The sequence below is a fragment of the Aegilops tauschii genome, chromosome 5 (assembly GCF_002575655.3).
Source record: "Aegilops tauschii subsp. strangulata cultivar AL8/78 chromosome 5, Aet v6.0, whole genome shotgun sequence".
Taxonomy (NCBI): Eukaryota; Viridiplantae; Streptophyta; class Magnoliopsida; order Poales; family Poaceae; genus Aegilops; species Aegilops tauschii.
The window spans coordinates 369887763-369959851 of NC_053039.3; the positions used below are offsets into that span (position 1 = coordinate 369887763).

General features: G+C 45.1%; 4 protein-coding genes across 4 annotated transcripts; 3 read left to right on the plus strand and 1 right to left on the minus strand.

Moving 5' to 3' along the window:
• The first annotated feature begins 11642 nt into the window (after window positions 1-11642).
• Window positions 11643-15766, plus strand: LOC109763533 (polyadenylate-binding protein RBP47). Its single transcript, XM_020322377.4, has 6 exons — window positions 11643-12153; window positions 13412-13865; window positions 14676-14734; window positions 14819-14949; window positions 15083-15179; window positions 15283-15766. The coding sequence occupies exons 1-6, from the start codon at window positions 11755-11757 to the stop codon at window positions 15445-15447; spliced, it is 1305 nt and encodes a 434-aa protein (XP_020177966.1). The 5' UTR covers window positions 11643-11754; the 3' UTR covers window positions 15448-15766.
• Window positions 15767-16458: 692 nt separating this feature from the next.
• On the minus strand, window positions 16459-16891 carry LOC141023433 (serine carboxypeptidase 1-like). Its single transcript, XM_073500410.1, has 3 exons — window positions 16860-16891; window positions 16677-16782; window positions 16459-16602 (listed from the first exon to the last, which is right to left on the minus strand). The coding sequence occupies exons 1-3, from the start codon at window positions 16889-16891 to the stop codon at window positions 16459-16461; spliced, it is 282 nt and encodes a 93-aa protein (XP_073356511.1).
• Window positions 16892-28763: 11872 nt separating this feature from the next.
• Window positions 28764-29921, plus strand: LOC109763530 (uncharacterized). The gene has a single exon (XM_020322375.4). The coding sequence runs from the start codon at window positions 28764-28766 to the stop codon at window positions 29919-29921; it is 1158 nt and encodes a 385-aa protein (XP_020177964.1).
• Window positions 29922-34513: 4592 nt separating this feature from the next.
• Window positions 34514-35793, plus strand: LOC141022877 (uncharacterized). The gene is made up of 3 exons (XM_073499155.1): window positions 34514-34578; window positions 35360-35642; window positions 35746-35793. Exons 1-3 carry the CDS (start codon window positions 34514-34516, stop codon window positions 35791-35793), a joined length of 396 nt encoding a protein of 131 aa, XP_073355256.1.
• The last annotated feature ends 36296 nt before the right edge of the window (window positions 35794-72089 follow it).

Below are 72089 nucleotides of genomic sequence, written 5' to 3' on the forward strand. Positions count from 1 at the left end.
TTGCCACACAGTTTCTTCCACGGACCGTGTGTGATATATTCAATAACGCAAGCGATTTAACGGGAAAAATTGTGTGTGATGTACCTGTGAATGGAAACGTTTTCCTTCGAGCGACTGTGTGGGATGTACATACAAACGGAAACGTTTAGCGGGGACTGACTGTGTGGGATGTACTTGCGACCGGAAACAATTTCGCCGTATAATTGTATTTTTTTAGCTCTATTGTACGTATTTCCATATTTGAGTGCTCGCCGGTCGCACACGGCATATCCCCGACGGTTTCTGGGTTGTGTGGGAAGGACCCCCCTATCGCCCACACTCACTTGGAGACGGTTCCAAATGCCATCGCGGAAAGGGGTTTTAAACCGTTTGTTTAGGAGCTCGCTGTACTAGTGTAGGCTCGATCGGAACTGAAACTGAAATCGGCCTTGCAATCTAGGCTCCTCCACCTTTCACAGTTGTGGAGCAACAATTACCACTACTACTAGTCACGAATCCAGGCAGAGCACAACAGAGATGAACTAAAAACAAACGAATTAAGCCGTCGCTACACACACAGAAAAGACAAGTAACCGGCCCGCTGCTCTGCACTAGTAGCAGCAGCAGGAGGGTCGGAGGAGCAAGTAGCAGGACCTCCGGCGGGCCATCTGCATCGGCGGCGGGCAAGAGGGATCCCTCCCTGTGAAGCGCCACGCCCGGCGAAGGGGGTCCCTCGCTAGGGTTCGGGGCCAGCACAAGGGCACGGCGAGGAGGAGGATCCGCGCGTGGACGCCCGCTTGGCCATGAACGCAGGACGCGGATCTCGCGCGTGAACGCGGGACGCAGCGGGTGGGCCCTGGCGGCCTGAGCTAGGGCTTCGGGTGCCGAGAGAGGCAGCGACTCTGTCCATGGCAGTGGCTGCTGGTGAGGTGGGGGCGCCGGTGGTGGGGTTGGGGGAGAGGAGGTCATCAGCGGCGGCGACGAGGTTGGTTGGGGGAATCATGGGGAGTGGAGGAGAAACACAGAGACAAAGGCGGAGGAGGGGTGAGAGGCGGAGGTGGCGGCGGCAAGGAGATCACTTAGTAATAGCGTTGGGTTTATACCCCACGCTAACACAACGCTACTACTATGGCATGTCCCGGGTGCACGGTGGAGATCACTTAGTAGTAGCATGGGGTATATAACCCGCGCTACTACTATCAACTTAGTAGTAGCGTGGGTTTATAACCCGCGCTACTACTATGGCTGGTCTCGAGGGGCACGGTGGAAATCACTTAGTAGTAGTGAGGGTTTTAAACCCGTGCTACTAATATCAACTTAGTAGTAGCGGGGGTTACAAACCCGCGCTACTAGTAAGTAGCAGTAGCGAGGGGTATAAACCCACGCTACTGGTAAGCGTCTGCCTATAATGAAGACGTTCGACTACTCGTGATTGTATCATGAAGATGTTCGACTACATCTCAACCGCGTTTCTTAATGCTTCCACTTAGCGATCTACAAGGGTATGTAGATGCAATCTCTCCTCCCGTAGATGTTCATCTCCTAGATTGATCTTGGTGAGCGTAGGAAAATTTTTGTTTTCCATGCAACATTCCCCAACAGTGGTATCAGAGCTAGGTCTATGCGTAGATGACATCACGAGTAGAACACAAAGGAGTTTGTGGGTGTTGATATTCAGATTGCTTCCTTCCTTGGTATTTTCTTGATTCGGTGGTATTGTGAGATGAAGCGGTCCGGACCAACCTTACATGTCCACGTACATGAGAAGGGTTCCATCGACAGACATGTGACTTTGTTGCATAAAGATGCCTGGCGGGTGTCTGTCTCTCCCACCTTAGTTGAATCGGATTCGACAAAGGTGGTCCTTGTAGAAGGTTAAATAGCAACTTGCATATCACCGTTGTGGCTTTGCGTAGGTAAGAATCGTTCTTGCTAGATACCCATAACAGCCACGTAAAATAGGGAACAACAATTAGAGGACGTCTAACTTGTTTTTGCAGGGTATGTTGTGATATGATATGGCCAAAGACATGATGAAATATATTTGATGTATCAGATGATCAAGTTTGTAATAGTTTATATCGACTTGCATGTCGATGCATACGACAACCAATAGGAGCCATAGGGTTGTCTTTAATTATTGTATGACCTGCGTGTCAATCTTTAAGCGCTATGTAATGCTTTACTTTATCGCTAAGCGGTAGCAATAGTAGTAGAAGCATGGTTGGCGTGACAACCCCGATGGCGACACGATGATGGAGATCATGGTGTCATGCCAGTGATGATGGAGACCATGCCGGTGCTTTAGAGATGGAGATCAAAATCACGAGTTGATGGCCATATCATGTCACTTATGATTTGCATGTGATGTTAATCCTTTTATGAGGCTTATTTTGCTTAGGAGTCAGGACGACGGTAGCATTATAAGGTGATCCCTCACTAAAATTTCAAGATAAAATTGTGTTCTCCCCAAGTGTGCACCGTTGCGAAAGTTTGTCGTTTCGAAGCACCACGTCATGATCGGGTGTGATAGACTCTACGTCCACATACAACAGGTGCACGCCAGTGTTGCACATGCGAAACACTTGGGTTAAACTTGACGAGCCTAGCATGTACAGACATGGCCTCGGAACACAAGAGACCGAAAGGTCGAACATGAGTCATATAGCAGAGATGATCAACATGGAGATGTTCACCATTGAAACCACCTCATCTCACGTGATGATCGGACTTGGGTTTGTGAAATTGGACCGTGTTACACTCGGACAACCAGAGGTATGTTGATTTGAGTGGGAGTTCTTAGGTAATATGATTAATTGAACTCTTTATCATGAACAATAGCCTAAAGTTGCCTTTGCAAATTTATGTTGTAGATCAATGGCTCGCGCAGTAGCTCCCCTGAATTTCAATGTGTTCCTAGAGAAAGCTAAGCTGAAAGATGATGGAAGTAACTTTGTGGACTGGGCCCGTAATCTGAGGATTATCCTCACGGCTTCCCATAAGTCTTATGTCCTTGATGCACTGCTTGGTGCGCCACCCCGTCCAGTGACTATGGATTGTGAACGCCTGGCAGTCGCGTGTTGATGACTACTCAATAGTTCAGTGCGCCATGCTATATGGCTTAGAGCCGGGACTTCAAAGGCGTTTTGAACGTCATGGAGCATATGAGATGTTCCAAGAGTTGAGTGTATCTTTGAGAAGAATTCCCGGATCGAGAGGTATGAGACCTCCGATAAGTTCTATGCTTGCAAGATGGAGGAGAATGGGTCGGTCAGTGAGCACATACTCAGAATGTCTGGGTACTACAACCGTCTGGCTGAATTGGGAATTGAGCTCCCGCCAGAGGCTATCACTGATAGAGTTCTTCAATCGCTACCACCTAGCTACAAGAGCTTTGTGTTGAACTATAACATGCAAGGGATGAACAAGTCAGTCTCCAAGCTGTTCGCGATGCTGAAAGTCGCTGAGTCAGACATCCAGAAGGAGCATCAAGTGTTGATGGTTAATAAAACCACTAGTTTCAATAAGAGCAAGGGAAAGAAGGGAAACTTCAAGAAGGGTGGCAAAACAGTTGCTCCTCCCGTGAAGAAACCCAAGGCTGGACCCAAGCTGGAAACTGAGTGCTTCTATTGCAAGGGAACTAGCCACTGGAAGCGGAACTGCCCCAAGTATCTGGCCGACAAGAAGGGGCCAACGTCAATAAAGGTATATATGATATACATGTTATTGATGTGTACCTTACCAACTCTCGTTGTAGTGCCTGGGTATTTGATACTGGTTCGATTGCTCACATTTGCAACTCAAAGTAGGAACTACGGAATAGATGGAGGCTGGCAAAGGACGAAGTGACGATGCGCATGGGAAATGGTTCCAAGGTTGATGTGATCGCCGTCGGCACGCTCTCTCTTCGATTACCATCGGAATTAGTGATGAACCTGAATAATTGCTATTTAGTGCCTGCGTTGAGCATGAACACTATATCTGGATCTTGTTTAATGCGAGACGGTTACTCATTTAAATCAGAGAATAATGGTTGTTCTATTTATATGGATAATATCTTTTATGGTCATGCACCCATTGTGAGGGTTTTATTCTTGTTGAATCTCGATTGTGATGATACACATGTTCATAACATTGATGCCAAAACATGTAGAGTTAATAATGATAATGCCACTTTCTTGTGGCACTACCGCTTAGGTCATATTGGTGTAAAGCGCATGAAGAAACTCCATGCTGATGGACTTTTGGAGTCACTTGATTTTTAATCACTTGACACATGCGAACCATGCCTCATGGGCAAGATGACTAAGACCCCATTTTCTGGAACAATGGAACGGGCAAGTGACTTGTTGGAAATCATACATACTGATGTGTGTGGTACGATGAGCGTTGACGCGCGCGGTGGATATCGTTACTTTCTCACCTTCACCGATGACTTGAGTAGATACGGGTATATTTACTTGATGAAGCATAAGTCTAAAGCATTTGAAAATTTCAAGCAATTTCAGAGTGAAGTTGAGAATCATCGTAACAAGAAGATTAAATTCCTACAATCCGATCGAGGGGGAGAATACCTGAGTTATGAGTTTGGCAATCACTTAAGACAATGTGGAATTGTTTCACAGTTGACGCCACCTGGAACACCACAGCGTAATGGTGTGTCTGAACGTCGTAATCGTACCTTATTGGATATGGTGTGTTCTATGATGTCTCTTGCCGATCTGCCACTGTCGTTTTGGGGTTATGCGTTAGAGACAACTACATTCACTTTAAATAGGGCACCAAATCCGTGGAGACGACGCCGTATGAACTGTGGTTTGGCAAGAAACCTAAGTTGTCGTTTCTTAAGGTTTGGGGCTGCGATGCTTATGTCAAAAGGCTTCAGCCGGAAAAGCTCGAACCCAAAGCGGACAAATGCGACTTCATAGGGTACCCAAAAGAGACGGTTGGGTATACCTTCTATCTCAGATCCGAAGGCAAAGTGTTTGTCGCTAAGAATGGGTCCTTTCTCGAGAAAGAGTTTCTCTCGAAAGAATTGAGTGGGAGGAAGATAGAACTTGATGAGGTTGTTGAACCTCTACTTCAACCAGTGAGTAGTGCAGCGCAGAAAGATGTTTCTGTGACACCTACGTCAGTTGAAGAGGAAACTAATGATAGTGATAATGAAGTTTCATATCAAGTTACTATCGAACCTCGTAGGTCGACAAGGGTACACACAGCTCCTAAGTGGTACGGCGACCCTGTCTTAGAGGTCATGTTGTTAGACAACGATGAACCTACGAGCTATGGACAAGCGATGGTGGGCCCGGATTCCGACAAATGGTTAGAGGCCATGAAATCCGAGATGGGATCCATGTATGAAAACAAAGTATGGACTTTGGAAGTATTACCCGAAGGGCGAAAGGCCATTCAGAATAAATGGATCTTCAAGAAGAAGACGGACGCGGACGGTAATGTCACCGTCTATAAAGCTCGACTTGTGGAAAAGGGGTTTTCACAAGTTCAAGGAGTTGACTACGATGAGACTTTCTCACCTGTAGCGATGCTTAAGTCCGTCTGAATCATGTTGGCAATAGCTGCATTTTTCGATTATGAAATCTGGCAAATGGATGTCAAAACAGCGTTCCTTAACGGTTTCCTTAAGGAAGAGTTGTATATGATGCAACTAGAAGGTTTTGTCGGTCCAGAGAATGCTGACAAAGTGTGCAAACTCTAGCGATCCATTTATGGACTCGTGCAAGCATCTCGGAGTTGGAATCTTTGCTTTGATGAGGTGATCAAAGTGTTTGGGTTTTTACAAGTTTACAGAGAAGCTTGTATTTACAAGAAAGTGAGTGGGAGCTCTATAACATTTCTAATATTATATGTGGATGACATATTGCTGATTGAACAATATAGAACTTTTGGAAAACGTGAAGGAATATTTGAACAGGAGTTTTTCAATGAAGGACCTAGGAGAAGCTGCTTTCATATTAGGCATCAAGATCTATAGAGATAGATCAAGACGCTTGATAGGACTTTCACAAAACACATACCTTGATAAGATTTTGAAGAAGTTCAAAATGGATCAGTCCAAGAAGGGGTTCTTGCCTATTTTGCAAGGTGTGAAGTTGAGTCAGACTCAATGCCCAGCGACTACAGAGGATAGAGAAAAGATGAGTGTCATCCCCTATGCCTCTGCCATAGGATCTATCATGTATGCGATGTTGTGCACAAGACCGGATGTCAGCCTTGCCATAAGTATGTCCGGAAGGTTTCAAAGTAATCCAGGAGTGGATCACTGGACAGCAATGAAGAATATCCTTAAGTACCTGAAAAGGACTAAGGAAATGTTTCTCGTTTATGGAGGTGATCAAGAGCTCATCGTAAAGGGTTACATCGATGCAAGCTTTGACACTAATCCGGATGACTCTAAGTCTCAAACCGGATACATATATATTCTAAATGGGGGAGCGGTAAGCTGGTGCAGTGCCAAGCAAAGCATGGTAGCTGATTCTACATGCGAAGCAGAGTACATAGCTGCCTCGTATCAAGTTTATTGCTATCATTTTTCTTCATGTCAAGTATATGTTCCTATGACCATGAGATCATGCAACTCACTGACATCGGAGGAGTGCCTTGTGTGTACCAAATGTCGCAATGTAACTGGGTGACTATAAAGGTGCTCTACAGGTATCTCCGAGGGTGTCTATTGAGTTGGCATGGATCAAGACTGGGATTTGTCACTCCGTACGACGGAGAGGTATCTCAGGGCCCACTCGGTAATACAACATCACAATAAGCTTGCAAGCAATGTGACCAATGAGTTAGTCACGGGGTCTTGTATTACAGAACGAGTAAAGAGACTTGCCGGTAACGAGATTGAACTAGGTATGGAGATATCGACGATCGAATCTCGGGCAAGTAACATACTGATAGACAAAGGGAACTACATACGGGATTAGCTGAATCCTTGACATCGAGGTTTGACCGATAAGATCTTCGTAGAATATGTGGGAACCAATATGGGCATCCAGGTCCCGCTATTGGTTATTGACTGTAGAGGTGTCTCGGTCATGTCTACATAGTTCTCGACCCCGCAGGGTCTACACACTTAACGTTTGGTGCCGATATAAGTATAGTTGAGTCATTATGGTGGTTACCGAAGGTTGTTCGGAGTCCCGGATGAGATCCCGGACGTGACGAGGAACTCCGGAATGGTCCGGAGGTGAAGATCGATATATTGGACGAAGGGTATTGGAGTCTGGAATTTTTCCGGGGGTACCGGGTGATGACCAGCGTCACCGAAAGGGGTTTCGAGGGGCCCCGACAAGTGTTGGGGGGCCCCATGGGCCAAGGGGAGGGGGCAAACCAGCCCACTAAGGGGCTGAGCGCCCCCCTCACACCATCTCACATAACCAGGAGGGTTGGGGCGCCCCCTAGGGCTTCCCACCTCACGACTTGGGGGGCAAGTCACCCTAGGGGATATCCCATCTGCCCTGGCTGCCGCCCCCCTAGGTGAAACCCTAGGGGCGCCACCCCCTCCTCCCTTCCCCTATATATAGAGAGGTAGAGAGAGGGCAGCCGCACCCCCTGGAACACATCTCTACGCCACGACGCTGCCTCTCCTCTCCCTCGCATCCTTCTTCCTCTCCGTAGTGCTTAGCGAAGCTCTGCTGAGATTCCGCCACCACCACCGCCACCACGCTGTCGTGCTGCCGGAGGACTCGAGCTACTACTTCACCATCGCTAGCTGGATCGAGGAGGTGAAGGCGTCATCAAGCCGTACGTGTGTTGAACGCGGAGGTGCCGTCCGTTCGGCACTTGGATCAGGAGTTCGCGGGATGGATCATGATTGGATCGTGAAGACGTTCGACTACACCAACAGCGTTCCTTAATGCTTCCGCTTAGCGATCTACAAGGGTATGTAGATGCAATCTCTCCTCTCGTAGATGTTCATCTCCTAGATTGATCTTGGTGAGTGTAGGAAATTTTTTGTTTTCCATGCAACGTTCCCCAACTGATATAGAGGGGAGGGGGCCCCCCAAGAGGATACACCAAGCCCTTCGCGCCCCTCTCTCTCTCCCATTACTCTGTAGTTCCACCGCCTCGTCCCGACGACGTTTAGCGAAGCGTTGTCGGTGCTCCACCACCACCATCACCACCACGCCGTCGTGTTGGTTTGTGATCCCATCTACTTCTCCTCTCCCGCTTGCTGGATCAAGAAGGAGGAGACGTCATTGATCCGCACGTGTGCTAAACTCGGAGGTGCCGTCCGTTTGGCACTAGATCGGTTGGATCATGATCGGATCGCGAAGAGTACGACTACATCAACCGCGTGATAAATGCTTCCGCTTAGCGATCTACAAGGGTATGTAGATGCTCTCCCCCTCTCGTAGCTATGCATCTCTATGGATAGATCTTGTGTGTGCGTAGAAAATTTTTGTTTTCCATGCAACGTTCCACAACAACCACCCCCGCGACCACCACCATCAACACGACCTCCTCGGCCACCACCAACATTCTGAAGAGAGGCTTCCAAGATCTCTCCACGAGTGAGCTCCCAATACTTTCTTGCGGTTTCATCCATTGTGTTTGGATTCATGAACATGGTAGCGCATTCTTCGGCCTTCTTGGCATCACGAATCATCTTCTCCTCAAGTGCTAGCCTACGCTCCTCCGCCTTCAACTTCCTCTCTTCACCCGATGACTTGGCCTTCCATTTCTCACCCTCCAATGCCTTGATCTCATTCCACCTCGCCATCTTCTCCTCTTGCGTTCGGCCGGCAACATCTTCTTAGTCTCGATCGTTGCCACGAGTTCTTCTTTTGTAAGTGCCACCTAATGCATTTCTCTTATTTCTTTCTTTTGCAATCTTGTTTCCTTCCCGTCTATTGTGGGCATCTTCGTCAACCTCGTCCTCCTCCTCAACGGATATGCTCAACCTTGACCTCTTTGGAGTGGTCTCCGCAATTATTTGGATCCACTTCTCGTTCTTGCATAGCTCTTTGTAGCAATGATGCAACGTGAAGGGTTTGTGGCCGAACTTGGTGTTCTGATGCTTGAATAACTCTTGGATGTAGGGGCCATACTCTGCCACTTGAGCACCGCTCGGTGGTGCATGATTGACTTGGTTGATGCAACCGGACCATCGGTTGCGTTGGTCATGAATGGTGCTCCAACGATGCCCAAGAGAACCTTGCGTACGGCTTGATCGCACGTCAACAGAGTTGTTGTAGTGGTCGGTAATTCTCTCCAAAACATGTTGTTGGTTTGATCCGTTCCGATCGTTGCATCAATGGAGACTGTGTACCAAGCGTCGCAAAGCGCAATGTCCTCCTTTTGGTTCTAGTTTTGGGTGCGGCACCTTCATGCTTGCTTCGGTCACCTCCACAACCTCCTCCTCCTCGGCCACCACCTCTTCCACCTCCTCCTCGCCCCTCCTCCCCCTCCATGTCTTGGGTGGCTGAATGATCCCAAAATGAGTCATAGCTGAGATCATCAAGCCCAACGGCGGCCGAGGACTCTAACAAGGCGAGGAATTCGACCATGTTCATCTCCGCACTATAATATCAAAGCAAACATTATCAACAATCACTACCGACCACCAACAATCACCATCCGATACCAACAAGGCACGAGGTTTTTCTTTTTACCTTGTTGGCATTTCATCGAGCAATTAGCCGCCACGATGTTGGTTGCCGGTTGCGGCCGCCGCTCGCACCGGAGCAGTGGCCATAGGGGCAGCCGGAGTTGCAGCACGAGACGTCGGCCTAGGACGAGGCGCCGCTTTGGCCTTCTTCATCTTCTTCTTTGCGGCCGCCTCAGCGAGTTCCGCCGCCGCCACCGTCAGCTTTCAAGCCCGTTTGCGTCTGGTAGGTGCTACAGGAGGACGGTGTGCCGTTGCTGGAGAGCCGGTGGCCACCCCAGAGACCATTGGAGCTGTTGGAGGAGGAACTTGGTCGCGGTGGGTCTTGATACCCAAACTCTTCTTCTTCGGCGGCGGCGCGTGGGTGATTTCTGGCAGCGAAAAGCCGGCGCCGATGGCCGGCGGGGTGAGGGAAGGGGACGGGCTATTCATTTTGGCCGGCTCGACGGTCATCGGTGGCGGTGGCGGTGGCGGCTCCGTCGGCGGAAGACAGTGCTGCGCGGGAGGTGCGAGAGGGAGAGGCGCCACTTTTACTCGCCGCGATGGGATTGAGTAAATTTAGGGAGATTTGAGGAGAAATAGGGAGGTGGAGTAATTTTTTTACTCCACTAAGACTTTTAAGGGATCGGCTAGGTGCGCCGTAAGGGAGTAAAACAGAATATTTACTTCCTTATGGCCTTTTAGGAGATCGGTTAGAAATGTCCTTAGGAACTTATCTTTCGAGAAATTGTTGTTGTGTGAGACGGCAAGGTAGTCAACAAACAAGGTTATGGAGTTGGTTTATTCCTTGTCAACATCGGTCTTGTTAGTACTACCTCCGTTTCAAAATAATCAAAGTTCGGTCTGATTTGTTCTAATTCAAACTTCACTAAATTGACCAAGTTTATATGAAAATATATCAACACCTACAACACCAAATTTGCTTCATTAGATTCATTACGAAATACATTTTGATATTATATATACATACTTGATATTGTAGATCTTTGCAGATTTTTCTATATTTTTGTCAAACTTTAACAAATTTGACTTAGGATAAAACTTCAACTATTTGTACTAGGTCGTAATTTGTCTGACCCAATGCCTGTAATTAACTCTTTTCCGTAGACCATGTTAGTTAGTTCTAAAACGTCATCTGTGGAGGACACAAAAGAGGAGAAGAATCCACAGAAGCAGTGACGGAGACAGGGGGGACTAGTAGGGGCCCTGGCCCCCCTAACATCCCTCATTTAAGCCTAATATGCATGTGAGCAAGTAATTATCTGCTGTTAAAATGGTGTACCTTGATGTGTTGGCCTTCCCTAACAAAGCTTAATAGCTTTCGGCCCTCCTCATTCCATTTTCCTGGCTCCGCCACTGCACGGAGGACACAACATGCATGTGGCCAAGGTTAGATTCTGCGGCCAAGTGCGTGCGTGCGTGCGTACTCAAGTTAGTCGTCAAAGCACAAAACGTAGGTTAAAACTGATCACCGGAGCAGGCTAAGTTAAGTGGAGTAGTTCCAGAGACTGTCTATTTTAGTAACCCCGCAGCAAGCGCAGAGTTAGACCAGCCTACCTAATTACCAGCATGACACAACCAACGTAACCGACCATGCAGCTCAGCCGTGAAAAAGAACCGTGAAACCTCCCAGTCAAAAGCTATATTTAGGTTCCATGCAATGTTTGACCAGCCAGGATCCCTCACATTGGCTCTGGTTCACTAGAATATCAGAGCAGGATTACTACGGATGCAAATAAAAGTAAAAAAATCGCTTATTTACCGTATGATTGGTAATTAAATTAACTACCAGTGTTCATTTATTTATTTACGGGCAGGTTGCATCCGCATCCGCGCCCTAAACCTGAAAGTCAGAAACGAATCTACGTGTAACCCGCGGGGGCCGGGTCAGGCCGACACGGACGTGGATCCGGTCAAGGACGGGGACGGACGGCCGGGGGCGCCTCCACGCGCGCCATCGGACGGCCCGCGCGCCCCCATATCCTCCGCCGCCGCGTGCTTTATTTAGCCACCTCCCTCCCCCCTGCCGCGAGCTGCTACTGCTCCCTCCTCCCTTCTCCTCCACCTCTTCCCTCTCCTCGCCTCCAAATTATCTCCGTCGGACGCACGCACGCACGCGCGGGGAGAGGTTTGGTTTTGCGGTGACCATGCAGGCGGCGACGGTGGCAGCGGCGGCCAACGGCGGGGGCGACGTGCAGAAGCAGCAGCAACAGGTGGGGGCGGCGCCGCTCCCGGCGGTGGCGGCGCTGGCGCCGCCGCCCCATTGGGTGGCCATGCCGTTCGCGCCGCCGGGCGCCGCGGCCATGGTGGTGCCGCACCAGATGGCGCCGGCGCCGCCCCACCAGTTCGCGCCGCACTTCGTGCCGTTCCACGCCGTCGCGCCGCCGCCCCCGCCGCTGCAGCCGCGCCCGGCGCACGTCGCCATGGGCTCGCCCGCCCCCGCCGCGCAGCCCGGCCAGGAGGAGAACAAGACCATCTGGGTCGGCGACCTCCATTACTGGATGGACGAGAACTACCTCCACACCTGCTTCGGCTACACCGGCGAGGTGAGCACGCCCGCCTCCCTCCCTCCCTCCCCCAACCCCAGATCTCGCCCACGTCCACGCCGCCCCCGGGCCAAAGCTGCCAAAAAGAGACACACCGTCTCCCTTTCGCATACCCCACTGACCAGGAACCCTTTTCTTGGATGTGACAAGCCCGCGAGATACACTAAATGTGTGGTTAAATCACGCCCCATTCCACGAAAAATGGCGACAGGTTTCAGAGGCGCGATTCGTCTCTCGGGTCGCGCGAGGTCGGGGGAGAGAGAGAGAGAGGCGGATCTTAACAAAGACTGGGTAGAGCCTATAGTTGCAGGCGTGCAGTGGGTAGCGCAGAACGCAGACGCGGGCGGCAGTACAAATGATTGGGTCACTGTGCGGAAAGAGGAAATGGGCGAGCAACCGCTGGGCACCCCGGGAGGCGTGGATCTGCGGCCTGAAACTGGAAACTCGCAGTCCCCTAGATTGGCTGTGGCAAGGCAAGATACCCCCTACCCCTTCCCGTGCTGGTCATGGGGATATGCTTGGTCTGATGTGCCAGGTTGCCTACCTCGTAACGGCAGGATTCCTGGCGCACCATGGCCGTACATCTGTTTCGCCCCTCATTGGCCCGTTTTTAGTTTGGCGGTGTTGGGGATTGGGATGTGCTGATTAGGTGCTTCTTCTATGTAGAAACTAGCCGATCTACTGCTGCTTCGCAGAAAAGGAGAACATTTACATTAGTTTTCTCAAACTACGTTCAAAACCAGTTTGAGTTAGGGCTTTACACTTTAGAAGAACTGAGCTCTGAATATTCAACTATTGTGATAGAAAATGAGGGTTTCTGCTTGAATGGGAGTAGCACCTTTTGCTCTTCCATTTTCGTGTCCACTAACATAGTAACATGTGATCAAGCTGAGCTTACAGATGATTCCTTTATAAGCTCCAGTTTCATGTACTGTCTGTCTTTGCTGCACTTCCATTTTCATCATTTTGTAGCAGCTAAAACGGGCCGCGGCATTGTCACCTCCAGAACAATGGAGAGAGACTTGATCATACATGGGGTTTATATGAGGACAAAAAGCTCATCGTTTTTAGCAGCCTTAAACCAAACGTTTTACTGGGCTGTTTCGCCGGCTTGTGTCTTGACAATTGAAATTCTGAACTGTCCAGTCAGTTGAGGAACATAGACTGCATTGCAATGTGTCTTCTTAATTTCTTATGCAATTTACAGTTCTTACTATCCAAGCTCAAACTTGTACTAATATGTATGAATATGATGCAGGTTGTCGCAATCAAGGTTATTCGTAATAAGCAAACCGGACAATCAGAAGGATATGGATTTGTAGAGTTCTACAGTCATGCTGCAGCTGAAAAAGTGCTTGATGGTTTTGCTGGGCATATAATGCCAAATACTGACCAACCTTTTAGGATAAACTGGGCATCATTTAGCATGGGGGATAGGCGTTCGGACATTGCTTCAGATCATTCCATATTTGTAGGCGATCTTGCCTCTGATGTCAATGATACTGCATTGCTAGAGACTTTCTCCAGCAGGTACTCCTCTGTCAAAGGTGCAAAAGTTGTTATTGATGCTAACACTGGTAGATCCAAGGGCTATGGCTTTGTGCGGTTTGGAGATGATAGTGAGAAGACAAACGCCATGACCGAGATGAATGGAGTGTATTGCTCAACTAGGCCCATGAGGATTGGCCCTGCAACTCCCAGAAAATCTTCAGGTTAGTTGACAAGTTTCTCAGTTTCCTATGTGCTCTGAATTAATTGTTGGCCCAACTGAATGGAGGTTCCTTGATTTGGTTGTGTTCTTTCCCTGTTAATTTACGTTTTCTTTTGATATAGTCTGAAACTAAATCCACACAACCCTCTACCTATATGCAAACATATGAGCCTGGCTGTTGGATTACTGATGGGGCGAGATTCCAATGATTTTAAAACGTGGTTTAAGGGGGAAGTTCCCTCCCTTAACTGTTCGTTATTTAGGTAGAAATGAGACCTTCCTGTGGATCGAATGCGGGTGGGCTAGCTTACACCCATAAGCTCTAGCCATCCGAGCTAGCGCTGATTCCAATGATTTTGATTTTAACCATTCGTAGAAGTTCTGGTTTCTAGGTGGGACTACTTTTAGTTAGTTCCCTGCCCTTTAGCATCTCTTTGCCACTTTAACTTGAAATTTTCACTTGTTCTTTATCACACATCTGGACTTGTTTACATTCAGCATTTGTTTGGGAGGGAGATTCGTTCAGAATATAGTTCACACTTAACACTATCTATGTAGAAAACTGTTTTTGCTCTGCATTCATGCCTTGCTGTTTTTCCGCACTACCTTTTTGGAAAGTGGGTTTGTATTGGTGATAATGAGATAAGTTCATATTTTAGAGAATATTATTGATTAGTCAAATAAAATCTGAGAACTTGTGAATTGCTATTAACATTATTCTTCTAGATAAAAAATTCTACAGGAACCATTTAATGTTGTTTTCATAGCTGTGACTGTTTATTTCTGTTTCCTGAAAAAATGTTTGGTGTAGGTACTTCTGGATCTACTGGTTCATCTGCTCGATCAGACGGAGATTTGACAAACACAACTGTGAGTACAGATGCATCGGCTGTAACTTATGCAATATACATCGTTACAGCTTTTCTCTTATCATCGTTGTTTAATTGTCCTTAGGTATTTGTCGGTGGGCTTGACCCAAATGTTAGTGAAGATGATCTTAAGCAAACCTTCACCCAGTATGGTGAGATTTCCTCTGTGAAGATTCCCGTTGGGAAACAGTGTGGGTTCGTGCAGTTTCTTCAGAGGTATGGATTATTGGCCATGCAATTCTATACTTTTCAGTTCCTCCCCACATACAATTTTTGTTTCGTTGCATTGGCTCTGTCACCATGATGGAATCCGATCGATTAATGATGTCAAGGTTTTTCCCTTTCTCAGAAAGAATGCAGAAGATGCATTGCAAGGGCTAAATGGGAGCACCATCGGGAAACAGACCGTGCGCCTTTCATGGGGTCGCAATCCAGCAAACAAGCAGGTACCATCATATGCTCATGTTGCCTTCCCTCCCTCCTTAAACAGTAAAATTATGCAGCCAACATAACCCAAGAACCTGACGCTACTGCATCTCTTCTTTGCAGTTGAGGAGTGACAACGGCAACCAGTGGAACAACGGGATGTACTACGCGCCCTCGCCGTTCTACAACGGGTACGGCTACCCCGCGGCACCGTTCCCTGACCCGGGCATGTACGCCGCTGCCTATGGCGCCTACCCGGTCTACGGGAACCAGCAACAGGTCAGCTGAAGATAGGAGGTTGACACGCCCATCGCACGACAACCGGAGGCGCGCACGCAGTAGCTGTAGCTCTCGCTAGAGAAAGAAGGTAGACGACGACGGCTTCTTAGGTGAGCTAGATGTAGTGACTGGTCATGTAAAGTACATTACTGCTATTACGAAGAACTAGCACCACTAAGACACCTAAAATGACTCGATCGCCATGGCCGTCTAGCTGGATTGTTCTAGGGAAAAAAGAAGTTTTGGCCTAGAGCTGCAATATTAAGGTAGAACAATAATCTATTCAATACCTTCTGCGCGGTTTCTGATCGATTTGGCTTTTTTGGTATTTGTTTTCGAACTGATGTTAAGCTGAGCAAGTAGGTCTAGCTGCTAGAATATTTTGCAAACAATCAATAGCTCATCATAGCTAGCAATTTCGTCACATAAATCGTGAGATGATTAGTGGAACGCTTGACGATAGTTTTGGCCTCGGAAAGACAGCTGAACGTATTTTCTAGCTAGTTCGACAAGATTTCCTTTTCCTCTGTCAAATATTAGTACAATTATTATGAAGCTAATAGGGAGCGTCAAACAGAGTATAATCGACATTTAGTAGTAGCCCGCCTCTAGGGCTGTACCAAAAGCTCGTAGCTCACGAGTTTAATGAGCGCTCGATAGTTCCGCTCGTTAGGCTCGTGGCTTGCTTCTTAATGAACAAAGCTAATCATCAATTTCAGCTCGTTAAGCTTAACGAGCTTAACGAACGAGCTAACGAGTTTCACGAGTAGCTCGGTAAGCTCGTTAGTAACAACACAACACATATTTCATCTTATATGACAAATTGCTGTAGCACCTCAGCTTATCTATTCAATCTAATCTACATAAGAGGCAACAAACTAGTGCATTTCTTTTTGTAATAATTATTAAAGGCAACAACATATTACATGCACGATTACATGGCTGCACCCTTGACGACACGCAGTGTGCGGTTCTTGAGCATTTCATGAACGCGATTTCTACTCGATTGGTTCACATGTCTTAGCGCGGTGGAAGTCTTCCATCGAGGAAGGCGCTGATCAACGCCAGAGCTCGCTCGGGCTGGTAGGCAGGGACCATGCGCCCCGCACCCCTGACGGTCGCAAACACCAGCCCACCCTCGTACCCCTGAATGTATCCTCCAGCCTGCAACAAAGCAGAGCAGCATTGTCACAAGTGATAATCTCCACTGACAACTGCAACGTCAGCGCTCAGTTTACCTCGTTGTTTACTGTCCATGGGCGCCATGGCTCCGTGACATCAAGTCCGAGGGCATGTAGGGTGTACCTCGTGGCGGTGAACGGGCATACGGAGTCAAAGTCGCCGCTGAAAAAGAAAAAACTTTCCACTGTTACACACTCTGGCATATCTTGCTTGTGGTTCGGTGTTGGGTTTGGCGTTACCTGTACAGCCACACGGGGAGGTTGTGCTCCATCATCCACTTAAGGGTTGGCAGCATCGACGTCGGTCCATCATTCCACTTCAGTTTGATGCAAAAGTAGTAGATCGAGCGTCAGTTAGGGGAGTTTTTTTGCTGCAAAGGTGTTTTGTTTTACTGTCCTAGTCAAGCAATTAATCTTACGCGCAGTGTGACCACTCTGTTGGTCTAGCATGCATGGCCTCTTGCACCCGAGGATAATTGACAGTGGCGGATCTAGGGGTGGGGTGGTGGGGGCCATGCCCCCCCCCCCCCCCCCCCCCCACATACAATTTGCAGAACTTTTTTTACTAGTGCATTCATATGCATACTCAGTACTTTATTAACTATTCGCAATGTGTTTTCATAAAAAAAAACACCATCCTTTGAAATGTTTGACCCCACGATGGTCATTCTAGATCCGCCACTGATATTCAGGTTGTGGCTCAGGATGGTGGCCGCGAGCTGCGGCACATAGTGTCCGCCGTAGCTCTCACCAGAGATGTAGAAGGAACGACCGTTGTACTCCGGAAATCTGTCAAGCCATTTGACAAGGAAGATAAAAGAGTGGTTTTTCTACATCCTTGCTCGGTGCGCCCATGCGAGAAAACGTAGCAAAACATTTTAAAAAATTCTGAAACTTTGTGGGAATGATCATCAACAAATGTTATGGGCACTTGCAAAGTTTGGTGATCAAATAAAATTCGAGCAGTTTTGTACAAAAAAGAAAAAATCACTAAAAATTAGTCAAAATGTAAGTGCACTGTTTGAGCAGATTTTAATTTTGATGATCATTCCCATTTCAGAATTTTTGAAACTACATACTAAGCAAAATGAGTGAATATACACTCCAAAATGCATCTATATACATACTTGTGGTCTTGGTCTCGCTCGTAGGAACGCACGGGCATTTAAACTAGTGGTCTTGTGGGGGTTCGAACACGTGACCAGCCTTTAGCATGCACGCCTTGCTAGCCAATTGGCCGATTCAAATATGCTACCATGTGAGGATTCACACTGTTTATATACGCCGGACGGAACAACATGAATTAAAGAAATTTAATCCAGCAAAAAAAGACAATGCCGGGTCTGTGATTCAAACATCCGACCAAAGGTTATATAGCAGCCTTGATACCACTCCAACCAAAAAGTCACATATTTCTAAATTATAATTAGTATCTATGACTTATAATAAACATAATTTCAAAATTTACTTGTCATTTTAAAAAGAATTCACGTGTTATTTTAAAACATATTCATACAATTTAAAATATTTATGAATTATAAGTTTTTTATCAGATTCAAATATTATCCATGTGAGGATCTGCAATCTGAGGGTGCACTAGGATCATATTAAAAAAAACATACAAACTTTTTTATACTATATAAACTTTTGAAAACAGCACAAAAAATTTCTTGGAATGCGAACACTTTTATGTACTACATGAATATTTTGTTATAAACATGGGAAATTATAAACTTATATGAGAGTTAAATTACTTTAGTATTTTCTTAAAGATGTAAAATATTTTATGTTTGGTAATTTAATAATGTTTATTTTTGTTAAATTATTAAGTAGATATTTTACGAAAATTTTAATTTTCATTTATTTTAATTATATCAGTATTGTTGATAACACATGATTATAATTTACATATTTCTACAAATATTTAAAATGGAAAAACTAGCAAGTTGAAAATGGGGCGCACTGTGCCCGTTTTACCTACACGAGCGGACCATGTTATAAACAAATATTTATCCTTTGTAATATTATTACATGTCTTGGGTTTGACTGGTATCTTGGCCGCTATAGCCTTAGATTAGCTACAGTGGGAGTAACTTTAGCAGTAACATCGAGTTAAACTCAGCAAATTTATTTATGTGACAATGAGTTAATGAGGAAAGAGGTAGTTTGAGTAATTTAGCTAGTTACCGTAACATCACATGTCCCAATGCAATATGAGTCTATAATCTAATAAATAAAACTTGGCATGACACCATACTTATGTTACTACCCATTATAAAAATAGTAATAGTCTAGAGATGTGTATATAATTCTCCACTGTGGCAGTCTTAGGGGTGCAGTTTCCAATCACTGTCCCGACACTATTTTTGCTGGAATAATTTCTTCGTTTATGTCAATCAGCCTTTATAAATCATGTGAATATAGGCAGGGCAGCAAAATTGATTTTGTCTGCTGGCTAGCAACGCGCACATGCAAGCGACAGGTCTTGGTTTCGAGTACCCACCTGCAATATTTGTTGTTTCTCTCTGAGGGTTTTTCGTAAGAAGAAAATAATTCAAGGCGTTTTCTGCAAAAATAGGCCACACATCCTCCTCCTAGCGTCGGTCGATGACAACGGGCCCATGCATGCTGGTGTGCCTTGTCAACCTCATGGAGGTATACATGTATGATTTGAATCGTATTTGCATGTCCATGCCAAGTTATGAAATCAGTTCAATGTATTTTTCAAATTCAAGCACTAAAGTAAAAATCTGTAGCAATTTCAGGCTGGTGGTGTAATTACCTCTTTCTAATAAGGGTATCTAGACCCTAATGCACCACATGCCACCTGCCTCACAAACTTGGTAGGTGGCCAGGTGAACATCAGGTTGGTGGTCTACTCTTTATTTTTGAGACGATGCAAAATATTTGCTATTTTCATTGATTAAGAAGAAGAGAGTTTTCCGGTTAATTAAAGGAAACCGAGCGAAAATCTAGATTACAAATCCCACATGGGGCACACGTGGACGACCTGGCCACAAATAAGATCATGACACACACCCACTGACATAGTCAGATCGTCAATACCAACTGAGAGCATTATCGGCATCATCCATCACATCTGATTAGACGACTTTGACTTCGCCTTGGACAAGCACACACTTACCAACCGTCGAGAGATTGCACTGAACAACAAAGCAACGCCAAATTGTCGACTGAAGTGTCGAGGACATGGCATCTCTGATTTTGCTGAAGAGCTTCACATGAGAAGAAGTAAGCCTCACACCAACCTAGACAGCACAACATCCGGAGAGCACCACCCACTGAAAACCACCCTCATGGAGTTATCGTTCTCATAGTGGCCCCGCCTCCCGCAACTTCGACTTCTCTATCACAGCAAGAAACCAACATAGGCGCATCCATTGGCGCACCAGATCATTGATAGTAGACGGACAAGCCACGAGCCGGCTCCGCTCAACATCATCGTCATTACCACACAAGTTGCAACAACACAGCAACCTCCCACACCGTCGGTCGGGCACCAGCCGACCGCGATGCCGTGCACGTCTAGCCTGCTGGAAGCACAAAAGGGGCCACGATCTCAAAGATGGTGCCATATCCTGACTTTTTCCCAAAGATCTTGATCCAAGAGTTGAGGATTCACAAATCTCCACAACGACACCTCTAAGGAAGATAGCGACACCCACGGGCGCCGCCGCTGCCTGCCAGCAAGAACCGGAGAATATTTAGCCTGGAGCAGTGAAATCTCCACTCCCACGCAACACCTCTGCTGACCCATGCATGCCTGCATAGCAATCACGTCATCGCCACACAGGGACCACCATCACACTTGCCGTCACTGCTCCGCCTTTGAGCGGCACCACTGCGTCGACCAACCCTTGGCGAGCCAGATCAGAGCTCCACACCTCCTGCCGAGGAACTCGAGTAGCAATCACTGCACCGCAAGACCTAGCCCAACAATCACGTAGCATGCGAGCAGGGACGGGAGGGCTGCCACCTCTCCTCATCTGGGCTGGCCGGATCTGAGCGCTGAGGTAGGAAGCCTAGCCCTAGCATGCCCGGAGACGCCGCGGCATGAACGACCCCCTTACCACCGGATCCGTGCCACCGCACGCCTGGAGACGCCGCCATAGGAGCCATCCACTAGAACCGCGGCCCTGGCCGCCGGCCGCCGAGCAGGATGAAGAAGTGCCCTTCCTCCACCAAAGGACACGTGTAGCTGCACCCTATGCCATGCCGCCCTGCCTGCACCGCCTCACCGCACCGCCCCGAGCGCGAGCACCCGCGCCAGCGCACGCGTCTGGTTGAGCACCCATCGGAGCGAACGGCTTGCGTCGCCCAATCCCCAATAGCAAGAGGAGAATCCCCCCTCCCAAGCTACGTGGGCTTAGCTTGATAAGTCACGCCAGCGTCGGGCGAGGGGAGGGTTTGCTCCGGGGCCGCCCGTGGGAACGACATGGGAGGAGAGTTTTCGGGGATGCCACTGAAACTTACTTGTCGGTTCCAATATAGTAAAATGTGCATTTGTCCCATGAACTTGGTGGCCATATTCGAAAAGGTCCTTAAACTCAGATCTTCAATACGACCCTTGAACTTGGTGCACCGGTCCTAGGTTACTATTGGGCATACGTATTTCGGTCGCCTACTAGAGGCCTTCTCTCTCCAACTGGATGGGACAATAATAAAAATAGAAACACAAATAAATAACGGGGCACATAGGGGCTCGAACATGTGACCTTGTGCTGCGTCCGTGAAATATATTAATTTAATTAATAATTACAATATGTTCCCTAAGTTTTAAGACCCCCACAATTAATTGAGGTCATCAATTTGAAGTTTGGTCATCTAATTTTGATTGAAACAACAATTTCTTAAGAAGCTCTCTCATTTAATTCTTTTATTTTACTGTGCTTTCTAATTTTGGAGCTCTCCCATTTGATAGCGATATTTAGTGTTGGATTTGGTTCACATTTTAACCGGGTCATTTTTTTCAAATTAATCGGCAGCAACCGCTTATAAAAATATATAAATCCCATGCACCCTCTCACCACCTAGAAATAAACGCGCCAACATGTGATAATGTAGCACCAATATATTACACGCACCCGCCGACGCAGAAAATTTACCCACATAGATATGGGTTGATTAGCAGATAACACAGAACGACACCGCGAAGGACCATCAAAACGTCACATGATAAATAAAAATAAAACACATTCCATCATCTCTCCCACTCACCAAACGAAATATTCCCTTAGTTTTGAAATATAAGGTGTATTAGTTTTTTGAAAACTCAAATATCTTTAACTTTGACCAAGTTCACAGACAGAAATATCAACATCCACAATTAAATAAATAAATATTAAAATTCACATCATGATGAATTCAATGATACTGATTTGCAGAAAGCAAAACAGTATAAGGGTCGTTCGGAGTTCCAGGCACGTTGCAGAGAACAATCCGAACTGAGGCAATCTTTCCGGATTCGCTCCGCCTTACAGCCTTGCTTCCCATTGTCATTGCCATTGTAGCACGTGTGTGGCCCAGCCCATAAGGGCCATGCGGACTTGACGTCATCCCCACCTTCCTCCAGTATCTCACTGGCAGTCCCTCGTGAGTGCGGCACGCACCTTTTTCTTTGTTTCGGAGCACTGGTATCAGAGTCCCTCGGTAATCAAAATCATAGAGGCCAAAGTTGCTAATGTATCTGCAAAAGAAGAGCTATAGGAAGTAGCAAGGAATCCCACATGAACCATAAGCTAGAATACTGGTATCAAGAGATGTTATTTATTGATATATTTTTCTATGCATTTGGTTAAACTTAAAGATCTTAGACTATTTCCAAAAAATACGCCTTATATTTGAAACAGAGGGTGCAAACTTTTTTTTAATAAAAAACCCTCAACGCCAACAACACAGCAAAGCGCGCCCAATCCTTCTAGTATAAGCCATTTTGTAATGACACTAATCTATACTCAATACCCTTCCAAATTTGTGACACATTAACAGTAAAGACAATATCGAAAATACGGCCACTAATAGCATCTACAGCCGTGGTTGACAAATCCGACGCTCCATACGTCCGCAGGCGCATTCGGACGCGTCCACGGACAGTGACCGGACAATACTCAGATTGTCGTGTCGACATCCGTGTATCTAAATCCGGTACACTATATCCATCCTAAAGCATGCAAAGTGAATAAAAACAACGTAGATCATCAAACAGACTTCAAAATGCACATACAATCAACATTCATATATCACCAAAAGATCTCCACACTTCACATAATCCACATAAACGACAGACAAGTTTAAACTATATAGTAAATACGTCAAATAAAGGACGGAGACGATAGAGCTTCACCACTTCCTCGGCCTTTTGCCCTTCCGATCGTCGGCGCTGCTATAGGTGTCCACGGTCGGAGGTGGGTTGTCGGAGCTGTCAGATGAAGAGGAGAGGACGATCTAGCCCTTCATCCTCCGGATGATGCAGTCCTGCTTCCGCTTGAGCATGGCCACCCATGCCTCCTCCGCCACTGCCTTCGCCACCTCGCGCGCAGACTGCTCCAGGCCCAACCGGAACGCCTTCGCGTTCTTCCTTCGAAGCCAGCGAGTGTTCGTCTCCGCCGATGGTAGACCCACGCGAGGAGCAAGGATGTGCACATTTTAAAAAACTCTGCAAGCAGAACCAGTTATGGAAGTACAATTTGATACGCGACAGACTTAATGTGTGCACGCAGAGACACGTGAGGGACAGGAAAGCTGCAAGAGATGCAGTGGTGAGGGCACATGTTGAAGCAGTAGCTGCACAGTTGGCAACAGGAACAGCGGCCGTGGAGGAGGAGCCTGTTGGGCTATGTGACCTGCCAGGCTTTGACCCACCTGGTACTAGGAGAAGGCTCGGGAGGTCCATTAAAACCTTCGAGCAGTGGATAGAGCATGAGCCTCTGGAGAGGTGGTCTTTGCTACATGACACACATGGAGCAAGGTACGGTGTCATGACAACGAACCTCGCGGAAACATACAACTTTGTCCTCAGAGGAAACCGGGCATTGCCACTTACAGCCATCGTTGAGGGTATTTTCTATGGCACCGTCAAGTATTTCAGAGATAGACGTCAAAAAGCAGAGCAGCATATCTTAAACAACCCAAATACACGGTACTGTGAAAGAGTCACGAAGTACATGGACAACAAGATGCAAAAAGCTAGGTCACACACTGTAGTCGCCATCGGTACTCAAGAAAGAAGGTTTGAGGTCCGCTTAGCCAACAACAAATTCGGATGTGCAAATGAGTTGAGGACGCATGAGGTGAAAATCGGTAATGAAGCCTGGCCAACGTGTGAGTGCACATGCAACAAACCGAAATTGCTTCACCTACCTTGCTCACATGTACTTGCTGCTTGCGGGCAGCTTGGAATGAACGCAATATCGTTTGTTTCTCCATTTTTTCTGAAAGAGTATGTCCTCAATACCTGGACATGTGAGCTGATGGGTTTTCGATCAATGGGTAATTTCAATAGCGTCAACCCCGCTGAAAGGCGTTACATTCCAAACCCAGAGCATATGCGTACAAGTAGAGGCAGACGGCAGTGTCAGCGCATCCGGAATGATATGGATGAATCTGAAGCAGGAGGTCCAACTAGGCAATGCATTCTATGCAATGAATTTTGCCATAGGGACACTAATTGTCCCACTTTCGTCACTGGGCGTGGACGAGGCAACCGGGGAAGAAGAGGAGGTAGAGGCAGTAGAGGAGTAAGGGCGAGAGGAAGAAGCTAAGCTAGCAATAGTATGTTCTGAATTTGTATTAAGTGTGGCACTATGTTCTGAATTTGTATTAAGTGTGGCACTATGTTCTGAATTTTTATTAAGTGTGGCACTATGTTCTGAATTTGTATTAAGTGTGGCACTATGTTCTGAATTTGTATTAAGTGTGGCACTATGTTCTGAATTTGTATTAAGTGTGGCACTATGTTCTGAATTTGTATTAAGTGTGACACTATATTTTGAATTTTTATTAAGTGTGACACTATGTTCTGAATTTGTATGCATGCGGCGCTTGAGAGGAGATTTGTATTAAGTGTGACACTATGTTCTGAATTTTTTATGTGCAGGAATGTCGGGATTGTGGTTGCTGAATGGGGACATTGATAGGGGTCATCGTGCTGCGATATGGTATGAGCGCAAGCTTGAGCCTCTGGTCACTCGCACTCCTAAGGAAAACTGGATGATACACCCAGGATGGCTTCAGCGGTACGTGCTTTATTAATTTGCACACTGACATGCATATTAATGGGAGACACTAACTGAAATGTTCTCTGATGAAGGTTGAAATGGGCCGGCCTTTTACCTTTCGCGCGTCTGGTTGAGTCTATCCCGGGTGAGAAACGCCTCACCATCGACGGGTCCTTGCTGAGCTGCTTAGTGGACCGTTGGAGGCCAGAGACCCACACGTTTCACTTCAGATGGGGAGAGATGGCTCCTACTCTGGAGGATGTGTCACTTTTGCTCGGACTACCGTTGGCAGGTCATGCCGTAGGACCGTTGGATGCACCGGCTGGTTGGGAGCGAGCTCTTACACAACGTTTTCATGGTGTTTTTTCGGATGCTCCGGATCCGGTTGGGAGCATCACGGACCTAAGTATAAGTGGTTGCTCAATTTCCGGGTAATTTCCCCTATCTCTTATCTTCAAGTTATCGTGCATACGGTTTTACAGAAAATAATTGCGGCTTACTAAAACTTTCTTTTTGCTTAATGCAGATCCAGAACTTCCGGGCGCCGTTGACTGCGGAACAGATCACTCGGAGCCTGGAGGCCTACTTAATGTGGCTTTTCGGCAAGGTGATGTTCACAGAGAACCATGTCACCACTATTAGCGCGCTCTACATCCCTATGGCACTCGAGATAGCGAGCGCTCAGACGGCTAATCAGATCAGACAGAGGAGTTGGGGTTCGGCGGTCTTGGCGGCTACATACCGAGGTATGTGCAACGGTTGCCAGCTTACATCGAGAAAGCCAGCCCTTCTTGGATGCCCCCTATTCCTACAGCTGTGGTCGTGGGAGAGGTTCTCTATAGGGCGACCAGATGTACGTATTCGTGAGCCTATAGACGCCATGTTTGATGTTGACGGCATCGACATGCCTACTTTCGGTCTGTGTTGGACACGTCGCGAGGTATGCACCGTGTTGTAGTTTAATGCAACTTTTTTCTGCACAAGAGATAGTTCGATGCTAGCGGCTACTAACTTTTGTTTTCTGCAGAGACACTTTGCTAGTGATCAGACCAGGAAGGCATACATAGCATTGAATGAGCAGTTCGATGCATACACCGGGGTCATCTGGCAGCCCTACACGGAAGCAGCCATACAAGCGAGATATCCTGGTGGTATGTCTGTGCTATGCACAAGGGACCGAGATTACTGGATGACAAAATCAAAGATCATCTTCGATGTCTTCGTCGAGGAGATGGCACAACAGAGGGTTATGAGGCAATTTGGTCTTCTGCAGTTGGAGCTGCCTCCCCTATAGAGAACCCGGTGCCAGCACACATCCACAGGTATTAACCAGTTTTTCAATGTTGCATTATCTTTCATAGTACTCCATTCGAAGCTTTAGGTAATTGTTGAACACAACCCACAATTTTAGGACGACAAGGAAGGGCATGACCAGGACAACTGCTGACTGGCTAGTTAGACTAGAGCCGTATGTTATAGAATGGGAGACAGCAAACACACATCTATGGCACGAGAATCACCATTTTGATCTCAATGAATTCAATCTCTATTTGCGGCGCTACTTGACCGGAACACGGTTACGCATCGTTGAGCACTCCCACCCAGAGGAGATACCGGATCCTACTCTGTCGGATATGTACCCGAGCTATGACACTTCGGGCTCTAGGCAGTACGCGGTAAGATATATTTTCTTTAAGTAATGTTGTCACATATTTTGACGTGCAAGAGACAGACATTATTAATCGTCATGGAAATTTGCAGGCTACCTTGACACACGAACTCTACGAAGACGTAACCACCTTTGGACGATCACTGTCGTCTCGACCTCTTCTTCAGCACCGTCCAGTGCTACAGCCCTTCTTGGAAAGAATTCAGAATAAGATACGGACTGTATACGAGGCTATCACGTGCACCCGAGAACCGACGTTGTTCAGCACCAGCAGCAGCAGCCGCGTCACTCAACGCACCGACATCAACCACGTCCACGTCTAGCACATCAGCCGACAACCAGGCCACCCCGTCCTGACCAACCTGGCAGTTCAACATGGCAGCAACCACAGCACTATGGTCCCACGTCGAGCTTCGTGTTTTCTCCACAGCCACAGCAGCACGGTCCCTCGCCGAGCTTCGTGTTTTCTCCACAGCCACAGCAGCACGGTCCCTCATCCAGCTTCGTGTTTGAGCCAGAGCAGCCGTCACATCCAGCAGGTATGTGTCTTCATATTTATTGTTTTCAATATTAATTGACGCGACCTCATTCTTCATGATGAAACGTTCCATCGCGCAGGAGCATACGGATATCAGGCATCTATGTCGGCATCACATGATACGTGGGGAGTGATCAACATCCCGAGGAGAACATACAGGCTCAGATGTCGCAGCACACACAGTGGATGAACATGTTTTCGACTCCTTCACCAGGCCCCACACAGGATACACAGCATGACCAGGAAGAGTCTGAGATTCCTCGTCACATTAGGCCACCCGACAGGTGGGGATGCTCGCCGCTTCCAGATCCGCCTCCCCGCCAGGCCAGACGTCGTCACTGACGCTTCTATCTATCCATACAGACATTACCATCTATTTCTGTGTGAGACTTATGTCTATTCTATGTATGAGACAAATGACTATGTACTTATGTATGAGACATATGCCTACTCTATTTTAGTACTCTGTTATCTGAACTACAAGATCATATTTAGATAGAACATAATGCTCATACAACAAGACATTACAAACAACTAGATAGAATTACATCTAAATTAAACGGTACGTACGACTGAACTTGCAACATACAGCATAAAAACTACATGAAGTCATCATCGTCATTCTCGATCGATGCAGAACCCTTGCCCTTCGACGATGAAGAAGTCGTGCCCTTCGACGATGCAGAAACCTTGTCCTTCGACGATGCAGAACCCGGAAGCGGCGGCATGAAGATATCATCTTCGTCCTCGCTCTCCTCAGTCCATAAACATGGATTATTTGCTGCAATCCTTCTGAAAGTTTCACTCTTCGGCACCACTACCTTCTTCCACCTTTCATGCAACCTAAGAAGTTCTTTACGTACCTCCTCATAGGTCCTTTCAGGCCACCAGAGCTACGTAATTCGTGAGCCAACTCATTCATTATGGTGTCACTACCGGTAAGTTCGTCCCATGGAACTATCCTATTGTCCATCCTGAAATCGGTAGCTGGCCTCAAAAGAGTCCTGCTCATCCCAGGGTGAAAACTACGATAGAAAGGATAATGCGACATCTCAACTACACTACACTGGAATGCTTATCCACCTCCGTCTGAAGGGGGTTTTATAGGTAGGGAGGAGAAAATGGCGGGAAAAAACGACTGCAGTATGGCGGGAAAGAGTTGGCGGGAACATATGGCGGGAAAGAGTTGGCGGGAACATATGGCAGGAAACGGGTGGGGGGAAAGAGTTGGCGGGAACATATGGCGGGAAACGGCGGATGAGAAACGGGTGGCGGGAAAGAGTTGGCGGGAAAATATTGAGGGAAAAGGGTTGCGCGCAAATACGTCATAGTTTTGAAAAAAAATCTGTAAGCAAAAAAAATCTGTAATATGGTATGCATGCACCAGTCGACCCACAGCAGGCCAATTAGTTCCTATCGGCCCACAGCAGGCCGACTGGACCTAGGACCCCAGTCGGCCTGTTGTGGGTCCAGTCGGCCTGCTGTGGGCCGACTAGGACCAGTCGGCCTGCTGTGGGCCGACGGTGTATTATTTTTGAAAATCATTTTTTGGGCGTAATATTTATGCAAATTAATAAAAAAAATGTATTATTTAAAAAAAATTAGCGCACACCTGCAACTCATCAGCATTCCCCACCCCCATCGCCGGGAAGATAACCGCTGCCGCCGGCACTCACCGCGATCGCGCCGTCGCGGCCGCCATGATCCGCCTCCGCAGCTGCATCCTCACCCATGTCCTCTATTCAGCCCCCGCCTCTCCCATCTCCTCTCTCCGCCGTCTCCTCTCAACCACAGAGCCGGCGCCCCCCGTTCCGGCAAACCCGGGCTTCGCCGTCGAGGACTACCTCGTCGCCACCTGCGGCCTCACCCGACCCCAGGCCCTCAAGGCTTCCCTTAAACTCTCCGGCCTCAAGTCACCCTCCAAACCCGACTCCGTCCTCGCCCTCCTCGCCGGCCTCGGCCTCTCGAGCGCCGACGTCGCCGCCCTCGTCGCCGCTGACCCGCGGCTGCTCTGCGCCAAAGTGGACACACTAACCTCCAATGTCAAGGGGCTCGCCGGCATGGGCATGTCGCGTTCTCAGATCGCTCAGCTCGTTATGCTCGGCTGCATTATCTTCCGCTGCAAACCCGTCGTCTCCAGGCTGCACTACTACCTGCCCCTCTTCGGATCCCCCGAGAACCTCCTTCGCGTTCTCAAGCAGAACTCCTACCTCCTGTCATCCAACATCGACAAGGTGGTAGAGCCCAACCTCGCATTCCTGCGGGAGTGCGGGCTAGGTGCTTGTGATATTGCCAAGCTGTGCACCTCTCTTCCGAGGCTGCTTAGCACCAAACCAGAGAAGGTCCGGGCGATGGCGGCATGTACCGAAAGCCTGGGTGTGCGCCGCGGCTCCGGGATGTTCAGAAAAGCGATGCAGGCTGTCGCGTTCCGCAGCGAGGAGAAGATCGCCGCCGAAGTGGCGTACTTGAAGAAGACGTTCAGGTGGTCCGATGCTGAGGTGGGCATTGCTGTCTGTAGATCTCCAATGGTGCTGTCGAGGTCTGAGGACACGCTCCTGCGTACGTCCGAGTTCCTTATCTCTGAGGTGGGGCTGGAACCGGCGTACATTGCTCCTCGGTCAGTAATGCTCTGTCTTAGCCTGGAGGGTCGACTGAGGCCCCGGTACTATGTTATGAAGTTCCTTAAGGAAAATGGATTGCTAAATCTCGGATGGAGTTACTTTTCAATTGTCAAGGCGACCGAGAAGGTGTTCGTGGAGAAGTTCATATGCCCTCACAAGGAAGCTGCACCATACCTCGCGGAAGACTATGATGCTGCTTGCAGAGGGGAAGTGCCGACTAATTTCAGATTCGCATGAGCCAGGGACGGGCTATGAAAATTGGTAACTGTGTGCTGGTTGTCCACTGATGTATGTCTTCTAGATGCTGGTTTGGTCATTGCTAGCTTGTGATGAAACTAGTAGTTTGATTCCTGAATCCTGTTATGTTTATGCCATCATTCAGTAGAAAAGAAACCATGGTTTATTATGAACTTTTTCATTCCTGAATACTTTTCCTGAATCCTGATGTGAACTTTTTCACCCTTGTTTTGGAACACATGTATTGGAGCTACGGAATTGTGAGATCAAGCCTATTATGTCAGTAACATGTTGGTTTGGTTGTTGGTATCACCTAGATTCATGAGACCCTGGTATGTCTCAGTCCTCATTCAGTATAGAAGAAAGCATGTCATGGTCATGAATTTGTTCATCCTCATGTCATATTCATACACATATTAGATCAGGCCATTGTGCAGATGCATTGGAATATATGTGACTGAGTAGTATGCTTGCACTCCTGGTACATTTTATGGAATACTGATTTGGAAGCAGCGGAGTGTTCTGAAATTGCCCCTGCAGTTTCCGGGGCAATCCTCTAATCTATGAGAGAATTCCTTATTTAAACACGGTCTTAAAATTTGTTGCCTTATTTGACACTGAATCTTTTTCTCTTCCTTATTTAACACCAAGTCTAAATTTTATGCCCTTTATGACACTTCCGTCCATTTGAAGCCTTAACGGTGTTAAATGACATCTGAAAAGACCTATTTACCCCTCATATTATATATGACCAAAAATTGTGTGTATTCAGCCATAGAGGGAACGGACACTTTCAAACAGCTTGTGCGGAGCATCACGGTCGGCAACGAGGCTGTGCCTCGGCATCGACTGCCCGCTGGCCGCCTGGCTCCTCTGGATGAGATGGAGTACAGCAGCCGAGCAGTACGTGTGTGCTCGTCGACGAGTGAGGATGGGCTTATGCGTGACAACATTCGTGAAGATGGGTCTATCTCCTACGGCAAGCAGCTGATACATACTGTACCTTATTACATGACGCGCTCCCATTACCTTTCTGAGATCCTCTTTCTTTAGCTGGGTACACACGGGTATTCGGAAGGCTGTACGGTTGCCGGCGCCCATAAGCCACGAGCCCTTAGATGCATGCAGATACTAGCACGAGGCCTGACTAGCACGTAAGAGTATGTGAGCAACCTAATATGCATGCACGTGCAAAACTAATCAAAGATGAGCTAGCGCATGCATGTACTGATGCATGTTTTCTTCCCTGTATATTATGCATTCATTTTATTTTTTTAGTAATTAAATTCTCTTTGGTACCAAATCACGTCCGAACACCATCCAGATAAAGTCACATATTGAAGCTAAACTACAACTTAAAATTTTGGTCACATACCCATGAAGGGCAAATTGGTCTTTTCATGTGCCATTTGACACCGTTAAGACTCAAAATGGATGGAAATGTCATAAAGGGCATAAAATTTAGACACGGTGCTAGATAGGGAAGAAAAAGCTTTTTAGTGTCAAATAGGGAAACAATATTTAAAACAGTGTTATATAAGGAATTATCTCCTAATCTATCTATCCGTGAAAGAGTGAAAATTCTGAACTATTTTTCGTGGGGAACAATGTTGGACTTGTTGATGACCACAACATGTTGACCACTGCCGAGAAGGCCATTTTGATCTATTAATAACCAACCGATACCGTACTACTTTGCCATTTAAAAAGATGTACAAGTTTTATTATCCTCTTACAGTATGGATGTTATGAATCCTCCTACTTAATCCATGGGTACTGCTACCAATTTACATTGTGTCATTACGTGCAGGAACACGTCCCCTGGGCTTACATAACGGAAATAGTGTAACAAATAGAAATATGTATAGTATAGGAAATCTGTAAAATCCCAGATATTAGTTATTAATCTTAGCTATTAACTAGTTCTAAATTTGAATTTCTACTTATAAAAATAAAAAAATACTAAAACTTCTTAAAGATAAAGTTAGCTTGATATGCTTAACTATAGGATATTAAAAATAAAATAAAATAATAGAATTTATTGGTATTTTCATTCGATCATTATAGACTTTATTATTTGTTAATAATTTGAGGATTAATATTTCACTAAGGAGAACATAGACTCAGAGTAAATAAAATTGCTAATTCTGATTAGAAAAAAAAAGAATAAATATCAAGCGTTATAGTAAGCTTGATCGCAGCACTGCCTTAGCTTATAAAATGAAATTATGTTGGGCTAATTTACATATGGGAAGCACTAACGTTGTGCGTTGTCGGAGTACGAGTTTGCGTTTCATGCTCAGATTCCCCTGCAATTCGAAATGGCCTGTGTTGTAAGACATTTAGGCCCCGTTTGATAGCTCTGCATTTCCTAAGTATTTTATGAATACTACAGTTTTTCTAAATACTATGGTTCTAAATACTTTGAGCCGTTTGGTCTGCACAAAAAACTGAAGTATTAATACTACAGTATTCCTCAAAACGTAGTATTTTCTCTGTGTAATAAAAAGAACCCTGATGTTCAAAAAAAAAGAACCCTGGACCTCTTTTTAAAAAGCAGAGCAGGCGAAAAAATGAACACATTTCTTCCTCCTCGTTCGTTCCGAAGCCACCGCTCTCTCGTTGCTGGAGATCGTCTCCCCCTCGGTTACCGTGGACAGACAAAGAGACGACACCATGGAAAAATGGCGAGTACGCTTAATCATCTGTTCCCTCCTCAAGGAGGCCCGTGGCATCAAGCTAGCAGGCCTTGTTTGCCGAGGAAGAAACCTCCTGCCCCTCATTAAGATTGCATCACCGCCGCTCCTACTTCTCTTCGTGCGACTGCTACGGTGCCGGTCAGCCAACGGCACGTCCGAGTCATCCCGCCGTAACTGAGAGGAAGGAGTTGGTGACTAACACAGTGCACGGTGTTTCTCATATTTGTAAGCTGCAGGACGAGCTTTGGGCATGGTCGTTGATAGTTTGGCTGTGGACTTTGTGCATATGGGTGGCCTTTTCGCATGGCCCTTGGGTTTGGGTAACAGGGCAAGCAAGTAGAAAACGGTTAGCTAGTTATTAGGTGCGCCCATATATACAACACTACCAAACAGCTCAAAGTATTCTCAATACTTCAAAATACCGTGGTATGTCAAAACGGTGGTATCTTACACCTACATGCTAAAATGTTGTAGTTTTCAATACTTTGTTTACTATCAAACACAGCCTTAGCTCTGACCATACATCATCATCTACATAGAGTCCTCACATGGTAGCCACATGAAATGGGAATTTGGTACATGTACTTTAGTTTATAATATACTAGAACAATGCTCGTGCGCTGCAACGGGATATAAATATTCTAGTACGTTAGCTTGTGATTTACCAACCCATAATATGTGATTGTGTAAGTAAATGTTCATCAAATTTTGTTCGTGATTTACCTTATATTTTGATCAGAAGTGATTTACCTGCATATAATATGCGATTGTGTAAATAAATGTTCACCAAATTCTGCCCGTGATTTACCTTAAATTTTGATCAGAAGTTTGGTAAGTAAATTAAAGTGGAATTGCTTTAGAAGGTAAGTAAATTAAGATGACCGATTATTATACGGGGAATGTTGGACGAAGGGGTGGTGGGAAGATAGGTGAAACGGGAACCTTGCGTTCTTTTTAAGTAGTAGAGATACTTCCCACACAAAAAATTGTAACCTATATTTTCTAAAATATAATCTCTTTTGTCCAAGTCGTTCCTTGTGTACTGTAAACTCAAAACCGACATTTTAGATGCAGGTTGGTTATTTGCTAAGATCCTCTAGTAATGAGTGTGAAAATCTTCGTCGTATCAAGCACCACAACAGACTTCGGACTGCCTATCTAGTCCATCTGGACGCATCGGAATGCATGTATCTTCGACAACGCCCCCGGCCCTCTACCGCACTCCTGTTGCAGTCTATCAAGGATAAGGCAAGCGAGAGTGTGGCACATGAAGTGAATAGAATCCTAAGCACCTTGTTTTGGATAGATGATAAATAAGGATAAACCAGCCATTCTATTCAGCAAGAACATTGATGGGAGGATAAAGGAGGATATGAACAGGATCCTAGGGATAAATGTGGAAGGCACCTCGGGAAAGTACTTGGGTCTACCTGTATACATGGGGAAAAATAAAAATAATACTTTCAATTACTTAAGAGAGAAAGTTTGGAAAAAGATACAAGGCTGAAGGCTGGAAGGAAAAACTCTTGTCGAAGGCAGGGAAGGAGGTGCTTATCAAAGCTGCAGCTCAGGCGATACCAGTATACACAATGGCATGTTTCGACCTGACCAAATCTTTTTGTGAGGATTTAAATGCAATTGTGCACTACTGGTGGAGTCAGATGGACAAGACAAATAAGATACACTGGGTAAGTCGGGAAGAATTAATGAAGCCAAAAGTGGACGGTCGTCTGGGTTTCAGAAATTTACACTTCTTCAATCTAGCCATGTTGGCCAGGCAGGCATGGAGAATCCTACAAATCCCCATTCACTCTGCTCACAAGTCTTGGCTGCTAGATACTTCCCCAATGGCTCAATGCTAGAAGCCACACTAGTAGCAGGTATCTCTTACACATGGCGCGGCATACTAAAAGGGATGCAACTGCTGAAAAAAGGGATTATATGGCGAGTGGGCAATGGTGAGAACATCAAAATTTGGAGTGATCCTTGGATCCCTAGAGGAATCACAAGGAGAATTAGCACGCCCAGGGGAAGGAATCTCACTACTAAGGTATCTGAACTCATTAACCCCATCACCAACCAGTGGGATGCAGATCTGATCCAACAGATATTCTGGCCGGAAGATGCCCAAGTCATCCTCCAAATACCCCTACAAGAACAAACAGGTGATTTCCTTGGATGGCATTATGATTAAAAAGGAGTCTTTTCTGTTAAATCGGCATATAGGGAGGTTGTAGATAGTGCAGCGAGAAATTCATCCTCTGGACTAACTTCAAGCTCTAATGCAGAGAGGGAAAACTCAAGTTTCGAATGGAAGAAGATGTGGGCACTTTCTCCACCAAACAAAGTGCTACACTTCTTGTGGAGAGTTGCAACATACAGCCTTCCGCTACAAACAAAACTACAACTAAAAGGTATCCCTACTGACACCAGATGCCCAATATGCTTGAGACTTGATGAGGATGGGGGTCATATTTTCTTAAAATGCAAAAAAGTGAAAGAACTCTGGAGAGTATCATTACTTGAACACATCAGACTTCAGCTTCTCCTCTATCCAGATTCAAAAACTTTTTGTGAGGAAATATTTAAACTCAAGGGTAAGGAATGCTTAAAAGTTTGTTTCTTATTGTGGCTGTGGTGGCATGAAAGAAATAAAGCAAACATTGGTGATACAATGAGAACCGTCTCCGAAGTATCATCATCTATTGAGTATCACCTACTTGACTGTATTTCGTCCAGGTCACAAAGGAATGAGCCGAAGAAGAAGATGGAGCAAAAATGGAAGCCGCCTCCTACTGGAACCCTGAAGATAAATACGGATGGGGCCTTCTTTGAAGCACAACATACAGGAGGATGGGGCTTTGCAATTCGAAATGACCATGGCGTTCTATTATCTGTTGGTGCAGGTAATTTGGAGAACGTCTCAAATCCCCAGCATGCTGAAGCTTCAGCACTACAACAAGCAACTAATATAGTTGTTCAGATGGGATGCCATCAGGTGATGTTCGAGACAGATTCAATGGTACTAAAACAGGCTATCACTACTACAGAGCATGATCTCTCATAGTTAGGCTCTTTGTTCCAGGATGTTAAATTTCAAATGCGTGTGGGCTTAAATGTTGTAGGTGTTGAATATTGTAGTAGAGACTGTAACCAAGTGGCGCACACTTTAGCTGCGCATGGTGCGTGTATGGGGAATGGTTGCCTAGAAACCTGGCTCGGCCAATTCCCGGAGTTTGTAACAGAAGTTGTAGCTGGCGATATGCCCAGCGTGTTAAGTTAATTAATGGAATGTTGTGTGTTCCTTTCAAAAAAAGGATAAAGCTAGCTATTCACAAAAAGGAAAGATGAAGCTAGCGCCTGGGCCTAAGGCCGGAGCGAGGGGCATTGCTAGCTTAATGCTCCTGGGACGTTTTAGTTCCTAGGGCTGAGCAACCCGTTCTGCTCTTGTAACTCCTCGCCACACCCTTCCTTGTGTACGCCGCGAGGTGTTACCCTTGTAACCCAACTCTATGCTGTTCACCCTTACTTACCAATGGAATGATACACAATTTACATGTTCGCGGAAGAAAAAGTGTTGCGCAAGACGAATGTTGTATATCAGAAGTACCATACTACGACGTTTATCCAACCGATTTTGGTACCGCCGGAGAGAATTGATCATTTGTTGTGGCCCATAAAAACAGTGAAACTACTCGGCACATGACAATGCATGTAATGCCTACTTTGAACGATGCTGATATGCAAAATGATGCGATCTAATGGATGATTTGGTCCATCGTATAAAAAATCGGAAGAAAAGCTCGCATACGTAGTACAACGCTACTCAGCAATGCAAGTTTTTCTTTTTTGGAATCAGTACAAGTTTCTATTATACGTGTACCATTGCGTGTTTTATATAAAGCAAAAGGAACTGCCGTATAAGGGCATGCCCAGTGGGTAGCCCTAGGGGTGCTGCCCTACAGGTTCGGATGGTCCAGCTAGGTTCAGTTGATGCTCCAAACATGTCAGGGGATCTTCTGCGGGGGGTAGCCTCTTGGGCAGAAAAAGTGGGGAGAGATGGCAAAATGTGAGAGCAAAGATGATGACATTAGGGTCCATAGCATGAAAGGCGTGAACTTTTGGTCATGTGACTGAAAAAATCATTTTCCCGTACCTAGCTGGATGCATCGGGGGCCGCAGCTATCGCTGCCCCCATTGCTCATGCCCTAATAAGACATCTTAGGGCATTTCCAACGCTGACCTTTAAATCGGACACCGCATTCGTGCGCGGACCGATGGGACCAGTCCACGGACACTGATGCGGGAGCCGGTCATCCAACTGTAGCCGCAAATGTTCGGTTAAATTTCGGAATTTTTAACGAAACTGAACAAATTTGATGCATATTTCAACAAACCAGACAATATTCATTCATACTTGAATAACTTTTACATAAAACCAGATGCTTTTCATCTAAACTGAAGCAAACTCATCACACTTCGACATATTTCAACTAAACAGTACTCTAAACCTAATCTAAACGACCGCCGACGCCTGTTCCCCATGTCCGGTCGGCCAAGCCCCAAAAATGAAGCTCCGCCTCCGCAGCCTGCAAGCGACTAATCGGCCGAAGATGATGAGCGCGCCAGGCTTAACATCAACGGGAGGGGAAGAGTGGTGGCCTTCCTGGGACCCAAGCGTCGGCGTTCTCCCATGTTCTACGCTTCCTCGCTATCGGCCATGCTCTTCTTTTCCTCAATACCACAACTTTGTTCTCAATTTAGATATGCAAAACAGAATTTTCCATCATAGTAGGCATTCACCTTTTGGCGTCATACATACACGTTGCCATTATACAAATACTTTTCTTTAAATATTTTTTGCATTACACATAGTTGCCATGCTAACACTACCAGATTGAGAGATAGGATCATTTTTGGCATGACCTACGTAGGGTTCTAATTTCATTTTTGATGCACCATTCCAATTTTACCATTTGCCATCACAACTTTTGTTCATTTTTGTGTGTTTTCTACATACACGGCTGAAAGAACATGCGGTGCCCCCATGTTTGGTTTTGGTAATTGATGACAATCTCTATGGACTAATGGTTGCCTTGAGTTATATTTGAAGGTTTTGTCCATAGGCATTTCTTGAAGTCCATGTGTTGGTTTCAAGGAGTTTATGTGTTGCCAAGGTGCTATTAAGGAATTATCCAAAGATTGGTCATGTGAGTGTTGAGCTTATTGCAAGCATGTCTTGAAGAAGAAGATTGTGTGATCATTCATGTTTACCTTCAAGACATCATCCAAACGAAGAGAGTTGGAAAGATTCAAGGTTGATCAAGACTAAGTCAAGAGTGAATCAAGTTGATCAACTCCCAAAGCGTAAAGGATGTACCGAGGGGGATCAAGTGATCCCATGGTATGGTAAGCATTGTCCATTGCACTTTGTGTACTAACCCATGGTCTATGTGAGAGTTCTATGTGGGGTTAGGTATGTGTCGATGGGCTTGCGTCAAGAGGAAGATATCATACAACCCATGGAAAGGATGACATCAAGTGGTGATCGTCATAAAGATTGCCGTGTGCAAGTTCAGGTGGAGCATCACGAAGAGATCAAGTGCTTGAAGCTTGCCATCCATTGTGGTGTCAATGGACTTGTGAAGATGTGCCGAAGAGTGGCTCACCCATAGTGGAGTATGGGGGAGCAATCATCTAGTCTTCATCGAGCCAACGCAATCAAGAAAGGTGGTCCAACTTGAGGGAGTCAAGATCGTCATCATCTAGCTCAAGTGGACCATGTGCAAGGCAAAGGTCTGCCCTTGATAGGTTTTCTATTTTACCGGTCTCATGGTGGTAGTTGGGAGACCGGCTTATAGGATCGTTTGCCGTACTATCAAGGGGGGCTCTCAAGTTGGTAGCTTGATCGTATCGTTAGTAGAGAGCTCAAACCATTGCATCCTTGCATCATGTTTCTTCATTCTTGTTTGGTTCTCTTTGTGAATCTTAGAGCTTATGGTCATCTTGATGACAAGCTTGAGTTCATCGAAAACGGAGTTCGCATGCGTCTTCTATGATGTTTTCGGTGTTGGAGGTTTTACCGGTCTTATCCGAGGAAGGGTTCTCACCATTTTCTTATGGGCCTTTTCTAATTTGCTTCTTATTGTTATTTCTATCAAGATTGTGTTAGCCCTTGTCGCTAGCTTTCCAACAAACTTGGTTTCGTCGAATTCGGAGTCCGTTTGCAAAAGTTGTGGTAGTTTTGGTGTTCTGAAAAGGCTGTAGCGGTACTACCGCGGACAAGAGCGGATGTAATTTTTTACTACCGCTTTTGGGAGCGGTACTACCACGGCTACTTCCGTGGCTACTTCCGCTTCGGACCAAAAACTCGTCACAAGTCCAGCGGTGGTAGGCACGGATGTATTTTTTTAGTACCGCTTGCAAGCAGTAGTACCGCTACCCTTAGCGGTAGTACCGCTACCCCTAGCGGTAGTACCGTGAGGACGTGCGGTAGTACCGCTCTGTGCGGGCTGTGAGCATAACGGTTGGATTTTTCCCCACCTATAAAAGGGGGTCTTCTTCCCCAATGAACCTTATCTCTTGAGCTCGTGTTCTTCCCCCATTGTTGACCTTCTTCGAGCTTGCTAACTCTCAATCCCTCCAATGATTCTTGCTAGTTCTTGAGGGAAAAGAGAGAGGAGATCTAGATCCACGTTTCCACCAATCACTTTCTCCTGTAAGTGAGGGGAACCCCTTGGATCTAGATCTTGGAGTCCTTCGTGTTCTTCTTTCGTTCTTCCTCTCATTTTCCTCCCTAGCATTAGTTGCTTTGGTGGGATTTGGGAGAGAAGGACTTGGGCACTCCGTGTGCCCTTGCCATTGCATTTGGTGCATCGGTTTGAGTTCTCCACGGTGATACGTGGAAGTGAAGTTTGAGAGGCTTATTACTCTTGGGTGTTTGGGCACCCTAGAGCTTGTTCCTCTTCTTGGCGCCCTAGACGGTTGGTGGTATTCGGAGCTCAATCATTGTGGTGTAAAGCTCCGGGCAAGCGTCGGGGTCTCCAATTAGGTTGTGGAGATCGCCCCGAGCAATTTGACGGGTTCCGGTGACCGCCCCCAAGGGTTGCCAAAGTGTACGGGTTCGGTGACCGCCCCCAAAGGTTGCCATTTGTACAAGGGTCCCTTAGTGGAATCACGGCATCTTGCATTGTGCGAGGGCGTGAGGAGATTACGGTGGCCCTAGTGGCTTCTTGGGGAGCATTGTGCCTCCACACCGCTCCAAACGGAGATTAGCATCCGCAAGGGTGTGAACTTCGGGATACATCGTCGTCTCCGCGTGCCTCGGTTATCTCTTACTCGAGCTCTTTACTTATGCACTTTACTTTGTGATAGCCATATTGTTTCTTGTCATATATCTTGCTATCACCTAGTAGTTTATCTTGCTTAGCATAAGTTGTTGGTGCACATAGGTGAGCCTAGTTGTTGTAGGTTTTGTGCTTGACAAATTAACCGCTAGGTTTATTCCGCATTTGTTCAAGCCTAAACCGTAATTATTTTAAATCGCCTATTCACCCCCCCCTCTAGGCGACATCCACGATCTTTCAACGGCAAAACACCATGGCAAATTATAGCTAAAACACCATGGCAATTTTTTATTTGCATATGCCATGGTTTTTATGCAAAGCATGAAACTTATAGCTAAAACACCATGGAAATTTTTAATTTGCATATGCCATGGATTTTTTTCATGTTCTGTGGTTTTTATATACATGGAAAATTCTCACAAATAATGGCAATTTCAATTAAATATCATGGCAAACTTTAATATGGATCTGCTCTAGCAAATTTGTTTATAATTTGTATTCATATTGTTCATTCTATTTTTTCGTGGCAATTTCCATACGCATGGCAGTTTTTATTAAAACACCATGGCAAATTTTAATATACATCTTCCATGGGTTTTTCGTAATTTTTGTATTTTACATACACGACAAATCTCTCACACAACACAAGGAAATTTAGATTTAAATACCATGGCAAATTTTAATGTGAATCTACCATGGATTTTTTTTGTTAATAATTCTTGTTCCTAGTGTTCATTCTATACTTTTCCATGGCAAATTTCTTATACAAAACATGACAAATTTTAACATGGGTCTGCCATGGCAACTTTCTTTATAATTTGTGTTTGTACTGTTCATTCTATTTTTCATGGCAATTTCCATACAAAGCGTGGCATTTTTTTATAAAAAACACCATGTCAAATTTCAATACACATCTACCATGTCAATTGTTTTTTCAACTTTGTCATTTTACATACACAGCAAATCTCTCATACAACACATGGAAATCTAAACTAAAACAAGATGTCAAATTTGAATATGAATCTGCCATGGTAATTTTGTGTTCATAATTTTTGGTTCTGCTATTCATTCTTTTTTTTCGATGGTAATTTTTGCCATGGCAATTCCAGAAAATTGCCATGTGAGCATTATTAGAGATGTTGCTAGAATATTTTTGCCACACTTTTTTAGAAATAAAAATGTTGTAAAACTTGCCATTGTGAAAAATAACATTATGGCAAGTCGTAGTATAGTCCCGTGAACTCAAATGGCATTTTGTATTTGAATTTTTCATTTGCATTATGAAAATACTTCGGTTAGCTTCATTTAGGTGGCAACTTTTACATTTTGTTTTGCAAATACAACTTCTGGGCCATGGCAAATTGCATTTGTTGGACAACACTAATTTACATCTTCGAAATTGACAAGAAGCGCTATTGTTACATCCATGGCTTTTTTGAGCCATAGTAAATTTCATAAACATGTCAAATGGTTTCTCTACATGACAATTTAAAAACAACATGGCAAATATATTATCATCTAGACATGTCAATGGTTTATCATATATATGAACTATTTTTTGAATCTTTAACTATGGAGTTGTTTTACTGTAAAAGGGATGGCAAGTTTTGTATGTTTTTAGGTAAAATAAGTCATGTACATACTATTATCTCTTTTTTATGGCCTGTTTTCAGTATGTTCAAGCTGGGGCTTGTTTCAGTATGTTCTGGACTGGTGCACCAAGTCCCAGGATCATATTGAAGCCGTATTCACAAGCATCAAGATCGTATTAGATCACTTCCTAAGTTTGAGGACCATGTCAGACATCACCACTGAGTTTAGGGGGCAAATATGCATTTTACTCATTCCAATATGTCTAGTCTACTCTTTCTGTCAAGTGTCAACCCACAAATTTGTTTGTTCCCGCCACTTGGTACAGCCTCTCTTCCACAAATTATCTTTAGTCAATATAAGGCACTCTTAATCATCAGCAATATGGACATAGGGCAAGGGCTGGCTTTAGCTCTTATGACTATGACAAAAACACAAAAAATTGATATATATTTTAGAAAAGGAGGACCGGCCTTTGCATCAATTGATGCACACATTCATATTATTAAGCAAAGTCTCCACAAATTACATAGTGATACAAGTTCGCAATCAAAACCGAATACAAGAGTAAGGTGCCACAACCGGCAAATATAGAACAGCATGACTAGACACATATCCCGTTGTTCAACTGGCATCCAAACCGGTTGTAGGTATCCCGTGCTACTGTCACCCAGCGGTTGCACCCATAAGTCATATCATCTCTGACTTCTGTATGGCTGAGTAACAACCACGTAAGGATCCAGTCAGTCGCCCAAAAGATAACCTGCATTTTTTATGTTTTGCCTGTTAAAAATAATGTCATGCCGACAATTCCAAATAGACCAAAGGAATGCACACACCAACTCGAATATATGCCGATGTCTTAGGCTCTATTTTGTTTAGCTCTATCCCAAATAAAGTGGCAATGCTATTAAGGACACATGTATGGTACGCCATAATAACTTGGCTAGTGGACATTTGAGCACTAGTGCAGTAAAGCCTAACTATGGCATGGCAAAAGGGCCTTGCTGGCGTGGGAGGCCGACGCCATCAATACGGCGCCATTTTTAAAAGATAGTGATGACGCTGGAGCTCACATCAGCAATATTTTAGATGTTGATGGCGTGCCATGTGGTCAACGCCACCACTATAATTTCTCTCCTAGCAACGTCTAATATACCATGCATGCCACCAACGTTTAGTGCAGTCAAAAATAGTAATTTTGCACCACCATATAACATTTTGCACCTCACATTGCAACGGCACATATAAAACAACACACAATAGACCAACAATAAGTTTACTAGGTAGTCATTGTCAACATTGCATCTCGCTGAGCAATGGACAAACTGTTGGGGAACGCAGTAATTAAAAAAAATCCTACGATCACGCAAGATCTATCTAGGAGAAGCATAGCAATGAGCGGGGAGATTGTGTCCACGTACCCTCGTAGACTGACAGCGGAAGCGTTATGACAACGCGGTTGATGTAGTCGTACGTCTTCACGATCCAACCGATCCTAGCACCGAACGTACGGCACCTCCGTGTTCAGCACACGTTCAGCTCGATGACGCCCCTCGTACTCTTGATCCAGTTGAGGCCAAGGGAGAGTTTCGTTAGCACGACGGTGTGGTGACGGTGATGATGAAGTTACCGGCGCAGGGCTTCGCCTAAGCACTACGACGATATGACCGAGGTGTGTAACTGTGGAGGGGGGCACCGCACACGACTAAGAGATTGTCTTTTGTGTGTTCTAGCGGTGCCCTCCCCACATATATATAGGTGGGAGGGGGGGCAGCAGGAGGCGCGTCCCAAGTAGGAGGAATCCTACTTGGGGCCTAATCCTATTCGCCCTCCCCCTTCCCATGTTTTCCGGAGGGAGAAGGAAAGAGGAGGGGGAGAGAAGGAAAGGGGAGGCCGAATTGCCCCCCTTCCTTTCTCTCCTCTCCCTTTCCTTTCTCCCACCCTATTCGGCCATATATGGGGCGCACCTGCCCACTAGGGGCTGGTCTGTCCCACCCTAGGCCCAATAAGGCCCATATCTTGGCCGGGGGTGCCCGGAACCCCTTTCCGGTGACCCGATACGTACCCGATACCCCCAGAACACTTCCAGTGTCCAAATACTATCGTCCTATATATGAATATTTATGTCTCGGACATTCCGAGACTCCTCGTCATGTCCGTGATCTCATCCGGGACTCCGAACAACCTTCGGTACATCAAAACACATAAACTCATAATACCGATCGTCATCGAACGTTAAGCGTGCGGACCCTACGGGTTCGAGAACTATGTAGACATGACTGAGACTCATCTCCGGTCAATAACCAATAGCGGAACCTGGATGCTCATATTGTCTCCCACATATTCTACGATGATCTTTATCAGTCAAACCGCATAACAACATATGTTATTCCCTTTGTCATCGGTATGTTACTTGCCCGAGATTCGATCGTCGGTATCTCAATACCTAGTTCAATCTTGTTACCGATAAGTGTCTTTACTTGTTCCATAATGCATCATCCCGCAACTAACTCATTAGTCACATTGCTTGCAAGGCTTATAATGATGTGCATTACCGAGAGGGCCCAGAGATACCTCTCCGAAACACAGAGTGACAAATCCTAATCTCGATCTATGCCAACCCAACAAACACCATCGGAGACACCTGTAGAGCATCTTTATAATCACCCAGTTACGTTGTGACTTTTGATAGCACACAAGGTGTTCCTCCGGTATTCGGGAGTTGCATAATCTCATAGTTTGAGGAACATGTATAAGTCATGAAGAAAGCAGTAGCAATGAAACTGTAACGATCATAATGCTAAGCTAACGAATGGGTCTTGTCCATCACATCATTCTCCTAATGATGTGATCCCGTTCATCAAATGACAACACATGTCTATGGTTAGGAAACATAACCATCTTTGATAAACGAGCTAGTAAAGTAGAGGCATACTAGGGACACTTATGTTTTGTCTATGTATTCACACATGTACTAAGTTTCCGGTTAATACAATTCTAGCATGAATAATAAACATTTATCATGAAATAAGGAAATAAATAATAACTTTATTATTGCCTCTAGGGTATATTTCCTTCAGTCTCCCACTTGCACTAGAGTCAATAATCTAGATCACATCACCATGTGATTAACACCAATAGTTCATATCACCATGTGATGAACACCCATAGTTCACATCGCCATGTGACCAACACTCAAAGGTTTTACTAGATTCAGTAATCTAGTTCACATCACCATGTGATTAACACCCAAAGAGTACTAAGGTGTGATCATGTTTTGCTTGTGAGAAAAGTTTAGTCAACGGGTCTGCCATATTCAGATCCGTATGTATTTTGCAAATTTCTATGTCTACAATGCTCTGCATGGAGCTACTTTAGCTAATTGCTCCCACTTTCAATATGTATCCAGATTGAGACTCAGACTCATCCGGATCGGTGTCAAAGCTTGCATCAATGTTACCCTTTACGACGAACTCTTTGTCACCTCCATAACCGAGAAACATATCCTTATACCACTAAGGATAATTTTGACCGTTGTCCAGTGATCCACTCCTGGATCACTATTGTACCCTCTTGCCAAACCATGGTGAGGTACACAATAGGTCGATACACAGCATAGCATACTTTATAGAACCTATGACTGAGGCATAGGGAATGACTTTCATTCTCTTTCTATTTTCTGCCGTGGTCGGGTTTTGAGTCTTACTCAACTTCACACCTTGCAACACAGGCAAGAACTCCTTCTTTGACTGTTCCATTTTGAACTACTTCAAAATCTTTTCAAGGTATGTACTCATTGAAAAATCTTATCAAGCTCTTGATCTATCTCTATAGATCTTGATGCTCACTTCCTAAATACAGGCTTCACCGCAAGTCTGTATAAAACTATATGCTTTGATCAACTCATGAAAGCGTATATTCCAACTCCGAGATGCTTGCACCAGTCCATAGATGGATCGCTGGCACTTGCACATTTTGTTAGCATCCTTTGGATCGATAAAACCTTCTGGTTGCATCATATACAACTCTTCTTCTAGAAATCCATTCAGGAATGCAGTTTTGACATCCATTTGCCAAATTTCATAATCATAAAATGCGGCAATTGCTAACATGATTTGGACAGACTTAAGCATTGCTACGGGTGAGAAAGTCTCATCGTAGTCAACTCCTTGAACTTGTCGAAAACCTTTCGCAACAAGTCGAGCTTTGAAGACAATAACATTACCGTCAGCATCAGTCTTCTTCTTGAAGATCCATTTATTCTCTATGGCTTGCTGATCATCGGGCAAGTCAACCAAACTCCACAGTTTGTTCTCATACATGGATCTTATCTCAGATTTCATGGCCTCAAGCCATTTCGCAGAATCTGGGCTCATCATCGCCGTCATAGTTCGTAGGTTTGTCATGGTCAAGTAACATGACCTCTAGAACAGGATTACCGTACCACTCTGGTGCGGATCTTACTCTGGTTGACCTACGAGGTTCGGTAGTAACTTGAGCTGAAGTTTCATGATCACTATCATTAGCTTCCTCACAAATTGGTGTAGGAATCATTGGAACTGATTTCTGTGATGAACTACTTTCCAATTCGGGAGCAGGTACAATTACCTCATCAAGTTCTACTTTCCTCCCACTCACTTCTTTCTAGAGAAACTCCTTCTCTAGAAAGGATCCATTCTTAGCAACAAAGATCTTGCCTTCGGATCTGTGATAGAAGGTGTACCCAACAATTTCTTTTGGGTATCCTATGAAGACGCACTTCTCCGATTTGGGTTCGAGCTTATCAGTTTGAAACTTTTTCACATAAGAATCGCAACCCCAAACTTTAAGAAATGACAACTTTGGTTTCTTACCAAACCATAGTTCATACGGTGTCGTCTCAACGGATTTAGATGGTGCCCTATTTAACGTGAATGCAGCTGTCTCTAATGCATAACTCCCAAAATAATAGCGGTAAATCGGTAAGAGACATCATAGATCGCACTATATCTAATAAAGTACGGTCACGACGTTCGGACACACCATTACGCTGTGTTGTTCCAGGTGGCGTGAGTTGTGAAACTATTCCACATAGTTTCAAATGAATACCAAACTCATAACTCAAATATTCACCTCCACGATCAGATCGTAGAAACTTTATTTTCTTGTTACGATGATTTTCCACTTCACTCTGAAATTCTTTGAACTTTTCAAATGTTTCAGACTTATGTTTCATCAAGTAGATATACCCATATCTTCTCAAATTATCTGTGAAGGTCAGAAAATAACGATACCCGCCGCGAGGCTCAACACTCATTGGACCGCATACATCAGTATGTATTATTTCCAATAAGTCAGTTGCTCGCTCCATTGTTCCAGAGAACGGAGTCTTAGTCATCTTGCCCACGAGGCATGGTTCGCAAGCATCAAGTGATTCATAATCAAGTGGTTCCAAAAGCCCATCAGCATGGAGTTTCTTCATGCGCTTTACACCAATATGACCTAAACAGCAGTGCCACAAATAAGTTGCACTATCATTATTAACTTTGCATCTTTTGGCTTCAATATTATGAATATGTGTATCACCACGATCGAGATTCAATAAACCATTTATTTTGAGTGTATGACCATAGAAGGTTTTATTCATGTAAACAGAACAACAATTATTCCTTGACTTAAATGAATAACCGTATTGCAATAAACATGATCCAATCATATTGATGCTCAACGCAAACACCAAATAACACTTATTTTGGTCCAACACTAATCTCGAAGGTAGACAGAGTGTGCGATGGTGATCTTATCAACCTTGGAATCACTTCCAACACACATCGTCACCTCACCCTTAACTAGTCTCTGTTCATTTTGTAATTCCTGTTTCGAGTTACTAATCTTAGCAACTGAACCGGTATCAAATACCTTGGGGTTACTATGAACACTAGTAAAGTAGACATCAATAACATGTATATCAAATATACATTTGTTCACTTTGCCATCCTTCTTATCCGCCAAGTATTTGGGGTAGTTCCGCTTCCAGTGACCATTCCCTTTGTAGCAGAAGCACTCAGTTTCAGGCTTAGGTCTAGCTTTGGGCTTCTTCACGGGAGTGTCAACTTTCTCGCCATTCTTGTTGAAGTTCCCTTTCTTTCCCTTTGCCCTTTCTCTTGAAACTAGTGGTCTTGCCAACCATCAACAATTGATGCTCTTTCTTGGTTTCTACCTTCGTCGATTTCAGCATCACGAAGAGCTTGGGAATCGTTTTCGTCATCCCTTGCATATTATAGTTCATCACGAAGTTCCAATAACTTGGTGATAGTGACTAGAGAACTCTGTCAATCACTATCTTATCTGGAAGATTAACTCCCACTTGATTCAAGCGATTGTAGTACTCAGACATTCTGAGTACATGCTCACTAGTTGAGCTATTCTCCTCCATCTTGTAGGCTAAGTACTTTGTCTGAGGTCTCGTACCTCTCGACTCGGGCATGAGTCTGAAATACCAATTCCAGCTCTTGGAACATCTCATATGCTCCATGGCGTTCAAAACATTTTTGAAGTCCCGGTTCTAAGCCATAAAGCATGGTGCACTAAACTATCAAGTAGTCATCATACCGAGCTTTGTCAAACGTTCAAAACGTCTGCATCTGCTCCTGCAATAGGTCTGTCACCTAGCAGCGCATCAAGGACATAATTCTTCTGTGTAGCAATGAGGATAATCCTCAAATCACGGACCAAGTCCGCATCATTGCTACTATCATCTTTCAACTTATTTTTCTCTAGGAACATATCAAAAATAAACGGGGAGCTACAACGCGAGATATTGATCTACAACATAATTTGCAAATACTATCAGGACTAAGTACATGATAAATTAAAGTTCAATTAATTATTACTTAAGAACTCCCACTTAGATAGACATCCCTCTAATCATCTAAGTGATCACGTGATCCAAATCAACTAAACCATGCCGGATCATCACATGAGATGGAGTAGTTTTAAATGGTGAACATCACTATGTTGATCATATCTACTATATGATTCACGCTCGACCTTTTGGTCTCAGTGTTCCGAGGCCATATCTGCATATGCTAGGCTCGTCAAGTTTAACCCGAGTATTCTGCGTGTGCAAAACTGGCTTGCACCTGTTGTATGTGAACGTAGAGCTTATCACACCCCGATCATCACGTGGTGTCTCGGCACGACGAACTTTCACAACGGTGCATACTAAGGGAGAACACTTGTACCTTGAAATTTAGTGGGAGATCATCTTATAATGCTGCCGCCGAACTAAGCAAAATAAGATGCATAAAGGATAAACATCACATGCAATCAATATAAGTGATATGATATGGCCATCGTCATCTTGTGCCTTTGATCTCCATCTCCAAAGCACCGTCATGATCACCATCGTTACCAGCGCGACACCTTGATCTCCATCGTAGCATCATTGTCGTCTCGTCAACTATTGCTTCCACAACTATCGCTACCGCTTAGTGATAAAGTAAAGCAATTACATGGCGATTGCATTTCATACAATGAAGCGACAACCATATGGCTCCAGCCAGTTGCCGATAACTCTGTTACAAAACATGATCATCTCATACAATAAAATTTAGCATCATGTCTTGACCATATCACATCACAACATGCCCTACAAAAACAAGTTAGACGTCCTCTACTTTGTTGTTGCAAGTTTTACGTGGCTGCTATGGCTGAGCAAGAACCGTTCTTACCTACGCATCAAAACCACAACGATTTTTCGTCAAGTGTGCTGTTTTAACCTTCAACAAGGACCGGGCGTAGTCACACTCGATTCAACTAAAGTTGGAGAAACTGACACCCACCAGCCACCTGTGTGCAAAGCACGTAGAACCAGTCTTACGTAAGCGTACGCGTAACGTCGGTCCGGGCCGCTTCATCCAACAATATCGCCGAATCAAAGTATGACATGCTGGTATGCAGTATGACTATTATCGCCCACAACTCTTTGTGTTCTACTCGTGCATATAACATCTACGCATAGACCTGGCTCGGATGCCACTGTTGGGGAACGCAGTAATTACAAAAAAATTCCTACGATCACGCAAGATCTATCTAGGAGAAGCATATCAACGAGCGGGGATAGTGTTTCCACGTACCCTCGTAGACCGAAAGCGGAAGCGTTATGACAACGCGGTTGATGTAGTCGTACGTCTTCACGATCCAACCGATCCTAGCACCGAACGTACCGCACCTCCGTGTTTAGCACACGTTCAGCTCGATGACGTCCCTCGTACTCTTGATCCAGTTGAGGCCGAGGGAGAGTTTCGTCAGCACGACGGCGTGGCGACGGTGATGATGAAATTACCGGCGCAGGGCTTCGCCTAAGCACTACGATGATATGACCGAGGTGTGTAACTGTGGAGGGGAGCACCGCACACGGCTAAGAGATTGTCTTTTGTGTGTTCTAGACGTGCCCTCCCCACATATATATAGGTGGGAGGGGGAGGGAGCAGCAGGAGGCGCGTCCCAAGTAGGAGGAATCCTACTTGGGGCCTAATCCTATTCGGCCTCCCCCTTCCCATGTTTTCCGGAGGGAGAAGGAAAGAGGAGGGGAAGAGAAGGAAAGGGGAGGCCGAATTGCCACCCTTCCTTTCTCTCCTCTCCATTTCCTTTCTCCCACCCTATTCGGCCATATATGGGGGCGCACCTGCCCACTAGGGGCTGGTCTGTCCCGCCCTAGGCCCAATAAGGCCCATATCTTGGCCGGGGGTGCCCGGAACCCCTTTCCGGTGACCCGATACGTACCCGGTACCCCCAGAACATTTCCAGTGTCCAAATACTATCGTCCTATATATGAATCTTTATGTCTCGGACATTCCGAGACTCCTCGTCATGTCCGTGATCTCATTCGAGACTCCGAACAACCTTCAGTACATCAAAACACATAAACTCATAATACCGATCGTCATCGAACGTTAAGCGTGCGGACCCTACGGGTTCGAGAACTATGTAGACATGACCGAGACTCATCTCCGGTCAATAACCAATAGCGGAACCTGGATGCTCATATTGGCTCCCACATATTCTACGAAGATCTTTATCGGTCAAACCGCATAACAACATACGTTGTTCCCTTTGTCATCGGTATGTTACTTGCCGAGATTGGATCGTCGGTATCTCAATACCTAGTTCAATCTCGTTACCGGCAAGTCTCTTTACTCGTTCCGTAATGCATCATCCCGCAACTAACTCATTAGTCACATTGCTTGCAAGGCTTATAATGATGTGCATTACCGAGAGGGCCCAGAGATACCTCTCCGAAACACGGAGTGACAAATCGTAATCTCGATCTATGCCAACCCAACAAACACCATCGGAGACACCTGTATAGCATATTTGTAATCACCCAGTTACGTTGTGCAATTTGATAGCACACAAGGTGTTCCTCCGGTATTCGGGAGTTGCATAATCTCATAGTCTGAGGAACATGTATAAGTCATGAAGAAAGCAGTAGCAATGAAACTGTAACGATCATAATGCTAAGCTAACGAATGGGTCTTGTCCATCACATCATTCTCCTAATGATGTGATCTCGTTCATCAAATGACAACACATGTCTATGTTTAGGAAACATAACCATCTTTGATAAACGAGCTAGTCAAGTAGAGGCATACTAGGGACATTTGTGTCTTGTCCATGTATTCACACATGTACTAAGTTTCCGGTTAATACAATTCTAGCATGAACAATAAACATTTATCATGAAATAAGGAAATAAATAATAACTTTATTATTGCCTCTAGGGCATATTTCCTGCACAAACATATATATTTATATAGAACAATACGAGTAAAATAAACATAATCTCACAAACACTAGCTAGGTAGTCATTGTCAACATGCATACATCATGGCGAACTAATATATAAGCAGTTTACTTAGTAACATCGATGGCCCATCCACACACATTGTTTTAAATGATATCGATGATGATCATCATTCTCAAGTCACGACGTCTGGTGTTTGTGATAGTGACTAAGACGGCTGATACAACCATGAGATTCTTGCCAACGAGGAAGTTGTTTCACCCCACCGAGCTTAAAACAGTGTGATTGTCTGTGTCCACTGCGTACGCACAGGTGGTGCCAGAGCCCCTTGCGGTAAGGCATACTCCAGCATAGCCTGCTTCATCAGCTTCGATACCACAACTCACAGATAGCCTTTTAAACAGTTTCTGAAGAAAAAAAATATCAATTAAGTAGCCTCGCACATATATACTCTAGCAAACATATCGATTCACATATATCATCAGATTCTACACTACTAAATGGGACTCTACACTAATTATGGATTCTACACTAGTAAGCAATCCATGGATTCTACACACTACTAAATTTCTACTAAGTATGGATTTCTACACTAAAAAAATTTACACTACTAAATTTCTACTAAGTATGGATTCTCTACACTACAAAAATTTACACTACTAAAATTCTAAACAAAGCAACCCATGGATTCTAATCGGATTCTACTAAGATGGATTCTACACTATTAAGGATTCGATATATTACTATATTACGCATATCATTGGATTCTACACTAAGAATCATCAAATTACTACACTAAGTAATATAGCATGACATGGTGGGTAACATTGGTCATGGTAAGACGGGTCATGAATGGCACCCCGACGTAGTCATCACGTGGTGGAAGTATGTACCATAGGTTTCTCGTATCGTCCTTGCTCAGCCTCATTCTTTGGGCATAGAGGACTTCGTCAAGTGGGTCCTAATCATGTTCTTCTGTGTTGACATAGATGACTTTCGTCCTATGAAGGAGAAGCTAGTCAATTCACCCCCAGTGGGACGCATGTGAGCGATGAAACAATCCCATCCATATCCTTCCATCTGGGACATCTTTTGTCCTTTCTCGACCTCCAAAATGTAGGGGCCCTCAGGAGCATTAAAGGTCATAGTGTCTCCGGTCAGCTCATTGAATTCCAACCTCACATTGCATGGGACGATATGTGTAAGAAAAACAAAAATCACACACAATGCATTAATGGTAATAGTAGTAGAAACCAAAGAAATAACTGTTAGAAGGTTCATATAATTTGTTGCCTCCGCAGGAACAAAACTCGGCTGAAAACATATGTCGAACAACATGCCAGTTGCAAGGCTGCTGACAGACCTTGACTTGCACAGTCGACATGGTGGTGGTGATGACGTTATTTTCCTATTAGTGAAGATAGTTAATGGCTGAATAGACTACAAATATACGATCGGATTGTACACAAAAGCATATTAATCGGTGATTGAACACTAAAAGACTATATGTCATTTGAACGTTTCTAAACTAAAAAATATTGTACACTCAAAAAAATTATGCACTTCATTCACTATTACAACCGGATTGTACACATAATATAAGCATTAATCAGATTGCAGACAAAAGCATATCAAGCAAATTTTCGACACTAAAATAATATATCCATGGATTCTACACTACTAAACCGGACTCTACTAAGTATGGATTCTACACACTACTAAATTTCTACTAAGTATGGATTTCTACAATAAAAAAATTACACTACTAAATTTCTAATAATTATGGCTTCTACACTATAAAAATTCTACACAAAGCAATCCATGGATTCTACACTACTAAATCAGATTCTACTAAGCAATACATGTATTCTACATTACTAATACTGAACACGAAGAAACCTAATCCATGGATTCCATGGCGTCCACGGATGAGGGAGGCATGAGGGGAGGGAAAGAAGATGCGCAAAGGGAGGGGATCTAACCGGCAAGGTTCGGAGGTGGCGGCGGCCGCGCTGGTCCGGCGACGACGAGTGGTGAGGTCCGGAGGTGGCATTGGCGACACTGGTCAAGTGGGGGAGTGAAAAGATGGGGCAGTGGATAGGAATGACTTAGGTTTTTTCACTGGGAAAGGTAGATAGGAGATACACTAGTGCTGTCGTGGGCCAACAAAGTGTAGCCCACAGAAAGAAAAAACTCAGAAAACATCTATGATGTGAAAAAAGTACAATGCCAGCACTAAGGTCATAGCAATGTCGTACCAAATATGAACATCATGGTATCGTTAGTTGGAAATGGCGCAGAACCAACTAAAATTGTGGCTAACCATTTCTCTACTAGTGAAAGAAAAGATGTTGTATTGATTCATCCCGATCACAAAAGCAACACCGTTTACTACCCGCCCAACTACGCTTTCCAAGTTATTCTTAGTTAAGATCACTTTTTTGTGTACAAACCACATGAAGATCTTTACTTTTAAATGTACCTTAATTTTCCAAATATGAAGCATCTTTAAAATACAAAATTTAATAAAAAGTCTAAAAATATATAATTTAGCTTCTGTGCTAGCTCCAGACATAGCTCGGTCTTGGATTTGCTCCTCATCACGTGCCACATGAAATTTTTGATCTTAAACATTTATTTCTTCCTGACAAAATAAATAAATACATCTGTGTGTTCTTCACGAAACCATAAAAAGCTACAAGGTACCATTTTTTTCTCTTAGGAACACGAGAAGTGCAATTGTAACCACCAAACGTAGTTGTTATCTTTATTTAAAGGGTGTGGCTATATCTCAGTTGACCGAGACTTAATCAAGTCTCAGTCAAATGACAAAACATGTAGAAAAGAAGAAAGAAAAAGTCTAAAAGAAAATTTTGCATGGATCTCCGTGTGAGATCTCACGAATTTAGCAATCTCGTTATTCAAAGTTATATGATAAAGTCAATTATGAAGAAATACACATCCACTATAAGGACAAGGACCATTTTCAACTCTGACCGGATACAAGTACATATTATACTAATATGAAGCAAATAAACCTTACATTTTCGTGCCATAGCAATTGTCCTGACATGACTCACTAGTCTTGTATGTAAGGCGGGAGCATCCCTTTCAGGAAAGAAGTCAATATTATCAACGCCCTCTCAGGCTGGAAGGACGGAACAAGATGACCGGCACCTCTCACTGATAGAAATGTCAATCCACCAGCGTATTGTTGGACATATCCTGCCACCTAACCAGTGAGTGAAGCTGTCAGTTTCAGGGTGACCAAAACATTATACTCCTTCCGTAGTGATATAAACGCTCTTATAATTCTTTACAGAGTAATAGATGAAAAGTGTTTCCGATGATGGGATTCACCTCCTCCTTTGCCACCCATGGGCGCCATGGAGTGGTCATAGGAAGGCCAAGGTCTTGAATGGAGTACCTCGTCGCCGGAAGAGGGCACACGGAGTCGAAATCACCACTGTAAAATGTAGGAAAATTTATCGTACTACTAAAATTTGTTGGGATATCATCCTCATGTGGTCTGTGAGGAGATAACCATTTGAGGCCTTTTAGGCAGCCCAAAGAGATGCAGAAGCCCACTACCCATTAGGGTTATGACCTAGGGTCATTTTGGACTTTGCACATGAGAGGATGGGGATGCTTTACCCTCCATCCAGCAGCCACCACCAAGTGTGACGAAAATCAGTTGTATCCTCCAAGAGAGAAGAAGAGAGAAACCAAGAGAGCAAGGGAAGAAGAGGAAGATTGAAGGAAGAAGCAAAGGGAGCTCCTCCCCGAGGTTGTGATGGTCCACATCCACTACCTTGTCTCCTTCAAGCTTTGGTTCCATCATCTTTGATGAGATTGTTCCAATCCCTAGTTCTTGAGCACCAAATCTTGTTGTGTTCATCCAAGATTCAGAAAACTTGATGTATGAGATCCTCTAGTGCTGTCTAGAGAAGAACTTGTTGTGTCCCACATTTGACAATAGTGGAAGAGGATTTGGGTGGCTTCGGACCGTGGTTTTTTCCCTCAAGTTGAGGGGTTTTCCACGTAAAAATCTGGTGTCTCTTTATTGATGCTTGTTGTTGGCCAGAAAACTTACTCCTACCACAAGACACTAGGCTGAGGAGTGTCTTGCCTGCTGAGTAACATATCTGCCTCCATATATGTTGTTGCATATGTTTCCTTTCGCGCTAAGCAACGATCCTTGAGTTAGTACATGATGTGGTGCTGAGATTACTTTGTTTCCGCTGTAGTTATCAGTTAACCACAAGTGCATTTGTGTGCTAATTCCTAACAGAGTGGTATCAAAGCCTTGGTTGCTTAGAAGGTTGCAAATCCTAGTTGCTTGATTGTTGCTGGAAGTGCTGCTCACAATGGCTTTGGAAGAAAGCACTACTACAAGTGGCATGATAAAACTTGATTCTTCTAATTACTCATTATGGAAGCCCATGATGGAAGACATCCTTTATTGCAAGGATTTGTATGAGCCAACTGTGAAATACAAGATACCCACCGGTGTCATGGAAGAAGAATGGTGGGTGTTGCACAGAAAGGCAGTAGGTATGATTCGGTTGTACATCAATCACAATATTTTCCACCATGTTGCAAATGACACAAATGCGTATGAGATGTGGCAGAAGTTGGAGTCTATGTATGAGAGGAAGACGTCAATGAACAAGGCCTCCATGATCAAAAGACTTGCAAAGCTTGAGTACCGAGATGGCACAAGTGTGATTGAGCACTTGAATGTCTTCCAATGACATATAAATCAACTTTCAGCCATGAAGATCAACTTTGAGGATGAGGTGCAAGCATTGTTGTTGCTGAGTTCCATGCCTGATAGTTGGAACACGCTTGTTGTGTCACTTAGCAATTCAGCTCTGGATGGGAAGCTAACTTTGGAGATGGTGAAGAACAGTATGCTAAATGAAGAAGCCAGAAAGAAGGAAAAGGGTGATGCCTCTTCTTGTGATGTGTATGTGGCTGAAACCCATGGGAAGAATGAGAACGGTGGATGCAGCAATACAAAATTTCAGCAAGGCAGAAATAAATCCAGGGGGAGATCAAAGTCAAAACAGAGAAAAGATATTACTTGCTTTCATTGTGGCAATCCGGGACACATAAAGAGCGAGTGCAGGAAGTACAAAAGAGAGCTTGTAGAGGGGAAACTCACAAAGAAAACCGAGCAAAAGGCTGAGAGCAGTTCAGCCATGACTGTAATAGATGAGGACTATCTAGTCATTGAAGATGAAGATTGCAATAGTGATGTTCATGATGATGCCATGAGTTGGGTTGTGGATTCAGGTGCGTCCTTCCACATCACATCACACAAGGAGTATTTCACATCTTACACTAGTGGTGTTACTGGCCAAGTGAGGATGGGAAATAGTGGTTTGTCAACAATTGTTGGCAAGGGCTCTATATGCATTGAAACAAACACATGTTGCAGATTGGTGCTCGATGATGTGAGGCATGTTCCCGATATAAGCCTGAATTTGTTGTTAGTGGGCAAGCTTGATGGCATCAAACATTCTAGTTATTTTGGTGAAGGAAAGTGGAAGATCACCAATGGCTCTTTGATTGTGGCTCGAGGAAGTAAGCAAGGTAATATCTATGTGATTAAAACCAAGTTGTGCAATGAGGTGTTGAACGTTGCTGAAAAAGACACTTCAGTTGAATTGTGGCACAAGAGGCTTGGGCATATGAGTGAGAAGGGCATGCACACTCTTGTTTGCATGGAGTACCTCCCTGAGTTGAAAGGTATATCCTTGAAACCCTATGCACATTGTTTTGCTGGCAAACAACATAGAGTTGCATTTCGTACACTCCCTCCACATCGTGCAGAAAATGTTCTTGATGTTGTGCTCTCATGGTGGAGCATTATACTTTGTGACTTTCATTAATGACCATTTCAGAAAGGCTTTTGTGTATGTGCCAGACGCTTGAAGCCTTCAAGGAGTTCCATGCCAAGGTTGAAAGAGAAACTGACATGAAATTGAAGTGCGTGAGATCAGACAATGATGGTGAATACAGAGGTCCTTTTGAAAGGTATTGCAGAAAGTTTGGCATCAGGCTTGAGAAGAGTCCACCAAAGACACCTCAGATCAATGGTCTTGCAAAGAGAATGAACAGGACACTCACAGAGAGGGTCACAGCTATGCTCTCTCATGCTCGTTTACCTAATTCATTTTGGGCTGAAGCATTGATGAATGTTATGTATGTTGTTAACCTATCTCCCTCAGTTCCTCTTGCAGGTGATATTCCTTAGAGAGTTTGGTCAGGGAAGGAGGTATCATACAAGAACTTGAAGGTCTTTGGTTGCAGGGCATTTGTACATGTTCCAAGGGACGAGAGATCCAAGCTGGATAGCAAGACAAAGCAGTGCATCTACCTTAGCCAACCAAGTGAAGAGTTCGGCTACAGGTTATGGGATCCAGCCAATAGAAAGATTGTGAGAAGCCAAGATGTGGTGTTCATTGAAGATGAAACAATAAAAGATATTGAGAAACCAGAGAAGCCAATGACCAGCACACCTCAGGTTGACATGGATCCAATCCGTCCTCCTCTCGTGCATGACAATCATGGGGGAGATGATGACACTTAAGACAGTGGAGATGCAACTGATCAAGGCAGTACAAGTCAAAGTGACGAGCAGCCATCAAGTGATGATGATGATGATGAAGTTGGCAATGATGATGCCAACGAAAATCCACCTGATTCATCACTAGTGCAGCAGCAAAGAAGAAGTGAAAGAGGTCACATTCCTTCTTCTAAATATCCACCACATCAATATGTGTTGATGACAGATGCAGGTGAGCCCTCATGCTATGAGGAGGCAATGTCTGATGAGAACAAAGAAGAATGGTCAGAAGCCATGCAGGATTAGATGAATTCCCTGTATCAGAATGATACCTTTGAGTTGGTGAATCTGCCAAAGGGTAAGAAAGCACTCAAGAACAAGTGGGTGTACAGAGTGAAGACTGAAGAAAACACCTCACATCCAACGTACAAGGCTAGATTGGTTGTGAAAGGATTCAGTCAGAAAAAGGGCAATGATTATGATGAGATATTCTCTCTGGTGGTCAAGATGTCTTCGATCCGAGTTGTGCTTGGCATGGCTGCCACATGGACTTGGAAATTGAACAACTTGATGTGAAGACTGCATTCTTACATGGTGACCTAGAGGAGGAGATATACATGGAGCAGCCAGAGGGATTCATGGTTGCAGGCAAGGAGCACTTAGTTTGCAAATTGAAGAAGAGCTTGTATGGCTTGAAGCAAGCTCCTCGGCAGTGGTACAAGAAGTTTGAGTCTTTTATGACTGGGCTTGGTTACTATAAAGCACAACCTTTTTTTTTCTCGAATACGCACGAGTGTGTGTATCATATATTGAAGAAGAAAAGGGGTAAAGAAGCCCCATCTACAGTTTACAAAGCTCGCGTTGCACACACAAGCGCACTCCACCCGTCAAGAAAGAAAATACATGGATTACTCCCTATCTGCCCCCACACCTATTGCAACCACCCAGGGCTCGAGGTCGCTATGAATGATCCCTGCCTTCGTCCACACTGCGCACTCAGCGGCAATTTTCCGCAGAAGTGCCCGCACGTCCGGTGCCTTCCCGTCAAAGACAATAGAGTTCCTGTGTTTCCACAATTCCCACATGATCAGAAGATGGAGTGCACGTAGGGATTTGGTGTAACATCCCAAATTTTCAATTTGGAATGTTATACATAGATCATCATTGCATATCATGTTTTATTGCATTTTGACAAATCCTCGATAAATCCTAAGCAACTCAAGGACCCTCGGAGAGAGTTGGGGATTTTCTCGAATTTTCTTATTTGATTTTTCAAACGAGGATTGGGATTTTTAATTATTTTTCTCTCTAGAAAAATATTTCATTTTTAAGATAAATGAGAGGAGAAAATATGACTTCTCCAAAACAATTGAAATACTGGAGGAAAAATGTTAAAAAAAACATTATTTGGAATTTATTTGGATTTATTTGCAATTTTTATTGCATTTAAAAAAAATATGCATGTTTCAAAATATTTATTTTTGATTTTAAAAATGTTCACCCTATTCTAGATTTTCTAACTAGACGGGGAAAATTTATTTCGTATTTTTCTGATTTTTATTTATTTTTCTACGCAATTTTCTTCGCGGAACTTATTTAAAAAAAACGCGCTTGCCCGACTGGGCCGAGGCCCAGCCGAAGCCAGGCCGGCCCGCCCCGTCGCCTTCCTCCTCCCGCACGCCGACGCGCCGCCGGAGTCCGCCGCCCGCACGCCTCCCGAGCCCGACCCCTTCCCCAAGCCTCCTAGCACCCCCTTGCTATATATAGCCCCCCCCTCCGTTTTCGCCACCACCATCGCCGGAGGAGCCGCCGCCGCCGCCGCATCTAGCCCCGCCGCCGCCCGCCTTTTGCCTCGCCGCCCGCCGCCGGGAGCCCCCGAGCCGGAGCCCCCTCGCCGCCGGAGCCTCCGCCCCCGAGCCCCGCACCCCGCCGCCGAGCCGCGCCCGCCGGAGCCCTCGCCGGAGCGAGCCCCGTCGAGGTACTGCCGCCGCCGTTCCCGTCGTGTTGACCGGTTTTCTGAAAAAAAAAACCCTTTTGTTTAAAAAAAACCCTAGATCGGTTTTTTTTTCGGTTTTCTTATTTCACGAGCGTTCACCGAACCGTTCGTTTTAACGAACGCGTTCATCGGTTTTTCTCTGTTAACGAACGTCCGTTATTTAACCGTTCGTCCGTTTTTCTTTTTCCGTCGGATTTTCTCGTTATTTTCTCAGATTCGATTTCCGATCGAAATTTCGAATCTGTTTAACTTCTCGCTCGTTTATCGGAATCAGGTGATTCAAGCGCCTAGAGTTTCGTCTCGAAATTCTCTTTCCGTTTAACCTACTCAAACAAGTTTTTGCTACAGTAAAATTTGACCTAGACCTAGATTAGCAAACGAAGTTTCTTTCTTTCGCCGTTTAACTTTCGTTGCTTCTTTCGAGTTGATTCTTTTTGCAAACCGGAGTTCTTAAGTTGAACTTTCTGGTTGGATTTTTCATTCGAATTTTATCTATGCATTAGATGAGTACTGATTGTATGCTTGTTTGTTTGCGATAGAGTACCCGGAGTGTGCCGCTTGTTACTTCGACTCGCTAGGTTTTGCGGATCATCAGCAAGGCAAGTAACACTTTGATCATACCCCGTTCATACCCAGTTTTTATTGCATTAGATCTTTTCCTCAAACACATTGCATGATTAGGATCTAATTAAACTGTGGGTATTGGGAAGTAGCTGAGGTAGTACCTATTACCTGTTTTATTCATCAAACACTTGGGAGTTACTTCTACGTTGATATTATATCGCCATGCTATGCGTAGACGTGGATTGGGTTTGAGAGATATTCATGACAGATGTGAGTGTTTAATAATGGTTCAACTTAAGGTGGCAACTAAAACTCACATCTGGGTGGATTGAGGCACCTGGAGAACCCAGTGTTGTCTGTATGTATAAGGTCCGCCACCCAGGCTCAAAGGGATCATAAGATATTTCATGCTAGAAACTTCCGTGTGCAGCCGCAAGCTATTATGGGCTCTAGCATAGCTGAGTAGGTTACAGGATCTCTTGAAGAGGTGGACTAGCAGATGTAGGGGAAAGTAGGTGTACCGGTCCATCCAGAGTAGAGAGTGACTGTTTCTGAAAGACTGTGTCTCGGTCATCCGTTTCTCAAACATCATGCAGTGCGAGAATCAAGCGGAGGCGATCGAGTCTTGTGGGAAAAGTGCACAAACCTCTGCAGAGTGTACAAACTGATCATGATTAGCCGTGTCCCCGGTTATGGACAACTTGAGTATCTAGTACCTGGATTATCATTTGAATCTGATCACCATGATACTTATAATTAATTTTGTTGGGTTTAATCACGTTCTTAATTGGGATTGAGATGCTGTCAACCATCTCAATGTTTCACAACCACCATGATAGTTAAATAAAATTTATTCCTTTGCAGTAGGATAAAATTGGCTTTTCGCAAAAACTGTAACCATAGAGCCTTTCCACCAGCCATACATGCATATAGTATAGCATTATTATTGTTCATTGCTCTCTATGTGCTACATTGCCAGCATATCCTATGTGCTGACCCGTTTTCGGGCTGCAACGTTTCATGTTGCAGACTTTTCAGACGACGAGTAAGGTGCCTTAGGTCGTGGTCTTATACTCAGTGATGCCGCTGGAGTTGATGGACTCACTTATCTTCCAAGTCTTCCGCTGTTATCGTTTTTAGATGGCCTTAAGCCATATTTATCATACTTAATCTCTTCGGAGATATTTGATGTAATAAGTGTGTGATTGCTACTCTGTTATAAATCCTCCATTTGTACTGTGCGTGTCAGCATTACTGATCCAGGGATGACACTGGTGCACAGCAGCACAGGCCATTTGAGGTTTGGTCGCTACAAAGTTGGTATCAGAGCACACGCTGACTATAGGACACGACCACTAAGCTTAAAGCCCTAGAAAACTTCTCTCTTCTCATTTCTGACTCCTCTCCACTTTCTACTCTTTTAGGAATGGCGAATGAAAGGAGCAAGTTCATGCAACCCGACGAAGACACGCCATTTGGACGACACCTGAAGGAAGTCACCAAGTACTTGAACATAGGAATACCAAGCGTCACCGGAACCTGCAACGCTACCTTACCTGAAGAGGAGAGCTGGAAGATTCAAGTTATCATTCCAGGAAGGACGTTTGCGCCAATTACGGAACCCATAAGATTGGTTTTCGAAGCACCAACTTGGAGTTTAGGGAAGAGCATGGCCGCACATATCGCCATGGGACGCATTGGAGAAGTCTACCACCAGGAGCTTAAGGATACAATTTATCAAATTTGTGGACGTCGAGACGCGCAATGGGAGATGATCAAGACCAAGAAGGATGGATCAATTGCAGCTTTCATCCAGGAGCAGAATCAACATATTCGACGCCAGGAGAACCAGATATGCACGGACAAGGAAGAACTGAAGAAGGCATTCACGAAGATCAAGGAACTCCAAGAAGAACTCAAGACTACACGCGAAGATTATTTGGAGGAAATCAACGCACTAGTAGGGAAGATTGACGACCTGGAGAATAAGATTGGAGCATTCATGGGAAATCCAGTGCCAAAAGCAGAAGTCGACGAATGCACTTGTCCGAATAACTACATCATCATTGACGACACCGACTCGGAACCAAGTGAAGACGAATGGATTGATGAAGCTGGAGCAGACATCATGGAGTCTTCAACGGATCAGAATTTTTAGTAGACCCCCATATCAGTAGTAGTTTTCCCCCATTGAATAGTATAGTTCAAGCACTTTGTAACGCTAGTTAGATCGATTGTTTTGCCTTGTTTGGATTGATTGAGTGATATTGACTGAATTTGCCTCATGAGCATATGGGTAGTGTTTTCTCTCTAGACCTCATTCTATTCCTAATTCTCATCTTTTCTAAACCTATCAGATGCCTCCGAGACGCGACACCGGATTTGTTTTCCCGCCAGAGATCACCCAGTTGATTCAGCAACAGAATGCCTTGATGCAAGTGTTAGTTCAGAACCAAGGGAACAACAACAACAACAACAACCCACCGCCGCCACCACCTGTTGATCACCTAGCCCGTTTCTTAAGGCTAAACCCGCCGGTGTTTTCCAGTAGCACCGAGCCAATTGTAGCAGATGATTGGCTCCGCAAAGTTGGAAGGGAGTTGACCACTGCAGGATGCACAGATGCGGAAAGAGTGCGTTTTGCCGCACATCAGCTTGATGGACCCGCAGCATCATGGTGGGAAAATTATACAGCCACGCACCCCATTGACACTGTCACATGGGACCAGTTTCAACAAGCTTTCCGTACAGCTCATGTTTCAGCAGGAGCTATGGCTATGAAGAAACGTGAGTTTCGTAACCTACGCCAAGGAGGACGCACCGTAGGCCAGTATGTGGAATATTTCAGTAAGTTAGCACGTTATGCACCAGATGACGTTGCTACGGATGCAGCCAAGCAGGAGAAGTTTCTGGAAGGATTGAATGACGAGCTAAGTATGCAGTTGATGGTAGCAACCTTCAACAACTACCAGGAGCTGGTAGATAGAGCTCTCATAATAGAAGGGAAGCAACAACAGATCAAAAACCGCAAAAGGAAGTATGGACAAGGGAAGTATAATTCTGGAGCCCAGCAGAAGCCACGATTTACCCTGAAGCCGGGAGGACAGTTTCAGCATACCCATGGAGGAGGTAGTTCGCACAACCATAATGGCTCCAAGAATGGTAATGGGAATGGAGGAGGAAACGGACAGAACCGCACCAACCCATCTACCCCAACCAAGAGAGATCTAAGTCATATTACTTGTTTCAAGTGCCAGAAGACGGGACATTATGCTACTGATTGTCCCGAAGCCCAAAATGGAAATGGCAATGGAAGCTCTGGGAAGAAGCCGAACCCGTTCAACAAAGGACATGTGAACCACGTGAGCGTGGAGGAGATTGAAGCTCAGCCTGATGCAGTAATAGGTAAGTTTTTGGTTAAGTCATTTACTGCAACCGTTCTTTTCGATACTGGTGCATCGCATTCATACATATCAAGGGGATTCGTAGACAAGTTTAAAATGTCCACCCAAGTTCTCAAAAGCCCCATGTTAGTAACCTCGCCAGGAGCAGAGTATATGGCCACCCAAGGCTGTTTTCAGATACCATTGGCCATGGGAAGGCATGTTTTCCCCACAGACCTCATTGTTTTGGAATCGCAAGGTTTGGATGTGATTCTGGGAATGGATTGGCTATCGTTGTATGGAGGAAACATCGATTGTGCCAGCAAGACTATTTTGCTTACCACCCTGGAAGGAAAAAGGATCAAGTATGTATCCAGGCATATGCCGAAGAGGACTCAAGTAAATTCCTTATCAGGAGTTGTACAGGAGGAAGTACCAGTGGTGAAGGACTATCCGGATGTATTTCCAGAAGAGTTGCCAGGCATGCCACCAGATAGAGACATTGAGTTCTTGATTGAACTTTTGCCAGGCACAGGGCCAATATCTAAGAGACCATACAGGATGCCCGCAAAAGATTTGGAGGAAATTAAGAAGCAGATCAAGGAGTTACTGGATAAAGGCTATATTCGCCCCAAGTTCGTCACCTTGGGGATCACCAGTACTTCTAGTGGAGAAGAAAGATGGATCACTAAGGATGGTTGTTGATTACCGAGGATTGAATGAAGTGACCATCAAAAACAAGTACCCGCTGCCGATGATCAATGATTTGTTTGACCGCCTGCAAGGAGCTAAAGTATTTTCCAAGATCGATCTACGATCGGGATACCATCAGTTAAAGATTCGAGAGCAGGATATACCCAAGACAGCATTTACCACCAGATATGGATTGTATGAGTATACCGTTACGTCATTTGGACTGACTAACGCACCGGCCTATTTCATGAACCTGATGAACAAAGTGTTTATGGAGTTTTTGGATAAGTTCGTCGTGGTATTCATTGATGATATTTTAATCTTTTCCAAGGATGAGGAAGAGCATGAGGAGCATTTGCGATTGGTACTTGAGAAGCTCAGAGAACATCAGTTATATGCCAAGTTCAGCAAATGTGAGTTTTGGTTGAAGGAAGTGGGATTCCTTGGACATGTTATTTCCGGAGAAGGAATAGCAGTAGACCCTGCCAAGGTTGACACAGTGACAAGTTGGGAATCACCCACGACAGTTGGAGAAATCCGGAGTTTTCTTGGACTCGCAGGATGCTACCGGAGATTTATCGAAAATTTCTCAAGGATTGCTAAGCCCATGACTGAGCTATTGAAGAAGGACACCAAGTTTAATTGGACTGAGGATTGTGAAGCTAGTTTCCAGGAGTTGAAGAAACGATTGGTTACCTCACCCTTGTTGATTCTGCCAGATCAACGCAAGGACTATGAAGTTTATTGCGACGCTTCTCGTCGAGGACTTGGAGCAGTGCTTATGCAGGAAGGAAGAGTTGTTTCGTATGCTTCACGACAACTTAAACCCCATGAGAAAAATTATGCTACGCATGACTTGGAATTAGCAGCCGTGGTGCATGCATTGAAGACATGGAGACATTTTCTCATCGGAAACCATTGTGAGGTGTATACGGATCACAAGAGTTTGAAGTATATTTTCACGCAGAAGGAGTTAAATCTCAGACAGAGGAGATGGTTGGAGCTCATCAAGGATTATGATATGAGATTGCATTATCACCCTGGAAAGGCTAACGTAGTGGCAGATGCATTAAGCCGCAAGAGTCATGTCAACACCCTCATGACAGGAGAGTTACCTCAGGAGTTAGCCGAGGACCTTCGCGAGCTATGCTTGGAGATAGTCCCTAGAGGCTATTTAGCGACATTGGAGATTCAGTCTACCTTGATGGAAAGGATCAGAGAAGCTCAGAAGACAGATAAGGAGATTGAAGAGATAAAGGAGAAGTTGAGCAAAGGAAAAGCCAAGGGATTTCGTGAAGATGAGCACGATACCTTATGGTTTGAAGACCGTGTATATGTACCAAATGATCCGGAGATCAGGAAGTTGATTTTGCAAGAAGCCCATGATTCACCGTACTCGATTCACCCAGGGAATACCAAGATGTATTTGGATTTGAAGAATATTTTCTGGTGGACCGGAATGAAGAAGGATATTGCGGAGTATGTAGCAGTTTGTGATGTATGTCAAAGAGTGAAGGCAGAGCATCAGAAGCCAGCAGGATTGCTGCAGCCATTGCCGATACCCGAATGGAAGTGGGATAAAATAGGCATGGATTTTATCACAGGATTACCAAAGACTCGTTCAGGCTATGACTCGATATGGGTTGTAGTCGACCGTTTGACGAAAGTGGCTCATTTCATTCCAGTAAAGACCACTTACACCAGTGCTAAGTTGGCTAAGATATACATGACCAGGATCGTATGTTTGCATGGAGTTCCGAGGACCATTGTATCAGACAGAGGAACCCAATTTACCTCGAAGTTTTGGAAGCAGTTACATGAAACATTGGGAACCAGGCTGGAATTTAGTACAGCATTTCACCCACAGACAGATGGACAGACCGAGAGAGTCAACCAGATTTTGGAGGACATGTTGAGAGCATGTGCGCTAGATTATGGATCTAGTTGGGACGACAATTTGCCATATGCAGAGTTTTCATATAACAACAGTTATCAAACCAGTTTGAAGATGGCCCCTTTCAAAGCTTTGTACGGAAGGAGGTGCAGAACACCGTTGTTATGGGACGAAGTTGGAGACCGTCAGTTGTTTGGACCAGATTTGATTAAGGAGTCTGAACAGAAAGTGAAGTTGATTCGCGATAGGCTCAAGGTAGCCCAGTCCAGGCAGAAGAGCTATGCTGATTCTAATCGCAAGGAGACCGTTCATGAAGTCGGAGACAGAGTGTATCTTCGAGTATCACCACTTCGAGGAGTGAAGCGCTTTGGAGTTAAGGGCAAGTTAGCGCCTCGTTTTATCGGACCATACCGAGTGTTGGAACGTATGGGAGAAGTTGCCTACAAGCTCGAATTGCCCGAAGGATTGTCTGGAGTACATGATGTATTTCATGTTTCACAGTTGAAGAAGTGCCACGCAGAGATGGCTGAGATACCACTGAGAGATACTGTGCCACTGGAAGCGATTCAGTTGGAAAGTGATTTGACTTATGAGGAGAAACCTGTTAAGATTCTCGAGTATGCCAGCCGAGTTACCCGCAGCAAGGTTATCAAGTTTTGCAAAGTTCAGTGGAGTCACCACACAGAAGATGAGGCCACCTGGGAGCGAGAGGAAGATCTACGGAAAAACCACTCCCACCTGTTTTCTAGCCAACCCGAATCTCGAGGGCGAGATTCATCTTAAGGGGGGTAGGTTTGTAACATCCCAAATTTTCAATTTGGAATGTTATACATAGATCATCATTGCATATCATGTTTTATTGCATTTTGACAAATCCTCGATAAATCCTAAGCAACTCAAGGACCCTCGGAGAGAGTTGGGGATTTTCTCGAATTTTCTTATTTGATTTTTCAAACGAGGATTGGGATTTTTAATTATTTTTCTCTCCGGAAAAATATTTCATTTTTAAGATAAACGAGAGGAGAAAATATGACTTCTCCAAAACAATTGAAATACTGGAGGAAAATTGTTAAAAAAAATTATTTGGAATTTATTTGGATTTATTTGCAATTTTTATTGCATTTAAAAAAATATGCATGTTTCAAAATATTTATTTTTGATTTTAAAAATGTTCACCCTATTCTAGATTTTCTAACTAGACGGGGAAAATTTATTTCGTATTTTTCTGATTTTTATTTATTTTTCTATGCAATTTTCTTCGCGGAACTTATTTAAAAAAAACGCGCTTGCCCGACTGGGCCGAAGCCAGGCCGGCCCGCCCCGTCGCCTTCCTCCTCCCGCACGCCGACGCGCCGCCGGAGTCCGCCGCCCGCACACCTCCCGAGCCCGACCCCTTCCCCAAGCCTCCTAGCACCCCCCCTTGCTATATATAGCCCCCCCCCCGCTCCGTTTTCGCCGCCACCATCGCCGGAGGAGCCACCGCCGCCGCCCGCCTTTTGCCTCGCCGCCCGCCGCCGGGAGTCCCCGAGCCGGAGCCCCCTCGCCGCCGGAGCCTCCGCCCCCGAGCCCCGCACCCCGCCGCCGATCCGCGCCCGCCGGAGCCCTTGCCGGAGCGAGCCCCGTCGAGGTACTGCCGCCGCCGTTCCCGTCGTGTTGACCGGTTTTCTAAAAAAAAACTCTTTTGTTAAAAAAAACCCTAGATCGGTTTTTTTTCAGTTTTCTTATTTCACGAGCGTTCACCGAACCGTTCGTTTTAACGAACGCGTTCATCGGTTTTTCTCTGATAACGAACGTCCGTTATTTAACCGTTCGTCCGTTTTTCTTTTTCCGATTTTTTTTTGTTTTCATCGTTAGAGTTTTTATAGAAGGATATTATTCTTTTTTGAGGGAACCGTGGAGTCTTTCCTAGTTTAGTTTCACCAAATTATAACGTGTCAGATGTGGTATGTTTTTTTTTTCTAGATGCGATCTGTTTTTTTTCTTTTTCAGCGCCCAATTTTTATAGATTTTCTCGTTATTTTCTCAGATTCGATTTCCGATCGAAATTTCGAATCTGTTTAACTTCTCGCGCGTTTACCGGAATCAGGTGATTCAAGCGCCTAGAGTTTCGTCTCGAAATTCTCTTTCCGTTTAACCTACTCAAACAAGTTTTTGCTACAGTAAAATTTGACCTAGACCCAGATTAGCAAACGAAGTTTCTTTCTTTCGCCGTTTAACTTTCGTTGCTTCTTTCGAGTTGATTATTTTTGCAAACCGGAGTTCTTAAGTTGAACTTTCTGGTTGGATTTTTCATTCGAATTTTATCTGTGCATTATATGAGTACTGATTGTATGCTTGTTTGTTTGCGATAGAGTACCCGGAGTGTGCCGCTTGTTACTTCGACTCGCTAGGTTTTGCGGATCATCAGCAAGGCAAGTAACACTTTGATCATACCCCGTTCATACCCAGTTTTTATTGCATTAGATCTTTTCCTCAAACACATTGCATGATTAGGATCTAATTAAACTGTGGGTATTGGGAAGTAGCTGAGGTAGTACCTATTACCTGTTTTATTCATCAAACACTTGGGAGTTACTTCTACGTTGATATTATATCGCCATGCTATGCGTAGACGTGGATTGGGTTTGAGAGATATTCATGACAGATGTGAGTGTTTAATAATGGTTCAACTTAAGGTGGCAACTAAAACTCACATCTGGGTGGATTGAGGCACCTGGAGAACCCAGTGCTGTCTGTATGTATAAGGTCCGCCACCCAGGCTCAAAGGGATCATAAGATATTTCATGCTAGAAACTTCCGTGTGCAGCCGCAAGCTATTATGGGCTCTAGCATAGCTGAGTAGGTTACAGGATCTCTTGAAGAGGTGGACTAGCAGATGTAGGGGAAAGTAGGTGTACCGGTCCATCCAGAGTAGAGAGTGACTGTTTCTGAAAGACTGTGTCTCGGTCATCCGTTTCTCAAACATCATGCAGTGCGAGAATCAAGCGGAGGCGATCGAGTCTTGTGGGAAAAGTGCACAAACCTCTGCAGAGTGTACAAACTGATCATGATTAGCCGTGTCCCTGGTTATGGACAACTTGAGTATCTAGTACCTGGATTATCATTTGAATCTCATCACCATGATACTTATAATTAATTTTGTTGGGTTTAATCACGTTCTTAATTGGGATTGAGATGCTGTCAACCATCTCAATGTTTCACAACCACCATGATAGTTAAATAAAATTTATTCCTTTGCAGTAGGATAAAATTGGCTTTTCGCAAAAACTGTAACCATAGAGCCTTTCCACCAGCCATACATGCATATAGTATAGCATTATTATTGTTCATTGCTCTCTATGTGCTACATTGCCAGCATATCCTATGTGCTGACCCGTTTTCGGGCTGCAACGTTTCATGTTGCAGACTTTTCAGACGACGAGTAAGGTGCCTTAGGTCGTGGTCTTATACTCAGTGATGCCGCTGGAGTTGATGGACTCACTTATCTTCCAAGTCTTCCGCTGTTATCGTTTTTAGATGGCCTTAAGCCATATTTATCATACTTAATCTCTTCGGAGATATTCGATGTAATAAGTGTGTGATTGCTACTCTGTTATAAATCCTCCATTTGTACTGTGCGTGTCAGCATTACTGATCCAGGGTGACACTGGTGCACAGCAGCACAGGCCATTTGAGGTCTGGTCGCTACATTTGGCATGCCGCCCGGCCAACGCATGTCTAGTAGTCCAGGCCAGCAGGTCATCTGCTGCTGTTGGGGCCTCACCAATTGTGCCAATCGCCTGGCAAACCGCATCCCAGCTCTCTCTAGCAAACACACACCGGATTAGGAGGTGGTTAATTGTTTCAACGTCCTGGTCGCAAAACGGGCAACGTTCCTGATGTGGGAGACCTCTTCTCGCGAGTCTATCTGAGGTCCACACCCGATTTTGAAGGGCCAGCCATGCGAAAAATCTACAGCGCAGGGGTGCATGCGATGACCATGTGAAAGCTGCCGTGGGGGAGACCTGAAGGGTCACAAATCCTGCCGCATAGGCCGATCGCGCCGAGAAAACTCCGTCCTTCTCCCATGACCACGTCAGCTTGTCTGGTACATGATCAAAAAGTGTCACGCTCTCCACCTAGGGCCAAAGCCCAAGGAACTGGGCTAACGCGTGCTCGTCCATGTCCGGGCCGATGTCTCGGGCCCAAGTGGCATTAGTTAGGGCATCTGCCACGGTTCGGGATTGCCTCATCCGTTAGATATTCTGTCATATACGGCTGGCGCGAGCTCCTGAATGCGGTATCCTGACAGCCATCGGTCCTCCCAGAAAATTGCCGTGCGCCCATCTCCAATGGTCATCCTCGCAGCTGCCCGAAAGATCCCTCGAGCCTCCTCAGGTATGTTCAACTTGAATTCCACCCATGGCCTAGAGTGATCAACGCGCTGTAGCCAGAGCCACTTGGTTTGCAAGGCGATGTTCATCCATCGCAGATTTGGAACTCCAAGTCCTCCTGCCCACCTCGGTCGACTCAACGATTCCCATGCCACGGCACATTTGCCACCACCTGCTTCTTCCTTTCCACACCATAGGAAACCCCTACAGATTTTGATCATCGCCTTGATGGTCTTCGGCGGTAGGCCCATCGCGAGCATGGAGTGAACTGGGATAGCACTCAGCACGAATTGAACCAGCAGAAGGCGGCTTCTCTTGGGTAATGTCGCGGCCTTCTAGGTAGGCAGGCGCGCTGCCATCTGGTCGACCATCCCCTGGAACTGCGCAGCCGTCTGCTTCCTTATCGAGAGCGGGAGGCCGAGATACCGGCAAGGAAAGGTGCCACCCGTGCAGCCCAGCAGCCATGTGACCGTCTGCATATGCTCCTGCGTGCACCTAATTGGCAGGGCTGCACTCTTCTGCAGGTTTATCCGCAGGCCAGACGCGTGGCCGAATAGGTCCAGCACGGCAGCGCAGGCCCGCAAATCTCTCACAGATGGCTTCAGGAACACCATGACATCGTCAGCATACATGGACACGCGCTGCTGGAGCCCAGACCTGGCAAGAGGGCTGAGAAGTCCGGCTGTGGACGCGCACTCGAACAGACGGTACAAAGGCTCCATGCAGAGGATGAATAACATGGGAGAGAGGGGGCTGCCTTGTCTCAGGCCCTGACAATTGTAGATGGTCTCCCCTGCTATGCCATTGACAGCGATCTTGGTGGTGGACGTCGCCAACAAACCACAAATCCAGGGGAGCCACTTTGGTCCAAAACCCAGCGCAGACAAAACCTCCACCAAAAATGGCCACCGCACGGTGTCAAAAGCTTTGGATATGTCGAGTTTGAGGAGCACCGCTGGATCTTTCAGAGCATGCAACCTGCGGACCGTGCCTTGCACGAGCATAAAATTGTCGTGGAGTGTTCGTCCCCGTACAAAGGCGCTTTAGTGGTTCCCGATCAGGTGAGGCAGATCGTGTTGGGGATCGTAGCAGAATTTTAAAATTTCCTACGCATCACCAAGATCCATCTATGGAGTATACTAGCAACGAGGGGAAAGGAGTGCATCTACATACCCTTGTAGATCGCGAGCGGAAGCGTTCCAATGAACGGGGTTGATGGAGTCGTACTCGCCGTGATCCAAATCACCGATGACCGAGTGCCGAACG

Excerpts from the sequence above, each read along its gene's own strand:
- LOC141022877 (XM_073499155.1), top strand. The coding sequence starts at position 34,514 with ATGGCGCGGCATACTAAAAGGGATGCAACTGCTGAAAAAAGGGATTAT. Across the intron at positions 34,579-35,359 it reads TATATGGCGAGTGGGCAATG|GTCACAAAGGAATGAGCCGA; the intron begins GTGAGAACATCA and ends TATTTCGTCCAG. Across the intron at positions 35,643-35,745 it reads TGTTCGAGACAGATTCAATG|GTGTTGAATATTGTAGTAGA; the intron begins GTACTAAAACAG and ends TAAATGTTGTAG.
- LOC109763533 (XM_020322377.4), top strand. The coding sequence starts at position 11,755 with ATGCAGGCGGCGACGGTGGCAGCGGCGGCCAACGGCGGGGGCGACGTG. Across the intron at positions 13,866-14,675 it reads AACTCCCAGAAAATCTTCAG|GTACTTCTGGATCTACTGGT; the intron begins GTTAGTTGACAA and ends TGTTTGGTGTAG. Across the intron at positions 15,180-15,282 it reads GCAATCCAGCAAACAAGCAG|TTGAGGAGTGACAACGGCAA; the intron begins GTACCATCATAT and ends TCTTCTTTGCAG.
- LOC109763530 (XM_020322375.4), top strand. The coding sequence starts at position 28,764 with ATGATCCGCCTCCGCAGCTGCATCCTCACCCATGTCCTCTATTCAGCC.
- LOC141023433 (XM_073500410.1), bottom strand. The coding sequence starts at position 16,891 with ATGGAGCACAACCTCCCCGTGTGGCTGTACAG. Across the intron at positions 16,783-16,859 it reads CTCCCCGTGTGGCTGTACAG|CGGCGACTTTGACTCCGTAT; the intron begins GTAACGCCAAAC and ends TTTCTTTTTCAG. Across the intron at positions 16,603-16,676 it reads CATGGACAGTAAACAACGAG|GCTGGAGGATACATTCAGGG; the intron begins GTAAACTGAGCG and ends GCTTTGTTGCAG.